The following is a 72,089-nucleotide window of genomic DNA, read 5'->3' on the forward strand; positions in this document are numbered from 1 at the left end:
ATTTTGTTACTGTGGGTAAGTGCTTGCTACATACAAATTGTTCCTTGCCTGTCTAAGGGGCACATTTACTAATCCACGAATCCGAATCCGAATGGGAAAAATTCGGATTGGAAATGAACATTTAGTGACTTTTTTGTATTTTTTTCGTTTTTTTCATCGCCGTTACGACTTTTTCGTAAATTGTAGCGACTTTTTCGTAGCCGTTACGATTTGCTCGTATATTGTCACGACTTTTTTGTATTGAGTGCTCGTAAATGGCGGGCAAACCTTTCAGACTTTGCATGATTTTGGAAGACTCCCATAGGACTCAATGGCACTCTGCAGCTCCAACCTGGCCCAAGGAAAGTCACGATACTGAAGCTTGAATGAATCCGAAACTTTCGTACTCTGCACTACGGCTACGAAAAAGTCGCGACAATTCGCGCAAGTCGTAACGCTACGAAAAAGTTGCAACAATTTACGAAAAAGTCGTAACGGCTACGAAAAAGTCGCGTCAATTTACGAAAAAATCACAAAATACCGATCATTACGAAAAAAAACGCATTCGGCTGCTTTTCGCACGTTTGTGGATTAGTAAATGTGCCCCTAAGAGTCATGGAATCATAGAAACCAAGAAACAACACAAACAAAATAGCTTATTCCAGAAAACTAATGCAGCAAAGCTTTATTTTATTTTTTCTTTTAATTAATTTATTTGCCCTGTATAGATGTGGATCTTAAGTAAATGTTCAATCATTTTTGCCCTCTTGGTTTTGTCTAATGTGGGGGATATGACAAACTGCTTGCTATACTAATGTAAAATCAAAGTTGTAGTAAAATATAAAAAATCAGTACATTACCTTGTCCTAAGCAGCCTATTCAAAATGGGAATACACACAATATTTTCACTTTCTGTTAACTGATTTACAGATGCCAGCATGGTAGCTGCCATACTGCTTAGAGTGACTCATACAGGAAGTGTAATCCCTCCAACATCCTGTTCAGCTGATAACTTCCTACATGCTCCAAAAGTGCAATGTGTCCTTTGTAATTAAGATGTGCATACTGTTAGATTTTCAAAACTACTAAAAACGTTATGTTAAAGGGAGCATACAGTGATCAGCAGGCTAAATGTCTAAGAGGGAAATAGAAAGGGTTAGTACTGGGTCATTTCCAGTCCTAATCAAACTAAAGGATTACTGGCAATAAGTATTTATCTCCAAACTGCTCTGGTTAACAGTGATTTTATATTTTTATTTCATTTCAATTTCAACATATCCTGTGTATTAGGTACCTGCAGTATGCGCTTATGAATGTGATACTCTATTTACTATTAGCAGTGGCTGTTATGAGTTGTCCTGTTGTATTCTGTTGGTTAATTCATTTGGTTTAAAAAAAATTAGGATGCTTTTTTAGAGAGAAAATATATTTTTAAAGAACTAGTAAACAAAATCATCAGTGGTTGACCAAGGTTTCTAATTGCCAGTATTCGAATATGAAAAGGAACCCCCCGGGCAAGTTACATTGGCAGCTGGCCTTTTGGAGAAGCATTGAGGGTGTTTACCTTTTTTTATCTTCCTTTTGGATCAAAACAAAAAGGTTTTGAAAAGACCAGTCGTTATGGACATATGTCCTTTTTCCCAGCTCATTGTGCTTCTGTGAGCGAAAACCCAATGCAAAAGCCCAAGGGCTAAGCCGCAGTAGAGGTGCATCAATGACTGTAGCTTGTTTTTCTCATAACCTCACTCATAGTGGAGGGTTATTTTTTCATTTTAGCAGTTTTACATACAATCATTCATAGCAAAGGAAAGTAAACACATAAGGGTTGCATTTCTAAAATGACATTGTTAGGATTGAAGTTAATCATTTTAGGTATATATTCACAAGTGGCACCCTTTGTGATTGCCATTAGGACCTCAGGGCAAAGGTACCCCTGGGCCTCAACATACATGTGACATTTTTGGTACTAAAAGGGTTAGAAAGTGTTACATACATACACAGTATCTAATACACTCAGTTTTGATCGATTAATTAGCATGTGCACTTGAAATTACAACCAAATTACACCAGAAACTATTTTCTGACAAAATTAGGTCTATGGCACAAATACTCTGAAACAAAGCGCGGCCATAATTAAAATAACGCTTATTATAGTCTCGAGCAAAATTTCTCACAATATTGCAAAACCTCTATTGCAAGGAACCTCGATATCAATCATCAAATCACAGCTCTGAGGCAGCACAACTGGATTGGCTAATACTGTTGTCCTTCTTCATACGGAGCCAATCGCGTGGCCCTTTGTGAGACAAAATGCCTCGCTCTAGCTCTTTGACCAATAACATTTCGACTGCCGCAGTTTGATTGGTCCTTTTGTTAGTTAGTGATTCGAAGGGCGTGGCCAGCGAGTTTCTATATAACAGAAGGACAAAGAGCGCAGCAAGCTCTCTCGCACGCCGCCATTTTAAAGTGACGACTTTTAATCCCTTGTTGTAACAGCAAAATGATGCCCCGCGATCGATTTAGGAACCGCGGTGGTGGAGGAGGTGGAATGAGTATCTATCGTCGCGGAAACGGTGGCCGCGGAGGAGGGATGCCAAATTACCGGGGATCGGGATACATGGATTCTAACCGGGGCCCCCATCAAAATCAGCAGCAGGGTCCTCCGCAGCAAAAACAGCAACAAGACAAGCAGCCCGCCCAACAGCAGCAAAAACAGACTCCTGCTCAAGAGCAGAAACCCGCACAACAGCCACAGGCTGCAACCAAGCCCCAGGATTCCCAGGCTCCTCAGCCCCCGGCCCAGTCCCCACAGTCCAAGCCCGCTCCGTCCCCACAGCAGAAACCGGGCACCACTCCCCAGCAGCAACAAAGCCAACCTCAGTCCAGCCCTGCTAAACCAGTGCCCCAGACACCGCCCCAGCAACTACAGAAGCCGCCCCAGCAGCCACAGCAGCAGAAACCCGCGCCTCCTAATAATGCTTCTTCACAGGCCAAACCTGGGCAACCCCCTGTCCACCATCACCAACAGCAGCAGCAGAGGTCTAGGCCTGGAATGAACCAAGTCGGACAAAAGAGGCCGCATCAGTCCCGCTTCCAGTCTCAGCCCCCGCCCCATGCCATGGAGTCGGATGCCGCTGAGGAGAAATCAAGCGCAGACGATGTCTCCGGATGGAGCGATGTGAGTGCAATGTAAAGGGTGTTAGTCACGGTACTGTAGGGCTGGGGCGTCTGGCTATTGCGCCGGTAGTTGTTTGAGCGCGCACAATTCTATACAGCCGCTTTTATCTAGCAGCAGGGGTTTATTACTTGCCTGATACATGGCTATATTTTCCTCACAGACCGCAGTTCCTTAGAGCCAAGGTCTAGTGTTAGCTTTGCCGTAGTCATTGCTGTAGAACTTCATACATCCTATATTGAACACCATTGTATAAAACATTCAACTGAATGGGGGCTGGGCTCATAGGCCTCGCATAGTCCGGGGTTTACTTCGTACACAAGTCTGTATTGGAATCCCCTTTGACTTTTAGTTCCTTGTGTTATTCATGGGTCGCTTTTCCAATAATTCTAAATTCAAATTACCATTTGATATTACTATTTTATGCACAGCATATGAATCTTTCTGTCGTATGTGGGAATGGGAAGCTCCTAAAATGGCTGCCTGCACTTCCTCAGCCTTTGTGTAGAGGCTCCATTTTAGAGTCGGCCCCTCCCCCTCCCTGTGCATACAGTAACAGAGGCACGCTGATTGCTCTGTTATTTGTGAACCGTGTTTATTTGATTTAGGACGTTTTTATGCTGTAGTAATTGTTACAGACTATACAGATTGTTATAAGATTTTTTTTTTGTATTTAATTGTTTGTTTTTATTTTTTTTAAATAGGGTGTAAGGGCTACACTTTCACTTCTGAAAAGGCCAGGAGAGAAGACCTACACTCAGCGCTGCAGGCTGTTTGTTGGCAATCTCCCAACTGATATAAACGACGATGAATTTAAGAAACTGTTTGAAAAATATGGGGAGCCAGGGGAGGTGTTCATTAACAAAAGTAAAGGCTTCGGCTTTATTAAACTGGTAAGTAAAGGTTCTTGATATTGCCACTGGGGTTGATCATTATTTGGTTTCACTGTTTCTTTCCTAGCAGCTTTAGATTTCTTGGGTTTGTGTTAACTTTCTAGGGTTCTGTTGGGGCACATACAGGTTTCCCATTCAATAGGGCAATTGGCTTATAAACAAATATTGATAAACACATTCTACATGATTAAGTTTAACAATGCATCAGACAAGTGTTTTTTTTGTGGTTTGATCATTTAAAGCACCAGCTTCTGCTTTCCTTTGCAAAGCCGCTATAAGTGAGATAAACACCACCTCAGACTTCTGTCAAATCGCCAAGGGATGGGCATATTTGGGATTCTTTTGGGGCCTGTACACGTGGGGGCTCAGTTTTGTTTGGGTTGTGACCCATTTTATTTAAATGGCCATGACAGACTTATGCACACTTATGGAAACTCCTGAGGTGAGGATATTTTAAAATGAACATAGGTGGTTTTTTAAAGGCAAGCTAAAGTCTTGAAGCTTAAGCTCTTCTGTATTTAATGCACAGATTTGTCATACTTCATATTAGGGGCCTAGATTACATTAAAATGATGGCCCAAAAAACTTTAGGGTTAGGTAGCCACATCTCTGCAATGTGTTTCGAGCTGAATTGAATGAAGTTATATTGCCAGTGCTGACTATAGAGATCTAACTTAATGTTTTTCTTTTTATAGGAAACTAGAGCATTAGCAGAAATAGCTAAAGCAGAGCTTGATGACTTACCAATGCGAGGAAGGCAACTACGTGTGCGGTTTGCAACACATTCAGCTGCACTCTCTGTTCGCAATCTATCTCCATTTGTTTCTAATGAGCTACTGGAAGAAGCCTTTAGTCAGTTTGGACCAGTGGAGCGAGCTGTAGTTATCGTGGATGATCGAGGGAGGTCAACGGGAAAAGGAATAGTTGAGTTTGCAGCAAAACCAGCAGCCAGAAAGGCACTTGAAAGATGCACTGATGGAGTTTTTCTTCTGACCACGTAAGTCTGCCATGTCTTCACTGGCATGTGGTGTAGTTTTAGTTTAGGGTGATATAGCATGATTTAAGTGGGCAAACCTGTTCTAGTGTATAACTTAGCACATGTTTGCTTTCCTCTTTTAGTTGGCTTAGGATATCTAGTAGCTATGGGCTGCTGCCAAGGTGCTGCCTAGTTTTGGTAAATGAGCCAAACTGTCTACTTGAATTGTCCAGATTTTTGTATTGTTTAACTGCTGACATAAGGTTTATAAATTCTCTTTTGACTCTTGATTTTCTAATAAGAGAACTGTATTAGACAGCATTGGCAAGTGTAGCTGTAAGAAAGAAATGTCTTAGAATACAGCTGTCTAAAGCATACTAAGATGGAAATCCATGGTTCTTGAACCTGGAGAATTCTCAGGATCAAAAACTAACTGAACAGGTCCCATGTGGCTCTAAGTCGCTGACTGACCAGTTAGAGGAAGGTTTGGCTATTGCATTGGACATGTTTTTTTCTGGCTTTTATAGGATACATTTTGGGTAACTTGTAAATCTTATTTTGCACTACCTAATTTTTTGCAAAGTATTTGGACTTAAAAGCCACTAGATAGGAATAAAGTCAGTGTTGCATATTCAGCTTTACCTAGTTTGGTAATTGGGACATGCCTGAAGTATAATTGTTTCATTAAATTTAGTGTTGATTATTAACATCTGATTTGCAGTACCCCAATGCCAGTTATTGTTGAGCCCCTTGAACAATTTGATGATGAAGATGGGCTGCCTGAGAAACTTGCACAGAAGAATCACCTTTACCAAAAGTGAGTGGTCTGTCTTATATGTGTTGGTCTGTATACAGCGTTTTATAATGAAGGCTGTCTGTGACACTGACATTTCAGTCACTTAATGATCCTGTCGCTTTGTTAAAGGGAGAGAGAGGTTCCACCAAGATTTGCCCAACATGGAACTTTTGAGTTTGAGTATTCTCAGAGGTGGAAATCTTTGGATGAGATGGAGAAACAGCAAAGGGCACAGGTAGAGAAAAACATGAAAGAGGCAAAAGAAAAGCTTGAAAGTGAGATGGAAGATGCATATCATGAGCATCAAGCTAATCTCTTGCGTCAAGGTAAATGGCTTCCGTGTTTAAGCTTTTCCCATATTTTCATAGTATGTGGCTGTTTAAAAATCTGTAAGTTGTCTAATGTGGCTAGATCTTGGAATTAACTTATTAACTTGTTTTGGCTTAGATTTAATGAGGCGTCAAGAAGAACTCAGGCGCATGGAAGAGCTTCACAATCAAGAAATGCAGAAGCGCAAAGAAATGCAACTTAGGTAACTATCCATTAGTATCTCTTTGTTAAGCAGTTTTTGGAAGTCATGGTTTTCAAAGACCAGTTTTCATTCACACCGCACTAGGCCAGATCCAGACTGGTATGGGTGAAAAAGCAAAATGGTTGTCCTTTTTAAGGGGGCTGCGTAAGTCTTAAAAATCCAAATGGTTTCCACACTTGTTTTGCTGTCATTGCCCCAGCCTGCAAGACTAATTTGTCAGAAGTCATCAATAAAATGAATAATTTACAATGTGTACCCTCCATTCTTCCAGAACAAGTCCCTAACTATGTATTTCTAAGTAGAGACCCCTGATACATTGTAACATTTAAAATTTTGGTCAAATCCAAATTATAGGCAAGAGGAGGAACGGCGCAGGAGAGAGGAAGAAATGTTGCTCCGCCAGAGAGAAATGGAAGAACAGATGAGGCGCCAGAGAGAAGAGGGTTATCGTATGAGTTACATGGACCCAGTATGTCATGTCTCCATTTCATAATACATTAATAAATAACACGTTTAAAATGTTCAACTTGAATGCCATATTTTAACTGCCCTCAGGTTGGGCTAATGCAAATTTTTTTATAACAGTGACTTATTTTTAAATATACTTTATTCTGCATGTACCCTTAAATTCTCTCATTCAATCATTTTAGCGGGAACGAGATATGCGCATGGGAGCAAGTCAGATGTCCATGGCAGGTAAAGTGCCTGTTTAAGTTCTGCCTAGAAAAACTTGCCCTTGTATATCACACTAAGCTGTTGCTGGGTTTATCTAGCATATCCATGCTTTAGCAAATGCAAATTGTGGTTTTGTTACACTTTACAAAATACATTTGGTTTCACAAAGGTAATCATGCATGTAGTGTCTCGTACAAAAGTCTTATACAGTACAATCAGTCATGGTTATCTGTACAAACATAGGTCAGCTAAGTATAGCAAGAAATCGCTTTAAATACCCAAGCTATTTAATACACAGAATATGAAATTGTATAGCCAATACATGAGCATATACTGACAATTCTATTGGAGAAAATGGTGAATCATACAAGGGGGGTAATTTACCATAAAGCCTTAAGTAAACCACACTAGCCATTTTCCCCAACTTAATGTATGTATTCTAGTTTTATTAGGTTAGTATGACTGGTTTACTACATGCCTTGGAATTGCAGTGTGCAGATTTTAGTCGGCTCTTATTTTGCAGTCTATTTTTCTTGTCTAATGATCGTCTTTTGGTTTTAGATCCCTATGGTGCTGCAAGCCAAAAGTATCCACCGCTTGGAGGAGCTGGTATGGGCTATGAAAACAGCCCTGGGGTAGCACAAGCTACCATCAGCTCATCAATTATGGGAGGAGACATGGTAATGTATCCATTCATGCACTGCTAGTGATAGTTATGTGGATCAGTGATGGCCCAGTTGTGTAAATCAGGCCTGTTCTAAGAGCCTTTTTTAGCAGCTTGACAACATAAGTTTGAGTTGGTGCTGGCCTTTAAAATTTAGCATTTTTTTTTAAGTATCTAAAGGGTATCTATTTTAAATCTAGCTGCATGGGCATTGTATACCTTACTCTGCAAGTGGTATTAACTTTCATCTAAAAATCCTTAGTGGTCTAACGAGTAAATTCATTACAATTAAGTATGGTTACAACTTTGTCTGGCCCGTGCCTGTCATAAATGTAAATGTAAGATTTGTTTCTGTAACATGATCTTTGAACAGATGACTTGTGATAGTTTTTTTGTGAAAACACTGATATTGTATTATCAGTAGTAAAAGGCTGGCTTTGCTGTCAGATTTTAATGTTCTAGTTGCCTGAATGATAAACTGATATCACTAAACTGATATCCCATATAGCTTACATCATCTACCCAGGAATTGGTCATCTTCTCAGATGTGGTTTTGATTTTCAGCTGTCTTGTTTTCAGCTAGTAGTTCCCCTATTGCTTAATGCTGCTTACTGTTATATTGCAGTTTTGTTGCATCAAGTAATCGTGAAAGGGCAGAAACAGAACTCTTTGCTATGTCTTATAACTACATACCTGTTTACCATCATATTTGGTATTTAACCTAGCATCTACCATTTCTGTAGGTTTACTCTAAATGTTTTAGTACAGACTGTTCTTACGTTGCCCATGCAAGGTATTGCAATATATGGTAGCTAAGATGTCTGCTACAAACCTATAAACTTCCTCGGAAACTGCCTTTTTCTCAGTAGGCTTGGGCAGACTGAGATAATGGAGGGTTACACTGTATCTGAGGTATGCAACTGCTGCATTGTAGGCCATGCTCTATTACAAAAGGTTTGTGACGGCACTTAATTTATTTAGTCTTTATATGTACTGTTGCAATTTTACAGAAATTAATAGCTTGTTCTGGCCAACTTTTCATTTCTGCTCCACTAATTCAGCGAATGTGTGGACAGACAAGTGTAAATTACTTTGCCTCCCTAGTTCAGCATCAAGCAAGAAGTGCTTTTATCCAAAGTAGAACTGTAATTGTAGGCCTTTTAATCTAATATTACTTTTGTCATGTCTAAACTTCTGGTCTTGAGGTGAGCTAAATTTTCTTGTGATGTGCTGACCCCAGTCACTGACAATCAAGCTAAATTATGGGGTAAGCTTTGGGCTTTAGTTGCAGTGGGCTATGCAGATCAGTACAGCTGCTGTCCCATAGAGGGGCATTGTAGCTAAAAAAACTTGGGTTTTTTTTAAGAAGTTTACTTGTACAATCACTTTACATTTTTACTCAAGTATAATGCAGTGGTATCCAACAGATTGTTGGCTTGTCCAGTGTACTAGCAATTCTAGCAGTAAATTGACTTGTTCTGTTGGGAGGAAATATGAAGCCATTATAAGCTTTTAAACTGTCAGCTGAAAATGCTTTAGAATGCAACAATATGCAGTCACCTCCAGTAATGTTCATGGTGGAAATGCTAAACTACCAGATCCGCTCACTGAATTGGTTAGGCCTGTGGTGATTTTTCTGTATTTGGCTTATTTTGGGAACAGTGTAATGTGCTATAGCGCATTTATGTCCTGGGTGTTTACCTTCAGGCACTTCTGCCAGCCATTAACAAAACTTGCTTTTTTCTTCCAGCCAGCTACATTACTTTGGAAAGTTGGCCAACTTTAACACTTTTTTTGTTAATCTGACCTGTGTGTTAAAAGATTCAGTGGATGGGTAACTTTCCACTTAGAAAATTAATTTTAGATATCTTAATTTCTGCAAGGATATGTATTTTTGTGTAATATCTGTTGGTGATCTTTAAATCGTTTTTCTTTTAAGGCCATAGCTTGTATGCATAGTATGACAAATTAGTTATGTAAATGCTTACTAATAGAAGTTGCCATATTACTCTTCAGATTAACAGTCTAAATGTCACAATCTGTTTACTTAAAAAATTGCAACAATTAACAGCTACTGTCCTAATAAGCAAAGACTACAGTTTACTCGTTAAAGCTAAATGAGTAACTGATTTGTAAAGAGTTCTTCATTCAAAGAATGAGAATGCAGTTTCATTTTAAATCTACCCCATGACCTTCACTTAAGTGTACTATCCATCTTTACTTGAATCTCATGGCTTCAGTAGCCCTTAATCAGTTTAAAAGGAATCTTTCACCTAAGCATTTGGTCTCTTAAAATATGACCATTCCCAAGCACCTTATTTCACAGACAGTAAGCCCTATATGTGTCCCTCAGCTGATTGACCAAGCTCACCTATTACCCTTTTTGAAAAATGGCCTGGTAGAAGCGTTTTGGTTCAGTTTAGAGCTGTAATATGCCTGGAGGTCGCTTTAATTGAGAACCTTTTTAGTATTTCCACTAGACTTTTTTTTAAAATTGGAATTTTAAGGGCTGGGGTCCCAAGACAGTTGGCAAATTTAAATACAAGACTGTCTTCCAAGTTGATGAAGGTACTTATTATTTGGGCAATACAGTGATTGACCCATCATGTTAATACAAATTAGTTTTGTTAATTTTTAAAATACTTCCATAAAAGTTGAATACTTGGTGCGGTGCACTTAAGTCTTTCTGCAAAACTACCTTGAACTGTATTCAGCCACGTGTATAGTTCAGAAAATCATGTGGTGGGTTTTTGAAAGCGCTTAAGTGATAGATTCCTTTTAACGCAACCTAACTTGCCATAGTTGTCTGTTACTTGCATATTAGATATCTAGGGCCATGTGAACTTTTTAGATTGTATGGCATGATTTTATAGGGCCATGTGTATTCTCCTAGATCTGCAGTGCACATGAATTTGTAGGGCCATGTACTTCCTCTTAAGAACTGTATAGAATTTGCATAGGGCCATAATGTGATAAAGTGAGTCTGGCACAGTTGCAGTACTGATAGGCTTGGACTTTTTTTCTTTCTCCACCTCAATTGGTGTAGGTAAACCATTACTGTGCTGTGCTGTTACTTTGACTTTCACTGACTTTACAATTGCTACTTTACACAGTTCAGTAGGTTTCCTTTACAGTTTGTGCTACCTTGTAGCACAGCAATAAGTCTGTTTTTAAAACAGATGTCCTTGTGAAGTGTGGGAGCGTTTCATCGCATGTGTGACACTTAACTAATTTGCAAATTACCCTTTTTTCCTTTCTATGTTCCTGGTACCTGTGGATCGACTCAATGGTGATTGTAACGACGAACCTTGACTTCGGGACCCTTCTATAAAATACATTTTATACACACACGGACAACATCTTCTGTAATGAACTGTATTTCTATTCCAAAAGCGCAATGAGCGCTTTGTCCAGGGGAATGCAGGGACTCCTAATGCCCAAGCTTCCAGAGGGATTGGAACTGTGCCACCTACTGCAGCTGCAGGGGCTGGAGGCTATGGGAGGGGGAGGGAAGAATATGAAGGGCCAAACAAAAAGCCCAGGTTCTAGGTTTCCTTCACTTTAAATCTAATTCCACTGTTTATTTTGTTAAATTTTTAACTCTTGCATTTTAGTAAGAAGCATTTTTTTATGGATGCTCAGATGCTTGACCCAGTATTTGTGAAGCACGTTAATAGTCTAATACTGTTCTGGTAAATGTTTCACAAAGCTTTCCCCTTCCCTTATTTTATGGCAGTGTTTTGATTTTTTTTTTTTTTTTTTTTTTCTCCCTTGTACCCTTTTTTTATTTAACTGTGCCTGTAAAGAACAGCAGCTGTAGTATACTCCAGAGACTTTTTAAAATCATTGAGCTGAACATAAAATGTAATTTTCAAGACAACCAGCAAGGCTTGCTTCAGTGGGTTAATTCTGTGAAAGGCTTCAAAATGATATATGTGAAGCCAACCCAAGTCTGCTATATTTGTTCTCTATAAAGACTGGAGTCTTGCAAAGCTGTGTTTTTCTGTATAAAAGAACTTATCTGCAAATGCCAGTAGGTTTGAAGGGCAGGGCTTGAAATATCCTTTATTCTCCCTGTGATCTGAGCATTTTGTGGCCTGGAAGAAGCTTCAAAAAACTGTCTTTGTAACAGGCTGTATTAACTTCTAAATAAAATGTCAATATGGAAAACTTTGTTTTTGGGATGGGTAACTTTTTTGTGGGGCTGCAATTTTGTGAGCAATTGGATTGAGAGGCTTAGTCTGGGTGGTGTTGCATTTACAAAATGCAATGATTCTTTATTCAAAGGGTTGCCAGCACTCTGATTAAAAACCATTAAACACTTAATAGTAGTAATGTGCTTTGGTACTCTTTATCTGCACAATCCTTTATTCTGATCTGATGGATCATTGTGTGCTTATGTTGCACACTTGTAATTTCAATAGATATAGGATTAGCCTTATCAGGTGGGCCAAAAGCACTCAACATATGATCACAAAGGACGTTTTTTGGTGTGCAGAGACTTTAAATTTTAAGAAGGGTTAGTATGTTTAGTATACAAGAATTGGTTTGGGTCTCCATTCTTTTGAAATATGAGCAAGACCTGGGCTGAAATAAAGATTCATGAACAGTGTGGTAATGGTGTTATGGCTAAGTAGATGCTTGGTATATGAAGTATCTTTATCATAGCATAGTTTTTTTTTTTATTGCCTAGTACATCATGGTGTAAGTAATGTTAACCTAATTGATTTTTGCATTAGAACAAGAAAGCATCTATTGAGAAGTGATCAATAATAAAATTGGACAAAATCCGGCTTGGGTTTGTCTATTCCCATGCAACTCATTCATTTAGTTTCATAACTAAACATAACTTAAATGCTATATTGGCAGCTAACTATCATGCTAGGTTCAATATCCCATGCAAATACAAAATATGAACCTAATATTTTGAAATAAATGGCCAGTGTTAAGTTACTACATATAGTTTGTATATCTATAAAATGAATATACAAATATATCAAATTCAAAGCACCATAAAGGGTGCTATATAAGTAAGATCTCTCCCATACTGCTGAGTTGGAAATAACTCAATGTCACCTTGGTGGAAAGAACCCCATTTTTATTGCAGATTAATATTTGGTTTTAAGATTGGTTGGTGTTGGCTGAAAGTAATACAAAAATGGAAATAAGGTTTACCAGGTTTCTAGATAACCTTAAAATAAACTTTTGTATTGGTTAAAAAAATCCCTTATCAGTTGAATCCTGTAGGGATGTTTTAATTTGTCACCTGCACTAAATAAATGTGCAGAATGGTGCTGTGACATTCAAACATTAACCTAAACTAGTGGTCCTTGTTTCAGTCCTTCATCTGTACAGTTTTTTGTTGGCAGCCAGAGACTTGGGAAATCTTCATGGTATATGATATTAATGAAGTTTTAGCCACTTCAATTGCCCTTTACAATCTTAGTGACCGTCTGTAGCAAGCATTTCTGCAGTGCATAACTTTGAGGAACATAGTGCTACCATTGGACTGTAGGATCCCGGATGTAGTAAACCTGCTTGCTTCAAGATTCTCATTGCTGACAGCCTCCAGGTAGGTAAACCTGTAATCCTCTAACTTGGTGACTTACTGTGTAATGTGATATTCTGATATAACACTTCTGTTGTTAAGATCACAATGCAGCACTTCATGTTTCTCTTCTGGCTAGCTTAATGTTGCCAGAATCAAATATTGTGGGAGCGTCGTCTGTTTACACTGCAAGAAATAGCCTACACCGTTATGAGAAATGCACAAAAAATGCTCTTGTAATTTTTAATTATGGGGGTCTTGTAATTGTTTAAAGTTGCACTTGTTGCCCTCGTGAATGCGCTTTCGTGAAACTGTGATGTTAGTTCAGTATCTTTTATACTTGGTAGAAGACATTGCTTGGGGATGGGTAACAATGTATCATGGGTAAGCATTCTATACTGATGAATTTTGTGTACATTTTTTTAAATGGGTCTTCCAACAGGAAGGCTTGCAATTAATGACTTCTATGGTGGAAGTCCAGTGCTTAAATACAAGCACTTAAAACACTTATGCTACACTACTTTTAACTGATAATTGTAGTTTAAAGGATGGCTGAACTACATATTTGAATATTTTGAGCGTGCCACTAACCTGGTGTGCTGTGGATGTTTAGAAGCCATAAAATCTGCTAATCTGTGCCACCTTTGGCAAATGGCATAAGAAAATTGCAGTATCTAACAAATCTGTAGACTGTGTAAAATGACTATTTTAAATTGACATAGTGGCATCTGGGTTGGAGTCTGGTGATGTCCTATACTGGTTTGGTACATAACCTATTTCATGCTGAAAATCCTGTGGTGGTGTTGCACCTGACCTCCCTGCCTTCCACAGAACTGGCAATGTTAATATTACCACTCATATTCCTGTATCATAGGACTTGAACTTATATCCAAGCTTGGTAGTCTTTAATACTAAAAATGTTATCTATATAGTGGCTAGTACCACTAGATACTAGTAATGTACAAATATTTACTGAACATGTAAGTTTTAAATGCCAGAATGTGTAGGCAATGTACACTTATATGTATGAGTGACTTTAACTGCTCATCTACCGATGTTGTTAAAAAAAAAACTTGTCAAGTGCTTGGCAAGTTAAAAGGCAGAGTACAAATTGGGCTTGAGCACCAGGCTGTACAAGACATCCAAGAACGTGCTGTGACTAATTGAAAACATGAATATAACTGACGTTGCAATGTCTAAAATGAATCTCCTGTGCAATAATTGAGTCGGTGCTTAGCACAAACCTCTTGTAGCACCCAGGATGCGAATCATGAATAGTGTCCTGAGTGCAAGAAGCTCTGAAATAACTATCATTTGGACATGGTTAAAATTGCTTTGTAAATCTAGGCAGGTGGTAATCAAAGTGCTGCATTGTGCTCTTTTAGCTTGTTTTTGTTCTTTAACAAAAGTAAACTTCAGAAGTGTGGTGTCAGAAAGTTTAAAGGTTTAGTCCCTTTTTAAAGTTCCATGTAGCCTTTTTATTAGATGTTTTATGCAATCTAAAACTGCTGATGTGCCAGAAACTGGTATTTCTTCTAGTAGGCTGCAATTCTATATAAGAGGGACTGCATCTTTAACAGCTTTGTTGGGCATACAACTGTAATTAGTACTATGTATTTACCAGGAAAGTTACTGGGCAGGCAGTTATCTCAGCATGTGGGAAGAACTGGTAGAATTCTTCCTTTAGATTTCTAAGGCTTTTGGCCTGTCATGTTAGCCTTCTGTGGCTCTAGCATCTCTTTGCTTCATGGTGCTGGAGCTGGTAGTATACTGATGGGGAATGCAGAGGTGCCTAATCTTTTATAGACTGTTTTGAAGCTAGAGGTGCAACTATTCACTCTGCATACAACAATGCCTCAAGGTCTTGATGGACTTAACACTAATGCTAATCTGAAGCTTGACAGTCAGTTACTGTTTCTTGGCGGAAGATTGTGTGCACTCTTGCATTTTAGTGAGTAATTGTAGCCACCCCTCCACTTCCCAGAACAAACCCCTCATTTTAGTTAATAGTTTGCAAACCATTAATGTGCAAGCCAGATTTCAGGTACCATAACAGGCCAGATATGCTTTCCCTTATGACAGATTTTTGTGACAATGGGGAGCCAATCAGTCTGAACTGTATCTGGAATACTTTACGGTATGGTCTCGTGGGCCTTTTATGGGCTTGAGCTGAGATTCCCTGTAAAATTTCTTGCACACTTAAAGCAGATACTTTCTTGCCCAGTTCCTGAACTATAGCAAAACCTGCATTTTAGCCTTGTTAAAGAATCTTTGGCTCAGGTCCACAATTTGTTTGCATTTTGCCTCTGTCCTTGGTTATATTTTGATAGAAAATAACATAACCCTCTCCTTTTTTTAGGTGATAAAAGTGGGCATTGGTTAGGATTCGCTACAAGTTCCTGTAACAGGTATATTGTGTTCAGCAAATGATAGCTTGTTGTGCAAGTAGTTCGGGTCATAAGGCTGATGTCCAACAGGGAGATTAGTCACCTGCTGTTAAGTCTCTCTCCCAACATGGCTTTCCACCAACAGTAAAGTAAATCACCAGTGGAAAGGCATACGTTTACTTGTTTATCCAAAGTCATGCAACGTTTCCTTCTGTAGAGAACTTTGCACGACTTTGAAAAATGACTTGTATGTCTTTCCACTGCCAATTTACTTTAATGGTAGGAGGGCATTTTGGTGACATTAGTCACCCACAGTTTATCTGTGCTACAACAGGTGACTAATCTTCCCCCTGGGCCCTTGTCATAAAGGTTAATTTAGATATGGCTTTGGTCTAAAAGGTTCTATTAAATATGCCAACATCAAGTTTTCAGTATACAGAACCTTGTCTACATTAATTTTTATTAAGTGTAGTTAGTGTCTCTAAGCACATAAAGCTGGTCATACACACTGCAATATTCAGACTGTGTGGGCTCAATTATCGCCCCAATAATTTTCGTGGTGATTGGGCAGGTTAGAAAACTCTGATAGGATTTCTGTAAAATCTGCACATGTATTGTGTGTTTGACAATATCCTTGGGGTTTTTTTCTAAGGCTTAGCCTACAATTTCAGTCTGAATGTTAGTTTTATATTGTTGCATTTAAATGTATGACCAATATCCGAATCTTTGGAAGACTAAAATCTGAACATATATGGCCACCTTAAGTCTTGACTGTGGGAAAAAGTAGCTATAATAGGTAAATAACTTCACAGCCTAGTACTAATATGCAAGGCAGTCTGCATCAAGGATGCATTTACATCTTCACAGTTGACATGTTTAGAGTGCATTATTCACATCTTAATCCCACTATCTTGCAGGTTTAAAATGCAAATATTACACTGAGTAAGCTTCTTTTGGACAGCTCAAACCATGCCCGTGCCATAAGGTAGGCATGCATATTCTTCGCAATTAACTTTTCTCTATTTTGATTGTTTTCAGTCTAAAACATGTATAAGACATGCACCTACCAAGTATTCTCCAGACTAATCTGATTTTAGTCTAATTAGTTGCAATGTTGTGATGTCAGTAATGTCTTATAATGTCAAATACTTAAGGGCATTGTTGCATGTAACAGTACCCACCTGGAATTAAATACCCTGGAACAGTGCTGTCCAACTTCTGTGGTACCGAGGGCCGGAATTTTTCGGGCCTCCGTGGTGGAGGGCCGATAAAGGAAGCTAGTTTTGACCACTCCCCCTTTTAAAACCACACCCATGTTATCGCGTTACCATAGCCATATTAATGGTGGTAGTACAGCAAAAACCTGCCATACTCTGCCTGCCCTACCCTGCCTGTGTGCGCCATACTCTGCCTGCCTGTGTGGGCCATACTCTGCCTGTCCTATGCTGCCTGTATGTGCCATACACACAGGCAGCATAGGACAGGCAGAGTATGGCACACACAGGCAGGGTAGGGAAGGCAGCGTATGGCACACAGGCAGCATACAGTGACACAATGCTGGCACTGCACCTACAGTCTGCACAATAACTATATTAAAAAACGTTTTTTATTGCTTTACCACCACAGTATATGTTCTTTTTATAGTGTGCAGGGTTTATTTGTGGGTTTCTACTGCTCTGAGGTGTGAACAATGTGGATGATTACAGCCTGAGGTGTGAACAATGCAGAGATTAGAAGGTGTGAACAACACAGTGGATTAAATTTGTCAACAATACAGGGGGTTTACAGCCTGAATCTGAGGTGTTAACCATGAAGGGGGCCAGTTAATCACAGTACTGATACCATTTAAAGCTTACACAAAGGTAAGCCATCAAAGCAGCCAGACAGGTGGGGGGCCACACAGGGTGGATGCGGCCCACGGGCCTCCAGTTGGACAGTACTGCCCTGGAATATTGAATTGTTTTGGGTATTTGTAAAGGTTCATCTCTCAAAAGGGCTTTGTTTACTGTACCATCTTTGTAAAACATAAACCCTAACTCTATTTATGCTCTAAGCATGCAATATAATTGATTGTATGGAAAAAGTTAGAATGCATTCCTTTAGAAATTTGCAGTATCTTCATGAAAGTAGTGGTGGGGGAAGCTATTGAGTTTTTTTATGGAAGCAAGGAAATTCTGTTTTTAATCCACAAATCAAATTAAAAAGGGTTGTTCATTCCTAATTACTTTTTTCCTTTTTGCAGGTGCAACATAGAAATTGGAAGTGGAATCTGGAATTTATTTATTTTTTCTTCAAAATAAAGTGATCTTAATGGTATGGCTCTTGTGGTGTTTTTAGGCCTGTGGGGAGCAAAATGCTGTGTCTAATGCCAGTGGCTTGTGTCTGTAATTTTTGTCTTTCAGCTGAAATGCTTTCTTTGAAATATGCAGTTGCCCCATTTAATGGAAACTATACCCCCAGAATGAATACTTTACCAAAAGATATATTCTATATAATGTAAACTCTGTAAATATTGGTCTTTTACATCCTTTCCCTTTATCCACCATTGAGTCATGAGCTGTGTGCTCCCTCAGATCACATGACCAGATAAAATGCAGCTCTAACTGTAACTGGAAGTGTGGAAGCAAAAGGTAGAACTCTGTCCATTAATTGGCTGACAGCATGTATGTGTGTCTTGGCTTGTTTGGGATCCTAGGAGGTGGCCCTTAATTCTTAAAATGGCAATTTTCTATTTAGGAGTACCCAATAGCACATACTACTAAAAGTAAATTTTTATGAAAATTTTTGATGAAGCAGGGTTTACATATGAGCTTGTTTATGCAATATATTTTTAGAGACCTACATTGTTTGGGGGGTATAGTTTTTCCTTTGAGATTCAGGATGCATAACAGCATTGGTGTCTTTAACAAATGTTGAAAATGCCATGTCTAATAACCTTAAGCAGAGTTTTTGTTGTGACATGGCTATATTACATTACTCAAGCTCACATTTTTCTTGCAAGTATTAATGTAAAACTAAAACAGGAAAATAATATAGGGGGTAGTATATATTTTTGTAACACTAACTTAGCAGTCAATCTAATAAATGTAAAATGACTTTATTTCAACAATTGCTATCTTGGTTAAACATTTGGACTGGGTTCACTAACCAGACTGTGGTGCCTTATTTTTCTGCTTTGAAGATCCTCTTAGTGCCTGAGCTGACTTGTGGTGTTTTTTTTTTTTTTTTAAAGTTGTCTTGCACAAACAATAATTCCCCCCCCCCCCCCCCAAATAGTTTTTCTTAAGAAACCTTAAAGTAATTTAGTGGTCTTTGCAGATCTTTATATAAATGTAATTGCTATTAGAAGCAGTGTTTGTTCTGAACTACTGAGTCTTGAAATGTAGCAAGGGAAGGGCAATGATCTGGCTCCTTGAGATCTGCATCTTGTCACAGGTAGAATATATCCACTGTTGTGGGCTAGTACAATTGCTTTATTAACTATGGCTTATCCTGTAAGCAACAGGGTCTGCCAAAACGCTCTTGTCAATTAGCATCCATACTTTAAGGACAAATATGAACATCTCTTCACAAAGGTAGAATTCAGTTCTTAAATCTAATTGAATACATATGAGCTCTCTGGTACAGAGTTATCCAGTAGCCTATAAAACAGGCTCCCGAATCCTACCATTTTGCTTATGTGTCAGAGGTTCTTCTTACAAAGGGTGATCAGACTGTCGACTGAGGTCTTTGGATGTTGGCAAATCCCCAGGCAGAGGTGTCACTTTATACAGACCCAATAAAGAAACTGTAGGTTTACAAAAAAGGTTTTGTAGGCAGTTCCCATTATCCAAACCTCTAAACACAAGGACAAAATTGTGGCTGAATATAGTGCGTAGCAAGCTTTGTGTGGTCTTTAATAGCTACATCTACATTGCTCCAAGATCAAGTTATAGCCCATGCCAGTTGTGATGCATGCTTACTGCCCTAGGCAATCTACATATTTGTCTGTTTTTACACCTTTAAGCTTTCTTTGCATTAATGTTGCTTGCCAGCATATCATTCTCTTAGGGTGCCAAGGAGAGATAACACCATTAAGTCTAAGTTGTGACCAAAATTGAGGTGCAGCACTTATCTAGTCTTTGGTGGGTTTTTTTTATAGATGCATTTGGGTATTTGATGCTTTAGAGCAAGCCATTATAATAAACTTGTACTACTCTCCGGTTCTGTTGGGTTTACTCTTCAATCTTCGTTTTGCCTGCAGGCTCTGAAATCCACTATGGAGACTGTCTCAAAGAACCACAATGTAAACAGGTGCTGCTTCCATTAGACGTCTAATGCCCTTTTAGGAAGGCTGCTCTCTAGATTTTGTGGAGGGTCCAAACAGAAGAAGAAAAATATCTTTGCCAGGGATCACTCCTAATCATAACTCAGACTGGAAAAAGTTAGTGGACCTGCTGCCATAGATTGGCTGTTTCCTGTAGGATTCGCTGGTATGGTTTGACTAAGAAAAGGAGAACCTGAACTCTTTAAATCTGCCTACGGTTTGGTGTATTTCCACTTCTGGGTCAAGATTGAGAGCTCTATAAACCATAAGAAAAATTGCCAATTTTATGGCCAAAAATTGAACTTGCTTGGAAAGCCTTATGTCTTGAATGTGCAAATACCAGATCTGTAACATTTCAAGGAGATTTGACTTCTATAGATCAAAAGCTTCCAGCAGTAAATTGCCATATTCTGCAATAATATTTTGAAAATTTGGTATAATTCAGGTTCCAAAGTGAAAAATCCTGTAACATTAGGTAAACACCAGGACACTATATTCTGCTCCTAAGTACCAAACAGTAATGCTTTTCTGAATTTAGTAGTTTCGGTAAAAAAAAAAAAAAAATTTCAACAAACTGCCTCCTCTTCAACTTTTAAGCACCATATCTCCCACATAGCATTAGGTACCAAGTGTCTGGCATTTAGAGACCCCAAAAGGAAGTTGGTGTATACAAATGGCAGCAGTAATCATTTCAACCACTAAAATTCAAAACGATTATGTTGACCCCAAAAACATATTTTTGGGAAGTACACTTTTTGGTGAATTCAAAATTGGTATCCATGGTGGTTTTGATTGACATATCTACAAATTTCCTCAAATCTTCCACTTTCATCACCTTATCTCCCATATAGCATTAGGTACCAGGAAAAATCATCCTATGAAAGGCCAGGGGTCTGCTGAGCAGTGTCATTCAGATACCCCAAAATGAAGTTAGTGCATACAAATTTCATGGCATTTATTTCCTACTACCAAAAAAATATACTGCCTGATTTATGTGTGGTAAAAGTTGCAAATAAGTAAATTGACCCCCAGAAAATACACGTTCTGCCAAATTTAAAAATGGCTTTGTGGGGCAAAACAGCAAACCTAAGCTAAATGTACAGTTTTAATGTAATTTCTGAAAATTGTCTAAAAGCTTGCAATTTACCCTATTCTATACACCACATTTTCTAAGGTATCAACATAAAACATTCTAAATATGAACTAAAGGAGCCTACTGAACAGTCTAAAGCCCAATATGCATAGATTTGCTAAACTATGTGGTGTATGGAGGCACCCAAATGAAAAGTGAATATGAATTTTTCATGTTTGACACTGGCTGCTGCAATATAAGCACCCAGTATGTGTATTATATGCCATAAGACAGTTTAGACACCCTAGAAATGCATATATTTTCCAAAACTACACATTCTGACAAATGGGTAAATAAATCTTTCTACTGCAAACTACAAAGCTATGCTAAACATAAGTTTTTTTTTTACCCCATATCTCGTAATGTATCAACATAAAATATTCTTAATATACCGTCAGTGGACTACTGAACAGTTTGATGCCCAATATTCAGTTTGAATATTTTGGCTTGGCCAAATTAGTTTTAAGGGCAAAATCTAGCTAACAACACCTATGCAGAACTGAAGATGCAATAAAATCAACAAAAATCTGAGCACCAAATAACAAAGATTTATAAGCCGCTCCTCCGCTTTCAAACCCGGATGTGCGTCAGAAGGTAGAATGTATGATCTGTGGCACTTGGGTACTTTTACCCACATAATGTGGGTACCTGTGGTAGAAAAGTTAAACTTCACTTTTATTTGGACCAAAGGGTCAAGGAATAGCAAGGATCTTAAAGGTTAACGCTTTTCAGACCCTTCCAGTTCTTTATTATATGAGATACCATTACCACATAGAACCAATACGTGAAAGTCACCAAAACATTCCATATCACGTCTTATTTACCCCTTGGGTAAAATTGGGTTGCCAGCATATTCCCTATTCAAACAGAAAATAACCTCCCATATTGCCTGGGCCTTGCCAGTAGATCAGCATCACTTCACTGCATCACTGCTCTGAGGAAAAAAGCTTCTCAACTGAAGTGTTCATATTATGTGTAGTAATGAAGAGGGCATGTTTTCTCACGCTCTTTCACGCCTCTGCATAGAAACCTCTAAAGCAGAAGGAAAGAGGAAATTTTACTTACCGTAATTTCTTTTTCCTTCAAGTCCATACAGCAGCACATATGGGGTTATGTCCCCCCTCCTGTCAGGTAGGACGAGTTAATCAATTAACACATTATAATACCCCCGCCCCCCTCACATGATACGTGTTATAAAAAAGTACTTCAGTAGCACACAAAAAAATAGTTTATTAGGGTGGGAACAAACTTGTGCTGCTGTATGGACTTTAAGGGAAAAGAAATTTCCTTCACGTCCTATACTGCAGCACATATGGGAAATAGGGTGGGTAATCATCATTTCTTCTGATACACAGTCTGAAGAATAGCTCTTCCAAAGGCTGCCTTCTGCAAAGCATCAATGTCCAGCCTGTAATGTCTGGAGAAAGTATGAAGGCTTGACCACGTAGCAGCTTTGCAAATCTGGTTTGGTGGAACAAGAAGGGGCTCTGCCCATGAGGTTGATGTTGCCTGCGTAGAATGAGCTTTGACGAAAATTGGAGGAGATAGTTTGGCTGCTATATAGCATGTTTGAATAGTGTCCTTTAACGATCTAGACAAGGTCAACTTTGAAGCTGTCAGACCTTTATTTTTCCCCAAAAAAACTAAAAACAGATTCTCCGACTTCCTAAAGCTTTCTGTCTGTAGCAAGTATCTCTTCAGAGAACGGCAGACATCCAGGGAATGGTATCTCAGCTCCTCCTCTGTAGACGGATTCAGGCAAAAGGAAGGAAGCCTAATTTCTTGATTTATGTTCACCTTGGAGGCAACTTTAGGAGAAAAATCCAGAAGGGTTCTAAGGACCACTTGATCGGGGAAAAATTGTAAGTAAGGCTCCTTAAAGGCTAAAGCCTGAATCTTGCTTACTCTTCTGGCAGAAGTTATAGCTGTAAGAAATGCTGTTTTAAAGGAGAGGTGTTTTAGATCAATCTCTTCCAAGGGCTCAAAGGGTGGTTCACATAATTGTTCAAGCACAATATTCAAGTCCCATTGGGGAACCGGATCCAGAACAGGAGGTCTTATCCTCTGGGCTGCTTTAAGGAATCTTTGTATTAACGGGTCAGCCGATAACTGAGACCCCAGGTAGGCAGAAATATCGGAAATCTGGACTTTGAGGGTATAAGGACTTAGTCCTTTGTCCAACCCCTGCTGCAAAAATTCCAAAACTTCATTAACAGATGGTTTGTCAGCATTTACATTCTGTACAGAACACCACTTCTGAAAGGTCTTGACGACTCTTGAATAAGTCCTATTAGTTGAGGGCTTCCTGGATTGAAGGAGTGAATTGAGAACCTTCTCAGATAGCCCTGAGGTGGTTAATAAGGACCAATCAACCTCCAAGCAGTTAGCCTTAGGCGACTCAGCTCAGGGCAGAAAAACTGGTTCTGAAAAAGTAGATCTTCGGTCTGGGGAAGAACCCAATAGTCCCCGTGGCACATGTTCATGAGATGCGAGAACCATATTCTCTTTGGCCAGAAGGGCAATAGCAATAACTGAAGTCTGGTCCCTCCTGATCTTCCTAATAACCCTGCTGATCATAGGAACAGGAGGGAAAATTTAGGCCAGATAAAACTGCCAACTGATTGTCATTGCATCTAGGACCCATGGGTGATCCTGATGATACAGGGAGCAGAATTTTGGGAGCTTGGCATTTCCCCTGGTCGCCATCAGGTCGACCTCTGGGACTCCCCAGCGTCTGACTAATTCCTTGAATATTTTCCAATTCAAGGACCACTCCTTCGGATCCACTATCAACCTGCTCAGACGATCTGCAAGAATAGTGTCCTTTCCCCTGATGAAGACAGCAGCAATATTTAACAGATTCCTCTCTGCCCAGCAAAGAATCCTCTGAGATTCTTTTAGGTGTATCTGGGATTTGTTCCCCCCTGATGATTCAGGTAAGAGACAACTGTTGAATTGTCGGATCATATTGTTACTGCTTGACCCTGGATTAAACTGGAAAAGGTCACGAGGGCCTTGAACACCACCCTCACTCTCTGTAATTAAAAGAGAGATGAAAGAGACATTTCTATGGCATCCCAAAGGCCCTGAGCCATCTGTTGCCCTAGGTGAGCACCCCATCTTTTGGCCGAGGCATCTGTTGTTATTAAGATTCCTATGGGATCCTGAATTGACCTCCCTCTGGCATATCTGACCGGCTGAAGCCACCAATCTAGAGAGTCCTTTACCTCCTGGGAGATTATCCATGTGGAATCCAGGGATTCTTCTGTCCTGTCCCAGACTGTCAAGATTTCCTGTTGAAGGGGACACATGTGCAACCTGGCCCAAGGTAGGGCTTCTATAGAAGCTGTCATTAGACCTAAGACTTTCATCATCTGTCTCAAGGAGACAGGAACTGGATGTGTGAGTTGAGTAACGCATGATGCATGATGTTGGCAATCCTCTGGGAGGTTAAGGTAATGGTCATCTCTTCTGTATTGATATTCATTCCCAGAAACTGCTTTTGCCTTGAAGGAATTAAAGAAGATTTTTCTTTGTTGACAATCCAGCCCAGATACCGAAGAATTATCAACGATCTCTGCAGATGCTTTAGGAGGAGGGAGGCTGAGACTGCGTGGAACAGCCAATTGTCTAGGTAAGGTATCACATGGATACATGGAACTGCAGTAACAGATGCGACTACCTTTGTGAAAACCCTTGGAGCAGATGTAATCCCAAAGGGTAGGACACAAAACTGAAAATGATGAAGCTGATTCTCTAGGAAGACTGCAATTCTTAGAAATTTTCTGTGAGCTGGAAAAATGGGAATGTGGAGATAGGCGTCCTTTAGATCCAAGGTTGCAAGGTAGTCTCCTTGTTCTATCATCCGCAAGGTTGACGTTATTGTTTCCATCCTGAAATGTTTCTTCCGAATGAAGCGGTTTACAAACCTGAGGTCTATGATGGGTCGAAAAGAACCATCCAGTTTTGGGGCAAGGAAGACTGTAGAATAAGTGCCGCTGCCTTCTTCCAGAATTGGAACTCTTTCTAATACTCTCTTTTCGCAGAAGGTATATGTTGCCTCTTCCAAGCACCTTGCTTTTGTGGAGAAGAGCTTTTCTTGGTGGGAAGAAACCATGGAGGGGGAAAAGCAAAAAATTTGATTCTGTACCCCTCCTCTACTAGCTGTAGAACCCACAGGTCTGATACAGTCTCTACCCAATGGTTTAGGAAAAAGGCTTGTCTTCCACCCACTGGAAGACTTCTGGCATCAGAATTCACACTTACGGGCTGATGACAGGTATTTACCCCTGCCTCTCTGAGCCCTGGATGGTCCCTGTGATCTGGAAGACTGGGGCTTATCTTTATCCTTTTCGCCTGACCCATCTTCCACTGGAATGGTAGTGCGCTTAGAGAGATGAGCCACCACTACATCTACTAATGGAGGGGATTCCCAAGTTTTAAATCTCTTATTAATAACAGGGGCTTTATCTGGGTTTTTCCACTCAAATTCCATTAAATCCTTTATCACAGGGTGAAAGGGAAAAGTTTTAACTTTTTTAGCCACCTCCTGAGATTTCTCAGTATCAGTACACTTCCCCTCTTGTGCCTCAATAGCCCCTCTCACAGCTTTAATCAGTTTACAGATATTATCTGGATGAAAAAGGGAGGTATCCACTATATCCTCAGAAGAAGAAGAAGCCACTTCATCAATAACAAAAAACTCACCTTCCTCAATGGAGGAGGGGGTATCCTCTGCAACCGGTCTAGGAACTTCCTTCAAAATGGATTGCTTGAATTCCATAAAGGTTTGCTGCAACAACTCTTTAAACCATACCATAGAGGGTTCAGGCTGAGGGGTAGTAGCAGTATCCTTAGACAGACAATCCTCACAACTTCCCCTGGAATAGCCATCCGGAAGGGGGGGTTTGACATTCCCTGCAGGCAAGATGCCTAGTCTTAGAAGTCTTTTTCCCTTTAGACTTCTCCATCTGCCTGGACATCTGTAGAAAATTTTATATGAGAAACCATAGAGGGGAAAGTAACAAGATTAATCATAAGCATAGAGAAAGGATACTACAAGTACCTTAAAATGCTTTGCAGCATCTACAGCCCTAGAGAGCAGAAACGCTGAGTCTGCAAGTTAGGGCAGAGTTTAAGGGAACGAACCATACCTTTCAAAATTTCCAGGTCGTGACGTCATCAGCGCGCGCCATTGACTTGAGCGCATCCATTGCCCTGCTGTAGCTGCGACCTGCGGGGAAGGAGGGGGCCTCGTGGGGAAGAAAAAAACACGTATATGTCAGGGGGCGGGGGTATTATAATGTGTTAATTGATTAACTCGTTCTACGTGACAGGAGGGGGGACTTATCCCCATATGTGCTGCAGTATAGTAGGTGAAGGAAAGGCATTTTGCCAAACGATAGTGCCAGCTAGAACACTATATTTATTCTGCAGAAAGCTTTACCATACCTGAGTAAACAGCCCTAGAAGCTCCCTCTGTTTGTTTAAGATAGCAGCTGCGGTTTTAGCTTGGTCTCGGTAGCTTCCCTACTGCATCTCTAGCAGTTGGTAGCTCAGATCACACATTCTGGTGGGAGGGGGAGTAAAAAAAGGGAGTGAGAGAGCTGAGCAGATTTTTGCTCCATACCTGAGGGAGCCCTAAAGGAGAGGAAGTCTGATACTGAAGAACATGTTTACACAAAAGAAGACAAGAAATCCTGTGTTTCTTTTGAGAACTCAAAGCAGCTTTTCTGTGAGTGCTTATGTCTGTATTTACATAGACCTTTCTTATAAAGCTTACTTAGTTTTTACCTTTACTTCTCTTTTAAAAAGTACAAGCAAATACTCATCTATAAGACGCTATAGAGGAGAATGAAAGTTATCACTGGCAGCTACCAAAATGTTAGGCACCCCCTTCCCCTGCCAGTCATTATAATAGCACTGACTTGGGTATTTATGTAGAAGCTTGTTAGCTGCAATCTTTTGTCTTCTTTTTTTTGGGGGTGGGGTGGGGGCAGTAAGTCACATGTACTGTAGAGTAGAAAAGCTAGCTTTTTCACATCTAAATTCATCTTTCACTCTGCTGCACATGTGCTGACTGAACAAACAGAATATGGAAGAACATAATGAAGATGGACAGATATACCCCAGGCAAGTAATAAACAGGTAACAGGTATCAGTGATTATAATCAGTTGGGGGTGTCTAACATTATTTGTATTTATTATTGTGATGACATTTTGTTCTTTTAATTTCTTGTTATGCTGTACAGCGCTGCTTGCATAAACAGCACAATATAAATAAAACATAGATACATACATTAGATGAAAGGAGATTAGGTTTTAATACAAAATGGTGTTTACAGTACATACACATAGTAATCGCACAAAAGATCGTTCCCACCCTCCACTGACGTTCAGGGCTGAATCGTCTAATATGGAGGTAGAAACAATAGAAATTCTACCTCCGCCTGCCGATTCAGCCCTAAACATAGATTTTGCTCAGAAACCTTCAATGGCGCCAAATCAAAATCTTTAAACCTGGTCAATCAACATGATGAACAAAATCCACAGCCTTTGTGATATCAGTCGCCTCTTTGAGCCACCATACACGCACCAAATATTGTACGATGGTAACGGTGCATGTATGGCCGGCATTAGAGTTGTGAAGTTGTGGATTTCTCTGAACCGTTTCTACAGGCAGATACATTAGATAGCTTCAAGAAGGGGTTGGATGGTTTTTCAGCATGTGAGGGAATCAGCGATATTGAAAATAGCAGTGCATGTTGACCCAGAGCAGCCCAGAACTGGCATTCTGTGGGTTCTGGCAAATGCAAGAAGGGCTGCTGTAAGATGTTATAGACAGTTACTATTTAGTGAACTGCCGGGGGCTGTTTGGGCCTCTGTGTATTTGAAATGCCAGGGTGTATTTTGACTCTCAGTCCAGAACTGATCCAGAGACTGGTCCAGTTGCCATCTGAGGCATATTGAAAAAGCTTCAGATGATACCTTTGGATCAACTAGGTTTCATTTAAACAAAAATGTTGAATTTGATGGTTGTGTCCTTAGTCAACCTAAACGACTATGCATGTAACTATATAAATACTTTTAAATAATAATTGGTATCTTGAAATATTTTAATAATTTATTTGCCTACTACACTATTGGAGCCATAACCCTAATGAGGTCAGAAAAAGGAACAGGTTAGGAATACCATACCTTATACAACAGGCTTACTGAACCATCCCACAGATACAAAAGCTTAGTGACAGGAATGATCTATGGCTCCATTCCCTCCCTGCCTTTTGTTGTTTAGCCCTATCACGGTTACATCAGGCTGCAGCTGTACTTTTTTTTTTTAACCTTTTGCATCATAATACAAAATGAAACAAACAAACAACATTTATGTATACTTTACAGCTTCCATAGATTTGGTAAGGTGTTATTGTTTAGTCAGTGTCAGTCAACGGAGGTGTGAAGTGTAAAAAAAAAAAGGAAAAGGGGGGAGGAAATGTTAGGGAAAGAATGGGAGAGTCAGTGCAATCTCACAAGTATAGCAAACAGATATGTTAAAGGGGTGGTTCAACTTTATGTTAACTTTAAGCATGTTATAGAATGCCTTTCTCTTCTGCCTCTCTTCTATAACAGTTTGATGAGCAGTAGTATCTCTGACTTAGCAGTGACAGAGCTATATGCGAAAGTCCTAATTGTATGTGCAGAAAGTTCCATATATCTGTCCAAAATGTTTCGATTTAGGTGCACCACCATAAAATATGAAAGAAGGTGCTTTCTCAGAGCACACTTTTTAAAACTGGAGTCCATAGCGTTTGGGTAAATTTTGGGTAGAGCCTGTCCCTGGCAGAGATGGAGGTTTATTTATTTGGCTGAGAACGTCACTCCACATATCCTGGTCGAGATTTCCTATGTCTTGGTTCCATTGAGCTTTAGCTCTTTCAAATGAATCTGGGGCTAAGTCCATTATGCCACTGAAGGGATTGCAAATTGGGTAGTTAGGTGTTACAGTCCATATTTTTAGTAGTTTTTCCAGCAAGGGTTTGTTAAGTTTTGGCTGGAAATTTTTATAAAAAGGCATGTTTAATTAAAAATACCTCAACAAGTATTGGTTTGGTAGGTTTTAGTCAAATACTTTGAGTTTATGTTGGAGCTCTGTAATGCCTTTATTAGTCCAAATATTAGTGTCTGGTATTTGGGGAAAGTGCTGTAACAGCTTGTTGTTCCACAGTGGCATTGTGGATGACCATTGGTTAGCAGTCATGTAAGCTCATTGTCATTAAAGCCACAATCTGCCAGCATTTGTATGTGGGTAAAGTCATTATTGGAAGGCAATGGTCCGGTTGTGGTCCAGCAAGGGGCAGTGTCCGGAGGGATTCCTCTGATCCTACTATCTTAATTTTCAGGGTGAGGTCTTTTTTTTTGTCAGGGTTAGGGTGCCAGCATTGTTGTAAGTTAGCAAATTGTGCAGCCAATCAGTAATTTCTGAAGTTGGGAAGAGCTAGTCCTATAAAAACAGCATGTCAATGTCAAGGAACCATTTCAACAGGACATATGTTGGAGCTTGGGCAGCTGTATTTATACTAAGTTTAAACAACATCCCAAAGCATCAGCTGAAATTTAGTATCCATCTGTAAAATAGTCAAATGCTAAGATTGATTGACCTAACATATATAGAGGAGAAATCTTACTTTGCCTGTAGAGGATGCAACTGCTGTAGATAATAATGTGTTTTGGAGCAAGAAGTTTTATATCTGGCCTAGGCTAATACTCTTCCTGACAGAAATAAAATAAGTTGGCTCAACAATATATACAATATAAATGTTTATCTTTCTCACATTAGGGGATGCTTGAGAAAGGAGAATACAATTATATTTTTGAGAAGAAATGTAGTAATGCAAACACCATAAACTCTATTACAGCAGTTAAACTGATATATTGATAGGACAAAAGAGAATAAACCACAGTGATGGTATTTATTTGTCCCCTTGGGACCTGATTGTATGTACACAAAACTATTTTTGGTAGATCTTTAAGCAGTTATGTATTGTGATTGTATGAGCAAGCAGGTGCTTTAACCTGGACTTGTTAATATTTCAGAGCCTGAATAATTCATGAATGTATTCCTTATATACAGCAGGGAGCTGGCTGTGAAAGCTGCTTGCAATGGCTGCATTGAACAAGCGACCTATATCAAAACAAGCACCACAGCACTCAAGCAAGAATGGATTCAGGAGAGAGGCAGTCAGCCTCACGGTGTCCTCCAGTACCTACATAGCTACTCTTCCTAACGTAAAACCTGCACAACAGGACACGATGGAAGAAACAAAGAGACCACAAACTGATGCTCTTGCTAGCAAACTTCACAGGTATGTTTTGTATTAAACATTCTTTCTACGTGGCAGTGTATGCTTGTAATAACAGCAATTCTTAACTTGCACCCCTTTTTTCCAGTGTTTTTGGGCTATAGTTCCCAATCCCCTCTACCAGCAAATGGGTGGTCAGAATCCTGAAAGCTGCAGTAAACAACTAAGCGCTAAGTGAGACATCCCTAATTTAAACTATCTTACATTCAACTGGTCATTTTTAAATCAGTTAAGTCAAGTTAAATATAATACACACTTTATTTTTTTCTCTCTCTCGCTCTCTCACTCGCTCTCTCTCTATATATATATTTATATATAGAAACAACAACAAGAGATCCTCTGCACTCACCCATTATCAATATATAGAACATTAAGACATTCGGTGCATTTAAGCTACTAAGAAATGCCCTTCCCTTTAAGCAAAACAGGGATTGTTTGTCCATATATTGCAATATACTTCAAGCTGGCCAACTGCGTCAAAGTCATCCCTTTTGACCAGTTCCTACACTGACTTATGCGATTCATTAAGAATTCTACTGCTTCAATATACATTTAGCCAAGGGACTAAGTTTTACCTGCAACTTTCTTGCTTTCAAGGTTAAAACCCCCATATGGTTGCCCTTTTATTGGCTCCACTGGGATATATATATATATATATATATATTTTTTTTTTTATTTTTTTTTTAAATAATTAAATACAACAATGTTACTGTATGACATTGATATAAAGGCCTTGAAAATAATATCCCATACTAATGGACAACTGTGAGTATTTTATTGGTGTAACTAGAGGTTACAGGGCCTTTAACATTAGGAAAGGGCCTGTTTCACATTGTGATCAGTCAGGATCACAATGTGACCCCCAGTAGTCCTGGGCCATTTAGCAGCCAGTGGGGTTTTACCTCTATTGCTGCACCTTTGGATTTTTAAAAAATGGTATCTTCATGGCGGAGAAAAACAGAAATGGGGCCCACTATTCAACCATTTTGTAGGAATCAGCTCCAGCAGAGCCTTCCAGGCTTCTCTATATATATAGTATTAATTAAGGGGGCTGCCATAGCTGGCCTCTGTAGTTATTCTGCATGTTGACAAGTGACAGGTAACAATGTAATGCCAAATGGGTTAAAGAGATGCATGTTCACAAATGCCATTTGACAGGTTGATCTTGTTCAAAGCAAAGGACCAAAAAAGTAAAAGATCTGGGCATAACTTTGGGATACTTTATGTTGCCAAGTACAGCAGTTCTATACTGCTAAAGAATATTATCTACCCAATTCAATACAGCCCTGTACAATCATGTATTAGTAAATTTGGGGAAGGAGGGTTACTTTAAGGTTTTTGAACACCAGGATGCACATATCAGACCCATTTCTACAATCAGGTGTTCCTTCTGTGCTTTATTTGTCCTTTGGAGAGCCAGTGCTGTATTCCAACTCGAAAATTGCAGTCCAATGAATCTTAAATTCAGCAGCTATGTATCTTAGATGTTACAAAGGCAAAGCAATATTAAATGTTTTAACTTGATTTACAATCAACTTTAACTTGAATCTAAAGGTTCATACACATGAGGGGGCATTAACTAATGTTTGTATTTTTTTAATTTTACAATTCCTGTTTTTTGTCTAAAAAAACCCCAAAACATTCATTTTTCAGGATTTATAGTGTAAAAACAATCATTAAAAACGTTGCCATCTAAAATCTTGGGGGTTTTTTTGTTTGAAAGTCCACGAAGATTTGTGGAAAATGTCTTTGGGCTTTTTCATAATATATTTTAATAAATAACTAGACATTTGTGGTTTTAGTGGAAATGAGTTTAGTGGTTCTAAAACCACAAAAATCAGAATGGTGATACATCTACCCCATGGTGTCTGAGATGTGCTCATGTGATACAGTTATATGTACTCACTTCACACAGAGAAGTCGACTGATCATATTTTTCAATGGGATTGAACCCTCAGATTGTAATTCAGATTAACTCTGAACACATAAAGATTTAAGACCATAGAATACAGCACAGGAGGGGAGGAGGCAAAAAAAAGAAAGAAAGAAAATCTCTATATGTGTCAGTAATATCAGTTTGGATTAGGTTTTCAGAAATCAATAAACTTCTATTATCTGGTTTTGTTGAAGAGCAGAAGGGAATAATTGCCATTTTGCAGTTATGCTTCTACAAGCACCTTCTGGCTGTTATTGCTTTAGAAAGTGATGTTCAATTACAGACAACAGCTAAGCAGCAACAGACTGTGCATTCCACTAAAACAGTGTATTAACATAGAAATAGTCAGGCTGATACAAATATGACAGATCATTTCAGAAAGCACTGGAGGTGCTCAGTGCCCACAGGTGCAGTGCAGCTTGAAAAAAACTACATCAAGACAACCCCCATCCATGTTTAAGCATTAAAGGAGAAGGAAAGGCTAAGTCACTTTGGGGTGCCAAAATGTTAGGCACCCCCAAGTGACTTTAATCGCTTACCTTTTACCCCGGGCTGGTGCCCCTGTTAGGAGAAAACTGCACCAGCCTGGGGTACCTGCGAGCGTCTCCTTTTCCTTCTTCCGTCTTTGTGCTTGCGCATGCGCAGTAGAGTGAAAAGCTGAACTTTTAAAAAAAAAAAATGGTCTTTTTCACTCTACTGCGCACGCGCCGGCCCGGGGGTTCCGAAGACAGAAGAAACAAGGAAGAGAAAAACACTTGCTGCAGTTACCCCGGGCTGGTGCTGTTTTCTCCTAACAGGGGCACCAGCCCGAGGTAAAAGCTAAGCGATTAAAGTCATTGGGGGGTGCCTAACATTTTGGCACCCCCAAGTGATTTAGCCTTTAGCCTGTAACCAGGGGTTCCTGAAAAAGGAATTTGTGAATATTGTGAAGGGGGGCTATTGGGGAATTCAGTCACAATTAGTATAATGTAATTTTTTATAGACACTACTATAACCAGGACATGTATATCGTTTTCATCTGTTATTGAGTTACAGAGAGTAAAGCTAGTTTGTAACCAAGGCACTCTCTACAGGATGGTGGCACACATGCCTGATTGAGGCCCAGAAAAAAAAAATCTACAGAGAGAGACAGAAAACAATACAATCCCATTAGCACAAACAAACTCTGAGATTTCCTGGCATGCCTGCTTTTTATGGCATGAATGTGATACCCAGGAGAATCCTAAATTACTGATAATAATATTCAGTTATGGAGAATATGCCATAGCATACCCTTGTAGAGCTAGAAAAGCTCTACAACATTTAAAAATGTACTATAACCCATTTAGTAGATGCTTATGATGCAGGATGTACCCTGGAATGGAAGTGGATTTTCAGATTGTTGGGTTGTTTTTATAAAGCCAGTCAGCTGAGACAACCGCTATGTCAACACACTCATAGCCATATCCATTTCTAGGCCCTGGGTCATCCATTTTAGGCCAGAAAGTGTTCTATAGCATATACAGTAGTGCATGTTGTTCTGTGTGTGTACTCTCCCTATTCAAGGAAAAATCACCAACCAGCACCTGAATATAACTGCAAGTAAAAAACGATATTTACTATATTTCTGAGTGGCATAAATGACGGGGCTGTACAAATATATTGGATCTCCATTTTTAATTTGTTGTTGCCTAACATTTTGGCACCCCCAAGTGACTTAGCCTTTCCTTGTCCTTTAAAAAAATCTATTTGAATTTTTTAAAAATGGATTTCAATGCAGGATTCTGCTGGAGAAGCTCTATTAACTGCGTTTTGAAAAAAACATGTTTTCCCGTGACAGTATTTCTTTAAGTACAATTATACCTTCAACTTGCTTCAAATGCTTCACTCCAGCACTACAATCAGTTAACTGAAGCTTTTACAAGCTGGAGATTTTGACATAGTCATTGTCTGTATGTATATTTTTTAGACTGCAAACTCTATTCCACTGGGTGTTATTTACCACTTGCATCAATAATTGTATGTAATTTGTGTGTTCATTAAATATACATCTCTATCTACCACACTGTGAAATATGTTGGAGCTTTATAGATATGTGTTAATAATACAAATAATAATGTTTAATGAGACATTTTAGTTGTCTCATAAGGGAGCAATCAGGTATAATGCGCTTGTATGTTGGTATACTAACTAGTATATGATATCTGAATCAAAAGACATGCAAAATACTTTTTTTTTGGTTTTCAGAAAAAGAGATGATTAGTTTAAATTAATATAATGTGTGTTTTGGCTACAATATGGAAAAATCGTAAACTGTTAAATACTCTTTCCACCCTCTTGGGGTGGCAGCCCTGGTGGGCCCTGCACCCCCAGTCAGACCATGTATGGCTTTTTATCAGATTAGTACCCATTGATTGTTGCCATCAATTCCAATAAGGAATTTGAATTAGTTGCACTGCATAAAGAATTTGCATAAAATCCACTACTTTTTGTGGGATTCGGTCATTCTATTTTAAAGCTTTATGCAGGCATGTTTAAAATGTAATGTTAATTTCTGAATATGCAAAGAAGGTTTGGATTTGGTTTGGTGCTACATCTGATCTTTTGTGATATTCAGATTTGGTACATCCCTATTTAAAGGTATAGGACCTGTTATCCAGAATGCTCGGGACCTGGGGCTTTCCGGATAAGAGATCTTTCCGTAATAGGGATCTCCATAGCTTAAGTCTACTAAAAAATAATTTAAACATCATTTAAACCCAATAGGATTGTTTTGCCTCCAATAAGGATTAATTATATCTTAGTTGGGATCAAGTAAAAGGTACTGTTTTATTATTACAGAGACAAAGGAAATCATTTTTAAAAATTTGAATTATTTGCTTATAATGGAGTCTATGGGAGATGGCCTTTCGCAAGTTTCTGGATAACGGGTTTTCCGCATAAGGGATCCTATACCTGTACTAGGAAAACCCACTTTATTAAAAGGGAACAGCATATGTATGCACTGCTTTTATCTGCTTGTTCTATTGTGTCTTCAGCTTAGCTTTGTATTCTCTTCTGTCTCTTCACTTCTATGTCTATATTTCCTGTTGGCAGCTTATTTAACCTTCCAGCACTTACTACTTTGGAGTACTATATCGCATTGTAATTTAGCAGCTGTGGTTTACAACAGACACTAATTCCATGGAGTCTAACCTTATGAAGATTCTGCAGATATTAATCCAAACTAAGGCAGAAATAAGACAAAATGAAAACATAAATCAAGCAAAGGTGAAAATGAATTTGTTCCTGGTCACAACAAAACAAATATTTCTTCCTGGTATAAACCCAAATTTAGAGAACCACCCCTTACCCAAACAAACAAGGATTTTCCCATTGTCCATTATCTTACATTAAACAACACCTTCCTACCTTCCTCTGCTAATACAGGTATGGGATCCCTTATCCGGAAACCCGTTATCCAGAATGTTCCGAATTACAGAAAGATTTAAGTTATGAAGATCCAAATTACAGAAAGATCTCTTATCTGGAAAACCCCAGGTCCCAAGCATTCTGGATAATAGGTCCCATACCTGTACCCTAAATTTATTTTTCTAGTCGGAAAGAATTACATTTAACCATTTACTGGGAATAGAGTTTTTTCTTTAGAGTTCCATTTACTGACCTTGAATGTGTTTAAAGAGGGAACCATCATGAAAATATCAGCTGTCAAGCTCTGCATCTTGTCTGACTGCTCCATATTGACAGCAGAGGTTGCCTCTATACTGGGTCCTACTGTACAAGTGTGTTGCATAAAGTAGCCCACAGTGTTGGTGTTCTTCTGGCCTAGGTTAGTCCCATATTTGCTGAAATAAATCTTGCATAATACATTATAGCCTATGTGCTCTCTTTTCAAACTTTGTACTTTATTGTTGGAGGGTGGGTTGGATATGATAGAAATGGAACCTGGCAAGTGTTTTTAGACAGCAAAGTACAGTAACTTTCTGTATAGGAGGGAAAATCAGAGGGAATGCCACACAGTGCAGATTGGTATTATTAAACTATGCCCTGTTTATATGGTGACTGAGCACATGTGGTGTCTGAGACCATCCACGATCAAAACATATTAAATCATATTAAATTTAGCTGACAGATAATATAGACATGGACTCACAAACTGGCAACTATTTTTAAATTTCAATTTCCCCCCTTTTTAATTTCAATACATTTATATTTGTATTCTAAGTTCAAGCATCCAGACTTAGTGCATAATGGTGGAGAAGCAGGGAATCAAATCATGAAGCAGTGCAATTTTTCCATTCAGAATACCATATTGCAAACAATATTCTTTTGAATAAAATTCCAAGATGTTTTTGTTCCACAATCATCTTAAAATATACCCTTTCCATACACAAAGACTAACAGGCAAGTCATAACTAAATACCAAAAATAAAAATATAATAAACCCTGTAAATACACGCTATAAATGAGTTAGAAGTTTGTATAATCAAATCTTAGCCCCTTAATTAAGAACAGTAATCTTTGGCGTCCATGACACCACGATAGTCCATCTACTTTCTCAAATGAATCTACAAGAACAGAGATCTATATAACAGACATAGATATTCAGCTCTATATTTAAAAATGTTATTGTACAAAAAGTAAACAAAACCAAATACAAATATGTTTTAAAGGCAGCAAATATTAAAGTAAAAACAGCAAGTAAATTAGAGCCAAGCTATAATTAAATGTATATACAGTGGTGTGAAAAACTATTTGCCCCCTTCCTGATTTCTTATTCTTTTGCATGTTTGTCACACAAAATGTTTCTGATCATCAAACACATTTAACTATTAGTCAAAGATAACAGAAGTGAACACAAAATGCAGTTTTTAAATGAGGGTTTTTATTATTTAGGGAGAAAAAAAATCCAAACCTACATGGCCCTGTGTGAAAAAGTAATTGCCCCCTGAACCTAATAACTGGTTGGGCCACCCTTAGCAGCAATAACTGCAATCAAGCGTTTGCGATAACTTGCAACGAGTCTTTTACAGCGCTCTGGAGGAATTTTGGCCCACTCATCTTTGCAGAATTGTTGTAATTCAGCTTTATTTGAGGGTTTTCTAGCATGAGCTGCCTTTTTAAGGTCATGCCACAACATCTCAATAGGATTCAGGTCAGGACTTTGACTAGGCCACTCCAAAGTCTTCATTTTGTTTTTCTTCAGCCATTCAGAGGTGGATTTGCTGGTGTGTTTTGGGTCATTGTCCTGCTGCAGCAACCAAGATCGCTTCAGCTTGAGTTGACGAACAGATGGCCGGACATTCTCCTTCAGGATTTTTTGGTAGACAGTAGAATTCATGGTTCCATCTATCACAGCAAGCCTTCCAGGTCCTGAAGCAGCAAAACAACCCCAGACCATCACACTACCACCACCATATTTTACTGTTGGTATGATGTTCTTTTTCTGAAATGCTGTGTTACTTTTACGCCAGATGTAACAGGACACGCACCTTCCAAAAAGTTCAACTTTTGCCTCGTCGGTCCACAAGGTATTTTCTCAAAAGTCTTGGCAATCATTGAGATGTTTTTTAGCAAAATTGAGACGAGCCATAATGTTCTTTTTGCTTAAAAGTGGTTTGCGCCTTGGAAATCTGCCATGCAGGCCGTTTTTGCCCAGTCTCTTTCTTATGGTGGAGTCGTGAACACTGACCTTAATTGAGTCAAGTGAGGCCTGCTGTTCTTTAGATGTTGTCCTGGGGTCTTTTGTGGCCTCTCGGATGAGTTGTCTCTGCGCTCTTGGGGTAATTTTGGTCGGCCGGCCACTCCTGGGAAGGTTCACCACTGTTCCATGTTTTTGCCATTTGTGAATAATGGCTCTCACTGTGGTTCGCTGGAGTCCCAAAGCTTTAGAAATGGCTTTATAACCTTTACCAGACTGATAGATCTCAATTACTTTTGTTCTCATTTGTTCCTCAATTTCTTTGGATCTTGGCATGATGTCTAGCTTTTGAGGTGCTTTTGGCCTACTTCTCTGTGTCAGGTAGCTCCTATTTTAAGTGATTTCTTGATTGAAACAGGTGTGGCAGTAATCAGGCCTGGGGGTGACTACAGAAATTGATATTGAAATTGAAAATTGAAATTGATAAACCACAGTTAAGTTATTTTTTAACAAGGGGGGCAATCACTTTTTCACACAGGGCCATGTAGATTTGGAGTTTTTTTTATCCCTTAATAACGTAAACCTTCATTTAAAAACTGCATTTTGTGTTCAATTATGTTATCTTTGACTAATAGTTAACGGTTTTTGATGAGCAGAAACATTTAAGTGTGACAAACATGCAAAAGAATAAGAAATCAGGAAGGGGGCAAATAGTTTTTCACACCACTGTATATTGTCCTGTAGTACAGCAGTCTTGGTATAATGTTGGTATAAAACATTGTGCTCTTGTCTGTGGTTTGGCATGATATACAGCTGTATTTGACATGTGACATGTTTGTGGGAGGATAATTAAAGGGCAAATAATATTTTTTTTTTATACCCTAATATAGGTGTGTTGGATCGGCCCATAATGGGACACGGACTCAACATAAAAAAAGTATGCTTATGGAACCTGGCGGACATGTGACATACTTTCACTTCTGCAAACCTATCAGGCCTGGATTACGAAGAGACTACATAGGAAGAAGAGCACAATGGCCTCATCAAGACTTGTCCAAGGAGGAGATGGCTTCCCCTTTCCATGAAGAACATCATCACCTTGTGGTTCATGGTGTCTCGTGTGGACAGACAAGTCAGAAACTGCCCCAACAGGCAGCTGAGAGAATGCAGCTTCATGTGTACTTACCGTGCGGCCAGCAGACAGGCAGAGATACATCAGAGTTTCAGTCTGAGGAAGAAGAAACCAGTTTTCAGTTTAGCTCTCTTAGGCTACAAGAAAGTGAGAGCTGCGGCTCAGGCTAATCAGACTGACTGGTTTTACACAAACCTCTCAGACAAAAAATTCCTAGTATTTTGTCCATCTTCTGTGGAGCGATAAGGGTGACAAAACAATCACATTATAGAGCTCAATAATATAAGAACTATTGCACTACTTTCCATACATTATTGTTATTTGAGCCTGGTAAAGTAAATATGTTAATAAATATGTTGCTTATTAATTCCAAGATGTTTTATAGCATTATTATTTTTTGCTTCACACTGTCACAGCACACCTTTTTAGTAAGTGCATTTGATTAATCCCATTACAAGCCTTTGAAAATTGTCCCTAAAAATAAAGCCTGTGGCATAATTCCATCTAATTGTTATGTTGAAGAAATAAAAAATTGTAACCCAAGGGAGTTTCTAGTACAGTGGTTAGGAGAGAGCTGTGAATTGAAAAACAAAACAAAAAACTAAATGTTGGCAGACAGAACTGGCATCACATATATGTGTCCAAAAGTAACACCAACAGCCAACCTGACATTTTTCTAGCAACAACTGTCAGAGCTCCCTCCATTTGTCCGTCTTGGGTGAAGACACATGGTTCTACTTTTCACGGCTACTAAACACCAGAAAATACCCTGCTATAGACAATAATGAGAATTGCCTCTGCTAAAACAAATGTAGAGACAATTATCAGTAAATAATAATTTTCTATTTTTGTAACTGTGATAAGTAGCTGCTACTAGTAGCTTAGTGTGTCTTCACCCCTAGGGATCAGCAACTCCATTATGCTGCAACTTTGTCAACTATCTATACTGATGTGTAGGCAGCCATCTCAGTACATTGTGCCTGAGTCTGAGCTTTCATAAAGAGCAAGCGCTACACATTAGAACTGCTGTCAGGTAACCTATTGTTTCTCCTACTCCCCTTTAACTGGAGTAGTAACAAACCATAGATATCTTACTATTGAGTGCTATTCTGAAATGTCCTGGGAGCTGCTATCTTGCTACCTTCCTATTGTCTCGCTACCACTCCAACTTACAGAGCAGCAGTAAAGTGTGACTGAAGTTTTTCAGAGCATAGGTCACATGGCTGTGGCACCCTGGGAAGTAAAGAATATGGCTAGCCCCATGTGAAATTTCAGTATTATATATAAAAAATCGGTTTCTGCTGGAGAAGCTATAACTATAACTGATGCATTTTGAAAAAAAAACTTGTTTTTCCATGACAGTATTCCTTTAACTTTTTTAAGCCCAAGAATTTTAAGATATTTTTCTGTGCCATTTTGGCATTCCAGTGTGTGCCTGCTGTCACAGGTTATTTCCTTTTTCTGTACTCAATCTTTAGTTGCATTTTTTGCATTCTTACAGTGTTCTCTTACATGATATCTTAGCTTCCTGGTATTTAATCCCACATCTCTCTTATTACCAGTGCTTGTTAAGAGCCACATTACTGCCTGTGGTTGGCAGTTTAATTCATCATTTTGTGATTAGCACAGAACCTGTAGAGCTGGGTTCTTTTTTTTAACTACATAGGGGGGAATTCACAAAAGTGGTGATATCGAGACAAAATAAAAGTGGAGATAGAGTTGTCGGATTTTCCACCTAATTCACAAATCTCTATCTCCACTTTTGTGAATTTGTCTTTTAAACAGACAGTTTTCAGATTTTGTCATTTTCCCCGACATTTTCTTTATGAATTTGCCTTTTGCTCTTAGTAAATCTGTTGGTGCCATCAAACCCAGTCCCACATCTACATGAGCCTCGGGGTAAGGATTGTACCAGCAGGATTTTGCATTTCATATGCCATTTATCATTTCACTTTGGGGGCATTTCCTGAGGGGTAATTTTAGTTTGCCCAGGGAAACTATACATCATTTTTTTCAGGACAATTGGGCTTTCTAATGTTTTCTATATTTCTGTGTAAAAATTTGCCTGGGAGGCTTTACTTTTCCTTTTAATAAAAATGTTTACAATATATTCACACAAAATGTTATTATTGCCTCATTCATTAAGCTAAAACTAGCATAATCATGCAAATGTCAGGTAAAAACTTTTTATACATAAGATATAAATTAAGCTTTTTTTTTATCAGTGTTTTACTTGTTTATAAAATGTTAATGAGGCTTTTTGCACCTATTGTTCTAGGGTTAGACAGAGACTTGCCCCCTAACAATGAGTCAGCTAATCCCCATTATTATGTTAATGATCCCCCAATGGGGCCCCTACCGTAGGTGTGAAATGGAGACTGGGTTAAACCAAACAAAACAGAAGAGATTAGAATTGGTCTGACAGAGTTACACTGAGCTTTACTCCATTTTGAAAATGTCGGGAAAAAAATGTCGTTAAAACGTCATATAAATGACAAATTCACAAAAGTGTCTGTAAACTGTCTTTCTTTCACCAAAAACGGAAAAGTGGCGGTTGAGTCGGAATTTAGGCGGATTTCTGCTTGTGAATCTGGAGAAAGTGTTTTCCACCAGTTTTTCCACCACTTTGGGGGGAATTCACAAAAGTGGTGATATTGAGACAAAATAAAAGTGGAGATAGATTAGTTGGATTTTCCACCTAATTCACAAACCTCTATCTCCACTTTTAGTGAATTTGTCTTTTAAACAGACAGTTTTCAGATTTTGTCATTTTCCCGACATTTTTTTAATGAATTTGCCTTTAGCTCTTTGTAAATCTGTCAGTGCCATCAAACCCAGTCCCACAGCTACAGGTGCCTTGGGAGAAGGATTTTACCAGCAGGATTTTGCATTTCATTTGCCATTTGTCATTTCACTTTGGGGCATTTCCTGAGGGGTAATTTTAGTTTGCCCCGGGGAAACTATATGTCATTTTTTCAGGACAATCTGGGCTTTCAAATGCTTTCTATATTTCTGTGTAATTCCACTTCTGTAACAAGATCTAAGGGTCTAAATACCTTCTTCTCTAGCCCCTACTCATTACTGGTCAGCAGCAATCCGGCCCCCACACCAACATGCCAGGTGAATAGAGCTCCAACAGGACTAGGGCCCACTGGGTTTTTATCCAGTGACCTGTTTGGGTCAGTCCAACCCTGTACCCCAATATCCCAGTTTGGGTGCCACTGTGTATGTGCTGTTTGCTGATCACCAATATGGCTGCTGGGAACAGGTGGGGACCAATGCTGTCAGGCAGCTCTGTAGTTCTGGACATGCTTTGGGGGCACAGATAAGTTGGGGCAAATGTCAGTGAAGTGATTAAAGAGGGGCACTGCTGCTGCTAAAACTAAAAATTTGCCTGGGAGGCTTTACTTTTCCTTTAATAAAAATGTTTACAATATATTCACACAAAATGTATTATTGCCTCATTCATTAAGCTAAAACTAGCGTAATCATGCAAATGTGAGGTAAAAACTTTTTATTTATAAGATATAAATTAAACTTTTTTTAATCAGTATTTTACTTGTTTATAAAATGTTAATGAGGCTTTTCTTTTTGCACCTATTGTTCTAGGCTGAGACAGAGATTTGTCCCCTAACAATAGGCTGCTAATCCCCATTAATATGTTAACGATCCCCCAATGGGGCTCCTACCTTAGGTGTGAAATGGAGACTGGGTGAAACAAAACAAAAGAGTTTAGAATTGATCTGACACAGTTACACTGAGCTTTACTCCATTTTGAAAATGCCGGGGAAAAATGTCGGGAAAAAATGTTGTTAAAACGTCGTATAAATGTCGTTTAAATGACAAATTCACAAAAGTGTCTGTAAAATGTCTTTCACCAAAAACGGAAAAGTGGCGGTTGAGTCGGAATTTAGGCGGATTTCTGTTTGTGAATCTGGAAAAAGTGTTTTCCACCAGTTTTTCCACCACTTTTTCTCCAAAAAAGGACTCTCTCCACTTTTGTGAATTCCCCCCCTATGTGTCAGTTACTGCCTTCTTCATTACTTTCATTTATTAACCCCACCCTCTCTCCTATTCCCATATATCCCTCATGTAACGCCAATCATAACAGGCTTTTCACCCATATGCCATTCCCCGTGTGTCACTCACTGCCCAGTGCCATCCTTGTGTTCATGGGGGGACCCATATAAATAACTTGTATGGGGCCCCAAAGATCCGGATGGCAGCCCTGATAAAAGTCTCTTATGTGCTGGCACTTCCCACTGATTGGCAGCTCTGTTCTGTTTGCCCATCCAGCTTCTAAACTATCTACCAATATGTCTGTCAATATACACATTTATAAAGCAGAAAACATACATGATATAATAGTGGCCAGCCAGCCTTCTATGGAAAGTCTCTCATATAACCCACATAGGGCTTTATTGGCTCTAGCTTGGATAGCCATACAAGCACCTGCTTTCAGATCAAACACTTTTCAAATAGATGTTGTGCCTATTTTTATGTTATGAATAGGGCAGCACACTTTCCAGATTCATTCTCTCTACTTATTTACAGTCCCCCTTACTTATTTAACAGTCCCCCTACTCATACAAGTCTTGCTGCAAGCAGCCGGCTTTAGCCTTGCATGTTTCCTTTACACAGATAGGACGCACCAACTGTCATATCTAAGACAACAGACCAAAAAGATCCTCCTACAAATGGGAGGACTCAGATAGCCTAGTGGTTAGGGAATCGGCCTTCAGTGTGGTGACCCACTGAGACTCGGGTTCGATTCCACCCTAGGTGCACCTTGTGACCTTGGACAAGTCACTTAACCTATATACCAATGTCCCGGCCAGGCAAGCTGTGCGGGCAGCTTGAGAGCCGTTACTTTTTCAGTGGCTACATTTACCTTTTCCTTACCAATCCTCTAATGATTTATAATACCAGCTATGAAATTGCCTGCCTTGATTGTCCCTGCCACAGTTAGTGGAACTGAGCTGTCTATGGCAGCTGAAAGCAACTATCACAGGAAAAATCAGTTTCTTTCTACTGGCAATAAGAAGTCAATTGATACACATTCCTGATGCTTGTGATATTAAATATGAAAGCCCACTAGATATCAGACCAATGCCAATGGCGGTAAAAGACTGAAAGCAATTGCAGATCAGCAATAGCTGGATATTCTGAAGACAGGGGCGCCGCTGCCATAAGCCTGCAAGGTACTATGGGCAGCAAAAAGCTGCTCCTGGTAGCTTTAAGAACTGAAATTCAGATTTTAAATCGCATTTTCAACTCAGTACTAGCAATGTGGCCCCCTCTTCACACCTCTGCGAGGGAGGCGGCATTTGAAACGCTGCCTCAGGGCAGCATAGACCCCAGAAATGCCCCTGTCTGAAGATGAATAGTTTTTTTTTATGATTAATCTTTCTAGGAAATGATAGGGAGTGATAAAGGATTTGGGGTGCTGGAAATATAAACTCATATAAAGTGTTCTTAGAGAGACAGCGTTATGGAACTGAAGAGTTAAAAAAAAATTCAGCTGTAAAGGACCAATGCCACCAAGAAATGAATGTTTTTTTTTCTGCTCCAAACTGCATTTTTACTTCAGTATTTTAAAGTTATCAATGTATGTGTGTGACAAAATTAAAAAAAAAAATTGTTCATGGCTCTTACAGACCATGTGTTTCCCTGTGCTGGATCTTTCATGTGTTTCATGTGCCACCTCCTCTCCCTATATGTCACTCTCATCCAACCACTATGGGGGGAATTCACAAAAGTGGTGATATTGAGACAAAATAAAAGTGGAGATAGATTTGTTGGATTTTCCACCTAATTCACAAACCTCTATCTCCACTTTTAGTGAATTTGTCTTTTAAACAGACAGTTTTCAGATTTTGTCATTTTCCCGACATTTTTTTTTATGAATTTGCCTTTAGCTCTAAGTAAATCTGTCAGTGCCATCAAACCCAGTCCCACAGCTACAGGAGCCTTGGGGGAAGGATTTTACCAGCAGGATTTTGCATTTCATTTGCCATTTGTCATTTCACTTTGGGGCATTTCCTGAGGGGTAATTTTAGTTTGCCCCGGGGAAACTATATGTCATTTTTTCAGGACAATCTGGGCTTTCAAATGCTTTCTATATTTCTGTGTAATTCCACTTCTGTAACAAGATCTAAGGATCTAAATACCTTCTTCTCTAGCCCCTACTCATTACTGGGGAGCAGCAATCCGGCCCACACACCAACATGCCAGGTGAATAGAGCTCCAACAGGACTAGAGCCCACTGGGTTTTTATCCAGTGCCCTGTTTGGGTCAGTCCAACCCTGTACCCCAATATCCCAGTCTGGGTGCCAGTATGTAGGTGCTGTTTGCTGATCACCAAGATGGCTGCTGGGAACAGGTGGGGGCCAATGCTGTCAGGCAGCTCTGTAGTTCTGGACATGCTTTGGGGGCACAGATAAGTTGGGGCAAATGTCAGTGAAGTGATTAAAGAGGGGGCACTGCTGCTGCTAAAACTAAAAATTTGCCTGGGAGGCTTTACTTTTCCTTTAATAAAAATGTTTACAATATATTCACACAACATTTATTATTGCCTCATTCATTAAGCTAAAACTAGCGTAATCATGCAAATGTGAGGTAAAAACTTTTTATTTATAAGATATAAATTAAACTTTTTTTAATCAGTATTTTACTTGTTTATAAAATGTTAATGAGGCTTTTCTTTTTGCACCTATTGTTCTAGGCTGAGACAGAGATTTGTCCCCTAACAATAGGCTGCTAATCCCCATTAATATGTTAACGATCCCCCAATGGGGCTCCTACCTTAGGTGTGAATTGGAGACTGGGTGAAACAAAACAAAACAAAAGAGTTTAGAATTGATCTGACACAGTTACACTGAGCTTTACTCCATTTTGAAAATGCCGGGGAAAAATGTCGGGAAAAAATGTCGTTAAAACGTTGTATAAATGTCGTTTAAATGACAAATTCACAAAAGTGTCTGTAAAATGTCTTTATTTCACCAAAAACGGAAAAGTGGCGGTTGAGTCGGAATTTAGGCGGATTTCTGTTTGTGAATCTGGAGAAAGTGTTTTCCACCAGTTTTTCCACCACTTTTACTCCAAAATTAGGGCTCTCTCCACTTTTGTGAATTCCCCCCTATGTGTCAGTTACTGCCTTCTTCATTACTTTCATGTATTAACCCCACCCTCTCTCCTTTTCCCATATATCCCTCATGTAACGCCAATCATAACAGGCTTTTCACCCATATGCCATTCCCCATGTGTCACTCACTGCCCAGTGCCATCCTTGTGTTCATGGGGGGACCCATATAAATAACTTGTATGGGGCCCCAAAGATCCGGATGGCAGCCCTGATAAAAGATTCTTATGTTCTGGCACTTCCCACTGATTGGCAGCTCTGTTCCTGTTTGCCCATCCTGCTTCTAAACTATCTACCAATATGTCTGTCAATATACACATTTATAAAGCAGAAAACATACATGATATAATAGTGGCCAGCCAGCCTTCTATGGAAAGTCTCTCATATAACCCACATAGGGCTTTATTGGCTCTAGCTTGGATAGCCATACAAGCACCTGCTTTCAGATCAAACACTTTTCAAATAGATGTTGTGCCTATTTTTATGTTATGAATAGTGCAGCACACTTTCCAGATTCATTCTCTCTACTTATTTACAGTCCCCCTTACTTATTTAACAGTCCCCCTACTCATACAGGTCTTGCTGCAAGCAGCCGGCTTTAGCCTTGCATGTTTCCTTTACACAGATAGGACGCACCAACTGTCATATCTAAGACAACAGACCAAAAAGATCCTCCTACAAGTGGGAGGACTCAGATAGCCTAGTGGTTAGGGAATCGGCCTTCAGTGTGGTGACCCACTGAGACTCGGGTTCGATTCCACCCTAGGTGCACCTTGTGACCTTGGACAAGTCACTTAACCTATATACCCATGTCCCGGCCAGGCAAGCTGTGCGGGCAGCTTGAGAGCCGTTACTTTTTCAGTGGCTACATTTACCTTTTCCTTACCAATCCTCTAATGATTTATAATACCAGCTATGAAATTGCCTGCCTTGATTGTCCCTGCCACAGTTAGTGGAACTGAGCTGTCTATGGCAGCTGAAAGCAACTATCACAGGAAAAATCAGTTTCTTTCTACTGGCAATAAGAAGTCAATTGATACACATTCCTGATGCTTGTGATATTAACTATGAAAGCCCACTAGATATCAGACCAATGCCAATGGCGGTAAAAGACTGAAAGCAATTGCAGATCAGCAATAGCTGGATATTCTGAAGACAGGGGCGCCGCTGCCATAAGCCTGCAAGGTACTATGGGCAGCAAAAAGCTGCTCCTGGTAGCTTTAAGAACTGAAATTCAGATTTTAGTTTCAATCATTTTTATTGGGATTTTTTAAACATTATAGCCAAATAAAGGCATTAAAATATTTTTAAACATTAATATTTACATTATGCAGAAAAATAATCTGCAGTACAAATAATAACAGCCGTTGAAAACTTATACATTCAGTATTGGTCAACATATGATAAAATATAATTTAATATTGTTGGTTAAGAAATTTGTTATGTACACGTATATTTATACCCGTATACTAATCACGCGTTGAAAACGTGCAAAACGCGTATAAACTGACACTACTGAGATCCTAGGGGTCGCATCCATCTAAGGATTGATTGAACATAGTCAAGCTGTATCATTAAGAAATTTTGCTTCACCAAAAATATAGAGCAATATTTTACTATAATAAATTGATATATCCCAATAAGGAAGTATACATATAGTAAAAACTATAACTACAACTACACCTAATACTACAACTAATGAAGTTGTATTCAATTGCTAAGAGTTAAGAACAGTACGCTCTCCTCATAAATTATTGTGTTATGCAGAATACACAACTGGAAAAGTCTCCATCTCTGTGAGAGGGTTTATAGGATGTATTGGATTTATTAGATTTATGGGATTTATAACCTCTAATTAAGATCATTCAATTTAGTATCTGGGTATATCGAATGCCATAAACTTGATCTCACCAGAAAGGACTGTAAATTTCCTGATCTGATTGCCCAGGTTTTTTCTGCATTGAGATTAAACTCTACAGTTTTAAGAATATCTTCAATTTTGGGATTTATTTTAGATTTCCAATTTTCTGCTATCTTACACCTGGTAACCACAAAAATGTGATTAAAAATCAGTCTCTCCTTGGAAGGCAAGTCCATGGTCTTTAAGTGGAGAAGGGCCATACTGGGAGGAATACACATCAAATTCACAGGTAATTTCCTAAGAAAAACCTCTATTTCCTTCCACAATCCTTGGATTTTAGGACATTCCCAAAAGATATGTTCCAAAGAACCTGCTTGTTTACAGTCTCTCCAACAAAGTGGAGTAACTTTGGTATCGAATTTGGCGATTTTTACTGGAGTGAGGTACCATCTCCATATCATTTTTAAGAGATTCTCATGATGAGACACACAGTGTGTGGACTTTCTCAGCGATTTGACTGCTAGCTCCCATTCTTCTTGGTCTAAATCTAACTGTAAATATTCCTGCCATCTTGTCAACTGACACCTAGGAGGTTCTACTCTATCCGATAATAATGTCTTATAGAACACGGATAGTCCTTTTTGAAATATCTTTTCTGGTAGTAAAAGTTTATTAACTTGGGAGGGTAGGAGTAGTGGGGTTGAAGTATGGGTTTGTAAAAATTTCCGGATTTTGAAATATTTGTATTCTTCAGATTTAGGGATATTATATTGTTGGCTTAATTGTTCAAAAGATTTTAGTTCTGTATTTTGAAACAATTTATCTACTGTATCTAAGCCTAGGTCTATCCAATTACCTAAAGAGAGTTCTTTAATTACACTAGCTAACGTAGATAAGGGGACAGGTTGAGTGATAGCTAATGGATTGTTAGAGCTTGATTTAATTAGATCTTTCCATAATTTTAGGGTATTTGTTATCATCATATTGGGTATTGATCTGTAAGTTTTCCATATTAATTTGGTTTCTAATAGGTTTTTATATGAGGAGAAAATTGTTTGATTCTGTTCCAACTCTATCCAGTGTTTAGTTCCATCCTCCGTCCAGATTACCCTAGACTGATCTAAAACTGTAGCTCTATAATAAAGCTCAATGTCAGGTACGCCAAAACCTAGGTTTGATGCATGTAGTGTAAGTATTCTATTGGAAAATCTTGGTGATTTATTCATTAAGACAAACTTATTGAGAAGTTTTTGTAGGGAAGTAAAGAATTTTTTGGGAACTTTTACTGGGAGATTTCTGAAGAGATACAATAGCTGGGGCAATACCATCATTTTGAAGGCAGCAGTCCTACCTAACCAAGAAAACTCGAGCTTGGAAAGAGCCTCTAGCTTGGTTTTGAGCCTGGAAATCCATGGCTCGTAATTTTCCTTGTATATCTGAGAAATTAGAGGAGTGACAGAAATTCCTAAGTATTTGATTGACTTTTCAGACCAAGAGTAAGGGGAAGACTTTTTGAGCGACTGGATTGTATCTAAGTCCAAATTACAGGGTAGAATCACTGTTTTATTTTTATTGAGTTTATAATAGGAGATTTTTGAAAAGTTATTTAATTCTGTTTCTAAATTTGGTAGTGATATTAAGGGATATTGCAAATATAGTAAAATATCATCGGCATACATGCCTAGTTTTGTTTCTGCATCGCCAATTTGGATACCATGGATCAATTGATTGTTTCTAATCTTTTCTGCAAGAGGTTCAAAATTTTTAATCTGTATTTAAAAGAGATATGGGCCTGTAACTACTAGGGTCAGTTGGGTCTTTGTTTTCTTTGGGGATAGTAGTTATGATTGCAGATAGTGATTCTCTAGGAAAAGTACCAAGGGTTGCTACTTCATTAAACATATCTGTCAATGGTTTAGAAAGAATATTCATAAATTTAATGTAGTAGTCATTTATAAAACCATCAACACCAGGGGCCTTGTCTCTCTTAAGTGTTTTTATTGCAATTTCTATTTCATGACGACTAAAGGGGATATTAATTTGTTTCTGTTCAAAGTGATCTAATGAGGGGAGATTTACACTTTCCAAGTACTGGTCAATTTCCTCACAAGTGGGTTTGTGAGTATCAGAGTGCTGCCTTAAATTATATAGGTCTTCATAGTATTTTGCCAAGGCATTAACAATTTCAGTAGGATGTTGTGTAGTTACACCTGTGTGTGGATCTTTCATCTTAAAAATTCTCTGGACTATCCTGCGGCCCTTTATCTTCTGAGCCATAACTTTCCCAGCTTTATTCCTGTCATTGTACCAGTTTTCTTTCAAAATTATGTGCCATTTATCATACTGCTGGAACAATATCTCTCTTAGTTCCTGTCTAAGCCCTTCTACTTGAGGAATTAATTCTGTTTTCTTTTTGTCATAAATTTCCTTTTCCAATACTTTAATCTCTTTTAAAAGTGAATTAGTTTTTTCTTTCCTTTTTCTTTTGAGAATAGAGCTCTGTTTAATGAATACTCCTCTCATATAGGCCTTATGGGCATTCCATAAAGTGGATCTAGAAGTTTCCTTCTTATCATTTAAAGTAAAATAATTATTTAAATTTTCCTTAATCAGGGGGGCTAACTGTTCTGAATGTAGTATTGTTTTGTTCATCTTCCAAAGGTAGGTAGTAGAGGGAAAATCTTGGATTTGGAGTCTAATTTTGATGGGTGCATGGTCTGACCAAGTTCTTGTACCAATTTCTACACTTGTTAAAAGGGGTAATGTAAATTTATCTACAAGGCAATGATCAATTCTCGTATAGGATTTATGCACAGGAGAATAATAAGTAAAGTCCTTTTCCCCAGGGTGTAGACATCTCCATGCATCGTATAATTCGTATGTTAATAGGGTGGGTCGTATAACAGCCGGAGGACTCTTCCTTACTGAGGAGCAGTCAATGATGGGATCCACAACTGCATTCAAGTCTCCTATAATAATTTGATGTCCTTTTGAAAAATTTTCACTCTTTTTTATTTTTTTGTTCAGGAAACTGATTTGATTTCTATTAGGAGCATAAAGATTAACAATTGTATAGATTTGTGAGTTGATTTTTATAGAAATTATTACCGATCTCCCATCATTACTACTATATGAGTCTAATACTTCTATCCCAGAAGAGTCTCTGACTGCCACACATACACCGGCCTTTTTTTTTCTTATTAGTGTAGAGTGATAAATAGAAGAAAACTGGTACAATTTAAATTTAGCAGATCCTTCCTTATTTAAATGAGTCTCTTGGAGACAAACCAAATCAATACTATCTTCTTTAACTAACTTTTGTAGCATATATCTTTTCCTGTGAGAGTTGAGGCCTCTCACATTTAGAGACACAATATTAAGATTTTGAGACATGTAACAAAAACATTCTGATAAACCATATATTTGATATCACCTTTAGAACTCTGCAAAGGATTTCCTGGAGATTTTCAGCCACAATTATACCTAATGAAGAAAGTCTATAATGTCCACAACTCTCAGCACTGTTTAGGGAGAAAAAAATTAGTAAACAAGAAAATAAGAACAATATAAAAAGTGATATCATAACTTTTGACATCTCTAATCAGGTAAACTGAAACAGAGCAAAAATAAAACGGTTAGTGACCAAATGAAAGGTCAGGGCCCTTAGGCCTCAGTTCACGGCTGTGAACTGCGAACAAGAACAATTCTCCTCAGCAAAATATTCCGGGGGAGAAAAGTTCAGTAGGGGGAGAAAGTTTGTGGTGTAGAAACACTTGAAGATTTAGTTCCTTCAAGAACCTCCTGATGCAGTAGAAGCTTTATTTTTCTCTTTGCCTTTGTCTTTATCTTCTGCTTCTTTTGCAGTGGACCACTCCATATTTGCACTTGAGCCTTTATCCTTGGGATTTATCACCTGCATGTTCCACTGGGATAACAAGTCCAAGCCTTCCTTAGGTGTTTTGATCACTGAGACAGTGCCAGATCTGCGGATGATGAGCTTAGTGGGAAAGCCCCAATTATATGGGATTTTTTGATTTCTTAATGTGGCTGTCACAGATGCAAACTCACGCCTTGCTTGAAGAGTAACCTTTGACAAATCTGAAAACAGGGACAGGTCTTGATAGGGAGAGGGAAGTTTCTGTCCTCTCCTTGTTGCTGCAAGGAAAGCCTCCTTTACGTGATAAAAGTGCAGTCTTATTATCACATCCCTTGGAACTTTATCAGATAGGAAACTCGGTTTGGCCAGTCTGTGAGCCCTATCAATGATCAGTTCGATGTCAGGAGTATCAGGCAGTGTGGCTTTGAGGATCTTTGTAACATGTGCTTTCAGCCCATCCAGTGTAACAGATTCTACAATGCCTCTTATCTTCACGTTGTTTCTACAATTTCTATCCTCAGAATCAGTCATTTTTTCTTTCAGCCATCTGACCTCCTCTATTAGCTCTTCATGGGCATCTACAAGCTCATTATGTCCTAGTGTCATAACAGAGATCTTGTTCTCAATCTTATTCATTCTTTCATTAGTATCTATGGCAAATTGGGCCACATGGTTAGACAGTAACTTAAAGTCAACATGCATCATATCTCTGAATGCCATCATAAAATCCTTCATAACTGCTTGGGTCAGGGGCTCATTAGTTGCTGGGAGCTGCGCTATGGGGTCTGGGCTGCTCATTGGGGCTTGTATATTAGTGGTATGGCCTACCTGAGCCTCCTGTTCCTCCACATGCTGTCTGGGTTTCAGCGGGCTTCTGGACCTCAGAGGGTCTGGCATTGTGTCTCCAAATTCCCTGTGCTTCAACCCTGTGTGTCTGAGGTGCTGGAAACCATATTTTGGTGAAATAAACAATCCTTGTTTTTGTTGTAATGCAGGAGTTTGTGAGTGCTGATCCCTGTCACCATAGCAACCGTCATCTTGTGTTTAAGGGCTGTAGAGATCTAGGAGTTTTCTAGGCTTGAAAGTTGTTTTTTTACCTCTAAAAACCTGATTTCTTTGCTCTATGATGTTCCTGAAGTGTTCCCCTGCTAAAATGCCGCTGTTTGGGGGTTCCTGAATCGCTTTAGGCTGCTTAAATTAGTGTTTCAGCACAGAGCTGTGGATTAGGCTTCCATACAGCTCTGTAGCCACGCCCCCTCCGTCGAAATTCAGATTTTAAATCGCATTTTCAACTCAGTACTAGCAATGTGGCCCCCTCTTCACACCTCTGCAAGGGAGGCGGCATTTGAAACGCTGCCTCAGGGCAGCATAGACCCCAGAAATGCCCCTGTCTGAAGATGAATAGTTTTTTTTATGATTAATCTTTCTAGGAAATGATAGGGAGTGATAAAGGATTTGGGGTGCTGGAAATATAAACTCATATAAAGTGTTCTTAGAGAGACAGCGTTATGGAACTGAACAGAGTTAAAAAAAAAAAAATTCAGCTGTAAAGGACCAATGCCACCAAGAAATGAATGTTTTTTTTTCTGCTCCAAACTGCATTTTTACTTCAGTATTTTAAAGTTATCAATGTATGTGTGTGACAAAATTAAAAAAAAAAATTGTTCATGGCTCTTACAGACCATGTGTTTCCCTGTGCTGGATCTTTCATGTGTTTCATGTGCCACCTCCTCTCCCTATATGTCACTCTCATCCAACCACTATGGGGGGAATTCACAAAAGTGGTGATATTGAGACAAAATAAAAGTGGAGATAGATTTGTTGGATTTTCCACCTAATTCACAAACCTCTATCTCCACTTTTAGTGAATTTGTCTTTTAAACAGACGGTTTTCAGATTTTGTCATTTTCCCGACATTTTTTTAATGAATTTGCCTTTAGCTCTAAGTAAATCTGTCAGTGCCATCAAACCCAGTCCCACAGCTACAGGAGCCTTGGGGGAAGGATTTTACCAGCAGGATTTTGCATTTCATTTGCCATTTGTCATTTCACTTTGGGGCATTTCCTGAGGGGTAATTTTAGTTTGCCCCGGGGAAACTATATGTCATTTTTTCAGGACAATCTGGGCTTTCAAATGCTTTCTATATTTCTGTGTAATTCCACTTCTGTAACAAGATCTAAGGGTCTAAATACCTTCTTCTCTAGCCCCTACTCATTACTGGTCAGCAGCAATCCGGCCCCCACACCAACATGCCTAGTGAATAGAGCTCCAACAGGACTAGGGCCCACTGGGTTTTTATACAGTGCCCTGTTTGGGTCAGTCCAACCCTGTACCCCAATATCCCAGTTTGGGTGCCAGTATGTAGGTGCTGTTTGCTGATCACCAAGATGGCTGCTGGGAACAGGTGGGGACCAATGCTGTCAGGCAGCTCTGTAGTTCTGGACATGCTTTGGGGGCACAGATAAGTTGGGGCAAATGTCAGTGAAGTGATTAAAGAGGGGGCACTGCTGCTGCTAAAACTAAAAATTTGCCTGGGAGGCTTTACTTTTCCTTTAATAAAAATGTTTACAATATATTCACACAACATTTATTATTGCCTCATTCATTAAGCTAAAACTAGCGTAATCATGCAAATGTGAGGTAAAAACTTTTTATTTATAAGATATAAATTAAACTTTTTTTAATCAGTATTTTACTTGTTTATAAAATGTTAATGAGGCTTTTCTTTTTGCACCTATTGTTCTAGGCTGAGACAGAGATTTGTCCCCTAACAATAGGCTGCTAATCCCCATTAATATGTTAACGATCCCCCAATGGGGCTCCTACCTTAGGTGTGAAATGGAGACTGGGTGAAACAAAACAAAAGAGTTTAGAATTGATCTGACACAGTTACACTGAGCTTTACTCCATTTTGAAAATGCCGGGGAAAAATGTCGGGAAAAAATGTCGTTAAAACGTTGTATAAATGTCGTTTAAATGACAAATTCACAAAAGTGTCTGTAAAATGTCTTTCTTTCACCAAAAACGGAAAAGTGGCGGTTGAGTTGGAATTTAGGCGGATTTCTGTTTGTGAATCTGGAGAAAGTGTTTTCCACCAGTTTTTCCACCACTTTTACTCCAAAATTAGGGCTCTCTCCACTTTTGTGAATTCCCCCCTATGTGTCAGTTACTGCCTTCTTCATTACTTTCATTTATTAACCCCACCCTCTCTCCTATTCCCATATATCCCTCATGTAACGCCAATCATAACAGGCTTTTCACCCATATGCCATTCCCCATGTGTCACTCACTGCCCAGTGCCATCCTTGTGTTCATGGGGGGACCCATATAAATAACTTGTATGGGGCCCCAAAGTTCCGGATGGCAGCCCTGATAAAAGACTCTTATGTTCTGGCACTTCCCACTGATTGGCAGCTCTGTTCCTGTTTGCCCATCCTGCTTCTAAACTATCTACCAATATGTCTGTCAATATACACATTTATAAAGCAGAAAACATACTTGATATAATAGTGGCCAGCCAGCCTTCTATGGAAACTGTCTCATATAACCCACATAGGGCTTTATTGGCTCTAGCTTGGATAGCCATACAAGCACCTGCTTTCAGATCAAACACTTTTCAAATAGATGTTGTGCCTATTTTTATGTTATGGATAGTGCAGCACACTTTCCAGATTCATTCTCTCTACTTATTTACAGTCCCCCTTACTTTTTTAACAGTCCCCCTACTCATACAGGTCTTGCTGCAAGCAGCCGGCTTTAGCCTTGCATGTTTCCTTTACACAGATAGGACGCACCAACTGTCATATCTAAGACAACAGACCAAAAAGATCCTCCTACAAGTGGGAGGACTCAGATAGCCTAGTGGTTAGGGAATCGGCCTTCAGTGTGGTGACCCACTGAGACTCGGGTTCGATTCCACCCTAGGTGCACCTTGTGACCTTGGACAAGTCACTTAACCTATATACCCATGTCCCGGCCAGGCAAGCTGTGCGGGCAGCTTGAGAGCCGTTACTTTTTCAGTGGCTACATTTACCTTTTCCTTACCAATCCTCTAATGATTTATAATACCAGCTATGAAATTGCCTGCCTTGATTGTCCCTGCCACAGTTAGTGGAACTGAGCTGTCTATGGCAGCTGAAAGCAACTATCACAGGAAAAATCAGTTTCTTTCTACTGGCAGTAAGAAGTCAATTGATACACATTCCTGATGCTTGTGATATTAACTATGAAAGCCCACTAGATATCAGACCAATGCCAATGGCGGTAAAAGACTGAAAGCAATTGCAGATCAGCAATAGCTGGATATTCTGAAGACAGGGGCGCCGCTGCCATAAGCCTGCAAGGTACTATGGGCAGCAAAAAGCTGCTCCTGGTAGCTTTAAGAACTGAAATTCAGATTTTAAATCGCATTTTCAACTCAGTACTAGCAATGTGGCCCCCTCTTCACACCTCTGCAAGGGAGGCGGCATTTGAAACGCTGCCTCAGGGCAGCATAGACCCCAGAAATGCCCCTGTCTGAAGATGAATAGTTTTTTTTATGATTAATCTTTCTAGGAAATGATAGGGAGTGATAAAGGATTTGGGGTGCTGGAAATATAAACTCATATAAAGTGTTCTTAGAGAGACAGCGTTATGGAACTGAACAGAGTTAAAAAAAAATTCAGCTGTAAAGGACCAATGCCACCAAGAAATGAATGTTTTTTTTTCTGCTCCAAACTGCATTTTTACTTCAGTATTTTAAAGTTATCAATGTATGTGTGTGACAAAATTAAAAAAAAAAATTGTTCATGGCTCTTACAGACCATGTGTTTCCCTGTGCTGGATCTTTCATGTGTTTCATGTGCCACCTCCTCTCCCTATATGTCACTCTCATCCAACCACTATGGGGGGAATTTCACAAAAGTGGTGATATTGAGACAAAATAAAAGTGGAGATAGATTTGTTGGATTTTCCACCTAATTCACAAACCTCTATCTCCACTTTTAGTGAATTTGTCTTTTAAACAGACAGTTTTCAGATTTTGTCATTTTCCCGACATTTTTTTTTATGAATTTGCCTTTAGCTCTAAGTAAATCTGTCAGTGCCATCAAACCCAGTCCCACAGCTACAGGAGCCTTGGGGGAAGGATTTTACCAGCAGGATTTTGCATTTCATTTGCCATTTGTCATTTCACTTTGGGGCATTTCCTGAGGGGTAATTTTAGTTTGCCCCGGGGAAACTATATGTCATTTTTTCAGGACAATCTGGGCTTTCAAATGCTTTCTATATTTCTGTGTAATTCCACTTCTGTAACAAGATCTAAGGGTCTAAATACCTTCTTCTCTAGCCCCTACTCATTACAGGTCAGCAGCAATCCGGCCCCCACACCAACATGCCTAGTGAATAGAGCTCCAACAGGACTAGGGCCCACTGGGTTTTTATCCAGTGCCCTGTTTGGGTCAGTCCAACCCTGTACCCCAATATCCCAGTCTGGGTGCCAGTATGTAGGTGCTGTTTGCTGATCACCAAGATGGCTGCTGGGAACAGGTGGGGACCAATGCTGTCAGGCAGCTCTGTAGTTCTGGACATGCTTTGGGGGCACAGATAAGTTGGGGCAAATGTCAGTGAAGTGATTAAAGAGGGGGCACTGCTGCTGCTAAAACTAAAAATTTGCCTGGGAGGCTTTACTTTTCCTTTAATAAAAATGTTTACAATATATTCACACAACATTTATTATTGCCTCATTCATTAAGCTAAAACTAGCGTAATCATGCAAATGTGAGGTAAAAACTTTTTATTTATAAGATATAAATTAAACTTTTTTTAATCAGTATTTTACTTGTTTATAAAATGTTAATGAGGCTTTTCTTTTTGCACCTATTGTTCTAGGCTGAGACAGAGATTTGTCCCCTAACAATAGGCTGCTAATCCCCATTAATATGTTAACGATCCCCCAATGGGGCTCCTACCTTAGGTGTGAAATGGAGACTGGGTGAAACAAAACAAAACAAAAGAGTTTAGAATTGATCTGACACAGTTACACTGAGCTTTACTCCATTTTGAAAATGCCGGGGAAAAATGTCGGGAAAAAATGTCGTTAAAACGTTGTATAAATGTCGTTTAAATGACAAATTCACAAAAGTGTCTGTAAAATGTCTTTCTTTCACCAAAAACGGAAAAGTGGCGGTTGAGTCGGAATTTAGGCGGATTTCTGTTTGTGAATCTGGAGAAAGTGTTTTCCACCAGTTTTTCCACCACTTTTACTCCAAAATTAGGGCTCTCTCCACTTTTGTGAATTCCCCCCTTTTACTCCAAAAAAGGGCTACCTCCAATTTTGTGAATTCCCTCCATAGTCTCTCTCCAAGCAAGGCATACCTGGGAAAATTTGGCCACCTACACACTGGGTCAAGGCTGATCTAATTGTTTGCAATAAAGCTTATGAATGGATCCTATGGAGTAGATGGCATACTCAATAGATATCTGCAGGCCTGGATTCAAAATAAGCCCATGCATTTCAAGTACACAGGGACCCAAACAGGCCCCCACCAGCCCAGTAAATAATGACTGTATTTGTCTTGTGACATACTAAACAGTATTAGTAAAGGTACAAAACCTTGTTTCTTATGCAGGATTGGACTGAGCTGTCGGGCCCAAACCCCATCCCAGCAGGGAGTTCCCCTGACGTACTTAAGGTAAGTTTAATTAATGTGCGCTCTTGCTGGTGGCGGAGGCCCCTGCAGATTGTGGGGGCTCTGACAGGGGCCCCTGAAGGGGTTACAGGTGGCAGCCCAGTGGGCCCTGGTGTGCATGGTGGGAGATTAGGTGACTGATCAGCCTTGGATATCGGTCATTTCGCTGACTGGGCTGGACGGAAAATGTTTCTTTTTTGGGCACCAGCAAGCATTTAGTGCTGAATCATCAGATAGGGGTAGCATTTTTTGTTTCTTGCCTGCATATCTGACAATTAAGGTCTGAACTTTAGTGGAGTAAAGATCATAATTGTAACAGCCACTATAATTCCCAAAGTCTATGGCTTTGTTGTGCAGCCCATACAACCTGAGCCACTGCCTCTGGGCAAATAGCTCAAACGAATAATTATTCATTTTATTATTAATATGAAAGAGAATAGAAATAAACTAAAGGTGAAATGGCAACAATGTTTATTGATATGGCAGAATTGTATGCGGAAATGGCAGTTCTTCAGTGTGGAAAAAAACACCACTGTGACCGTGACTGAAGTGCGCCCCGGGGCTGAGGAGGCGGAGCTGCTGTGTAACAAGGGCTGGGAGGGGGGAGCCCAAGGCTCAGCCTTCTGTCTGGGTCTCCGCCTCCGGGGCTGACTCGCTCAGTTCGAATCCAGTAGGAAGTCTTGTTTTGCAGAGAGTCTTAAGCTGGGCGGGAGAGCGGGGAGACAGGCTGACAGTCATGGCTCTTGTATTCGCTGCCATCAGGGTCCTGCTCGGGCTCTTCTTTGGCCTCAGCGGGGTGGTGAAACTGACTGACCAGATTTCGGCCGACGTCTACAAGCAGATGGTAAGTGCGCTGCTGAGCGGCATCTGGCTCCCTGTTTATCTGCACAGGCTGCATCTGCCATCGGCGCGCATTAACCTCTTCACTGCCGCGCTCAACCCAGTGCATTTCTGCCTTTATGAAACCAAGTAGCCCTCTGCCCAGTCACTTATGGCTTAGTAAGCAGTTGGTTTTCGGTTCGTCCCGTTTCTTCTGGCTCCTTTTGTCGCCCCCACATCGTTATATTTTACTCTTAAATGTTATTTAATATCCAACCACTAACTACGTTGTATCCTGGAAAATGCTAAACGTACACTGATTCCTGAAAATATAGTACTTATAAACTTCATGTTTGCTGGAATATAGTTTATATAAATAAGCTGCTGGCAGGCCATAGGGGCAGCCTTTGAAGTTTGAAATGGGGCAATAGGGCAAATGTAGCCAATAACAAATAAGCTTTGTAGAATATGACCGTGTTAGTATTAAATCTGGGAGATAAACTGGTCAAATTAGATCTGATCTATAGAATGAAAAACTTTCTTGTACAAGTATGGGACTTGTTATCCAGAATGCTTGGGACCTGGGGTTTTCCAGATAAGGGGTTTTCCCGTAATTTAGATCTCCATAACTTAAGTCTGCTAAAAATCATTTAAATAGGATTGTTTTGTCTCCAATAAGGAGTAATTATATCTTAGTTGGGATCAAGTACAAGGTACTGTTTTATTACAGAGAAAAGGGAAATCCGCTTTAAAAATTAGAATTATTTGCTTATAATGGAGTCTATGGGAGATAGCCTTTTCGTAATTTGGAACATTCTTGATAATGGGTTTCTGGATAAGGGATCCCATACCTGTATAAAATAGGATATTTGTTGTCAAGAAACTTTTTTTTGGCGGAGAGACTATCAGACAGTGGAGTATCTACCAAAGGTGCTATTGCAAGTGGGCCTGCACCACCATGGGGCGCCTTGTAGACAGCAGTACGAGGCTGAAAGGAGAAGGTAGGCATGAGTCTGGAGGGTTAATGGGAGCCCATGTGGGGGTAGATCAGGACCAGGCATGATCAAACAAATTTAGGGCGTTGCCTAAAACTTCAGTTTTCCATTCTGGAAAGCTGGAAGATTGCAGTTTTGGTGCCCTGGGCCTTGATATTCCCTCATTAGCTTCAGCTTCAGCCACACCTTCTGTAGATAGTGTAAATTGTATTTGACTGTAGGAAGCATGCAGTTTTGTATCCAAAATCACATCCAAAAGCCAAATGCAATAGAATTCAGTGCATATGATTATCTAGTGTTTTTGGTGGTTGTTATGGCACATCAGGCATTTTGAATCCCACTGCCATCAGCCTCTCTTTTAGCACTCTCCGCAGAGAGCTATGGAAAATGCACATGTATTGGTGACAGGAAAAACAACTTACTTTGGCAGAGCTTGCAGCTGGCTTGTAGTCCAAGTTTCAAAGCAAATGTAGAAACAGCCATCATATTTTAGTATATGTCAATAAACATGATTCCTGCAGATACAATATTGGCTTTCCCAGCTACCTGTACCAAAATGGCTTATTTTTCCTTTTTTTCTATTTGGTTCCATCACTTCCAATGTGTTTTTTTCTGAATCCCTAATAAAATCTGTGTGCATGACCCATGTAGGACACTGTACAAAATAAAGATGCAGTGGTGGGGGCAAGGACTCTGACAGAAAGGCAGTGCTTTCATGTTGCATACGCCAGTACTTGTCAGAGATATGAAGGAGATGAAAAATGCTGTACAGAAATTGGCATTAAAATAAGTGTAACTCTGTGTATGTAAGTGTGAGCACTGACATGATCATTTCAGGCAACACCTCTGACTCTTGAGAAGCCTTGTAGATACAAGAAGATTTAGGCGCTAAAATCTAACCCCTCCCAGCTGTAGCACTGAATGGGGAGTGGCACTAAAGCACAGTATTTGGCACTAACCCATTCTACTGTTACAACACTTCTTGTTATTCTGTAGGGGAAAAACTTGTTTTTGTATATATTTGGCAAAGGACAGATTTCATTTCTAGGTATCTACATAATTTATAGCTGTTGGGAAATAATGGGTGTTATCACAGTGCACTTATCTCATTAGCAGTCTCAAATGGGAATTGGATCATTGTGGGGAGATGGTCTAAAGTTCAACAACTAATGTACATTCGAAATCAGTTAATAACAGGGTCAGTTTGCTCCAGTTCTAGTAACCCATAGCAACCTAGCAGTTATGTTCTTTTATATAGCAGACTGCAAAGTGATATCTGCTGAAAGTGACTGATGTGCTTCAATGGTATGACTTGTTTGGTACACGGGTAAATGCTTGACATTGCTTGGCAGGTGCATGGTTTTATATTTGCAGTTGTATTAAAGGACAAGGAAAAGGGTCAAAGATTGGGGGATGCTATTTATTCAGCACCCCTGCATCCTTTATGCAGTGAGCAGCATGATTGTTTATGCAGCGCTTACACACATGCTTCTGCATTGATCAACTACACAGAGACACAAACAGCCCTCACCAGCCCAATAAATAGTGACTGTCTGCCATAATACTGCAGCCCCTCTGGCAATTGCCAAAATCCACAGATTACCAATCCAGCCTGACATGCCCCAACCAGAATCTCCCTCACAGTGTAGAAGCCAGAGTGATCAGTTGGGGACTGGAGCTCTGGCAGAGAATTATGCCACAAATGAAATGCAGGCCTTGCCCTTGCAGCATTAGACTGTTTCTTTAGAAAACCCAAGTGGGCTTATATAATTGCCGTCATGTAACTAGAGAAATATATACTGTTGGATTTGCCATTGTGTTGGAAGCAGAAAGGTGACAGTCCTAAGGTCACAGCTGCTATTGGAACTTGGGACTGAACTTTATCAGTTTAGTGTTTAGAAATCTTTAGAAATAGAGCCAATTTACTTGCAAAACACATTAATAAACACTAAAGTGCCTAGCTGGGACTGCACAAGTTTTAGGGGAATCAACTTCAGTCACGTGTGCCTTTATGCATCCATACATATATTTTGGACGGCCAGAAATGATTTACCTTTCTACATGCTGGTGTTGTTAAATGTCTCTGTTTACCAGCCTACCAGCATAAACTACACTACCAGGGACATGCCTAGTAGCTACAATAGTAGGTGTATTGCTTTGAGAATAGCTTAGCCATTCACTGTCCTGTGCCTCCCCTATACTGAACATTTTGGTGCTTTCATTGATCTCCAGGGCTTATTTTACTCCACCCAACAGATTTTTCCTTTCCTTGCTTCACTTTATTATGGCTTAGATAGAATTTGCAGAGGCTGTGCATGCAGCATCCCCTTGTGGTTAGTATTACACTGTACATGTAAATAATACACACTGTATTATCGATTGCCCTTAATGGCACAAAACAACTGTAACCATGGGTTTATTTTTTAAACAGAATTATACCCCCTTTTTCACAAGAGCTCTGAACTTTTCACAAGATCTGAACTTCCAGAAATAAATGTAAATGTAATTTTATACTAGACAAACTTGATTCCACAGATTGAAATGAATCCAGTCTCTGTGCTCCCTGGGACCATGTCTTCTACCATGTTAAGGTGGTCATACACTGAAAGTAATGATGCACCAAATCCATAATTCAATTCAGAATTCAGTCAGGATTCTGCCTTTTTTGCGCAGTATTCAGCCGAATCAAAGTGCCTTGCTGAACCAAATCATTTTTTTCAGCACAATGCACATGCACAGTTCTCCTTAACCCCTTTGTAGCTTAATTTACATATGCAAATTAGGGTTCAGATTCAGTTGGGGATTCAGCCGAATCTTTCACAAAGTATTCAAGATTCAGCTGAATGTTAAAATTGTGGATTTGGTACATCCTTAACTGAAAGATCAGTTACGGTGCTGCCCACATTAGGAAACACTGCATTGTTAGAAATACCATGATATACTCTATAATGTTAATGCTTGCTTTTACTGAAATCAGGAGCCCCAGGCAATCATTTATCCTACACCAAACTTTACCATTGGCATACTCGTTCAGGCAAGTAGTGTTCCCCATTGCGTTCACCAAACCCAGACAAGCCCATCAGACCTTCAGAAGGTAAAGTACTGTTTACCACTCCAGAAAATGAATTGTTCAGAGCCCAGTGGAGGTCATCATTACACCAGTCAAGCTGACACTGGCATTGTCCATGTTGATTTTTAGCCTTAGGTGCATCTGTTCATCCATAAAAACCCATGCTCTTTAAGAACAGTTCTTGTGATGGTGTCGCGTTCAGCAACGTTTTGGAACTTGGCTGTAAGTTTGTTTAAACGCTTCTTACTAGAGCAGGAAACTCCTGGTTGTCAGACATTTGGTTTCATATTGTCTGCCTACACAAAGCTGATTAAAGCTCTATTATTTCACTTCTGTGACTTTTTCTTTTCTTCTGTAGAAAACCCAGTTTGTGCAGTTTGCTGACGTTTTCCCCCTAAAAGACTTTGGATTCAAGCCAGACCCAGAGCAGTATCTGTTGGCCGTGGGCTGGGTGGAGTTGGTTGCTGGAGTCCTGTTGGCCTTTGGACCTCAGATCCTGCAGGAGATCAGCAACTTTGTGTTGTGCATCATCATGATTGGTGAGATGTGTTCATATAACCCCTTTCCCTTTACTTATTGCCATTTGTTTATTACCCTGTGTTTTTCCAAATTGTATCTGCCCTGGGCTACACTGAAGACAGTCATTTATAAACACTGCACAAATTTGCAGTAACTTATGGCAATTAATCAGATGGTTGCTGCCCAGGTGCAAATATGCCCAGTATTTATAAATGAGCCCCACTGTGGCATAGTAGCTTTAATCAATGGACTGTTTCCTGTCTTGCTAGGTTACAATTGTTTAGCCTCTGCAGTAGGGATGCTGAAGAGGAACAGACAAGAGTAGTTTAGGACTTTTACCTTTTGGGCACTGTAGTATCTTGTTCAGGTGACATTAGGCTTAACTGACTTTGGTTGTATTCCGTGCAAATGCATTTGCAGTACAGTAATGGAAAAATCTAAACTCCTTCAGATATTGCTGAACTACAGTTTTCAGTATCTTTATGACAGTTGAAGGCTGCATATTGCCTTTTTTCCACTAAAAAGCTGTGTACCATGGTGTTATTTTCTTTACACCTCTAGCCCTTCATTACCAGATCTTCATTAACAAACTGTTCCATTCAGTAGCACAATTAGGAGCATATGCAGCTGTTATTAGACAGAAAGAAATAGATGTGCTTCTAGTCATTGTAAACTCTATAATTTCATAGCTTGTCCATATTGATCTCTCCATGCCTGAATGTAACCCATCTTTGTGTTATTGCCTCCCACAGGTGCCATCTATACCCTTCTGGTACTGAAGGAACCTCTTGCTATGTGTGCCCCTGCAACTGTCTGCCTTGGTCTCCTCCTGTTACTGGCTGTGAGAGGACATGGCCGTAAAACAAAATCCAAGTCTGAGTGAGACATCAGATGCCTCTGACCGGCGAGGGACCATTTCCCATACACACAAAGTTTACCGTTTTGTGTTAATGTGTGGGAAGTTTTTAAGTGGATTTGTTGCTAGGTGACAAAAGCTTGCCTGCATCTAAAAGGATATCCACTATTGTCTTATCTCTGCAATGTGTGAATCCCTGCAGACTTTCTACTGATTGTACATATGCACCATGGTTGCAGTCTCACCATCTGTTTCAGGTCTCTCTAACAGATATTAGAGTAGCAGTCTCCAGCTCTCTCCAGTCATTTTTATAATCGGGAGAACAGACCAATGCATCTTGTGTTTTCTTTCCCTGTGTTACTTGCCTGGAGCTCCAGAAATCACTGTGGTTTTCTAACAATAAAAGAGTTCCAGAAGTGACCTTTTATCTTCATGTTTTTCTTTATTTGTTTTTAAGCCCACGGCTGGTATTACCACTTTTACAGCATTATCACCACTGCTCTACATATAATTCTAGATAATAATGTCAGCCCAACTCAAAGCCACCTTAGTGTTATAAATGTACAGAGATGCAAATAAAAGGCTTAAAGATAAATATATTTTAAAGGGTATGTAAACCCTCTGTACAAATTTTATAAGAGTCAAGATTCAACCAGAATCAAAGCATTTTGATTAAAATGGAGTCTATGGGAAATGGCCTTTCCATAATTCAGAGCTCTCTGGATAATGGGTTTCTGAATAACAGATCCAATACTTGTAAATATCTCTAAGTTGCACAAAACCTGGATATGGATGACAAATTGAAAATAGTTTTACACTGGAAAGGCTGTTTAAAATATGCATTCAGTTGTGCTGATTTGTGCACAATGGGCTCTCTGTTTGATCATAATGGGTATTTTTTTATTGGGCACACAGTTACAACAGGATGCAAATTGATAAAGGGTCACTAAAGTGTAACAATATTACAATAACTATTGTTGGGACAATATTTTCTGATAAGCAGATTTGTTGCCTAATTTGCCAGCATTTTCTATCATTTATAATGAATCTTTTATAAATCCTCCGCAGCGTAATTAAAAGGACAAGGAAATGCCCTAAATTACCATCAGACATGGCTGCTGACTATTTTCATTAGTCTGCCTAAAAGAATACTGTTTTTCAGTGTGGAAACTGTGAAATGAACGATATTACATTGCAAAATGAGAATTTATTTTGTGAATGCACAAGTGACCCAGCTTTGGTGCTCTGACAATACTACTTGTTCTCCCCATATTGTGGGGTCTTGGGGATAGCACTGTATTTGTTACAATTAAATATGGACTTGTTGGTATAACTTTATTTTCTCATACCCTGTGCTGGGGGATAGTTATAGTATTATGTAGTGCTATCACAAATGGGATTTTGTAGTCCTAATGTTTCTTAAAGTGGTGGGTTACCTTCACAGTGATTTTCAGTTTGTTATAGAATGCACCGTAAGGCAGATAGCCTTGCCTATCCAACCAATGCCTTATTGTCAAAAGCTATGCAACCAAATCTATTCCACCTATCCATAAAAGACTGCAGTTACAATATCTCCTAGTAACCATGGAGCAGAAACTTTACTTACTGTTTTATTTGTCCTAGCAACCAGACAGGGTCCAAGTACAAAGATAAGTAATACAAGTAACAATAATCATAAAATTGTGACCTCACAAAGTAATAGTTTTTGGCTTCCAGGGTCAGTAACCCCCAATTAAAAATAAAAAAAAAAAGGCAAAAAAGGAAGGCAATTAAAAAAATCTATAAAAAGACAAGACTACACATATCTACCTTGTACCAACATAACTATCCACAACTATGGAAAATGGCGAGAGAGATTTTACAATCATGGTCTAATATGGATCCATCTTGGTTTGGTAGAATCCATGCTTTTAAGATGACTCTTACCTAAGATATTATACTTCTATTCCCGATCAAGATCTCAAAACATGCAGAGAAAAATAATTCAATTTAGATGGTGGATAAACATCTTAGAATTACCTGCCTACTATGTACCCTACTATGTATAGAGCCAAATATCAAGTTGTGTCCCACACTTACACAACTGGTCTTCCCCCTCAAAACGCCCTGAATATACACATTATATCTTGGTTCATTCCATAGCGATTTGGGGCAAATATAAATACTCGGCCAAAATCTTATCACCAACCCTCCCAGCAGCACCAATTTTCAGCAACCCAGTCTTCCCCCAAGACTCTCTCCCACCTCCTTTTACTGGTGGAAGTCAAGTGGCTTTAAGTTCATATATAATTTTTACTCTCGATCAGGTTTCAGAACGTGGCCGATAATTCAAGAAGCCTATAATCCACCTTCTCTAGAAGCCCTTCAACAGATAAATCACTTTATCTGCACAATCAATAAGAATAAATCCACGTTAACTCCCACCTATTTTGAAACAGTCTGAATTAAGTACCGATACTCAAAGGGTTTAATCTCAAACCTGCATAGATTACTTCTGAATGTATTTTCAAAGGACCCTCTACCATATACTCAAGTGTGGAATAAGGACCTTAACATCACTGTTACTGATGAATATTGGTCCCAGATATGGAGAGCTACAGCCAGCTCATTTCTAGAAACCACATACAAAATCCTCATGCATTGGTACAGGTAAAGGACCTGTTATCCAGAATGCTCGGGACCAAGGGTTTTCCGGATAAGGGGTCTTTCTGTAATTTGGATCTTCATACCTTAAGTCTACTAAAAAATCAATACAACATTAATTAAACCCAATAGGATTGTTTTGCATCCAATAAGGATTAATTATATCTTGGTTGGGATCAAATACAAGGTACTGTTTTATTTTTATAGAGAAACGAAAATCAATTTTAAAAATCTGAATTATTTCTGGATAATGGGTTTCCGGATAAAGGATCCCATACCTGTATATGATTCCCGCTTTAGACATTGTGGCCAAACCGGTTCAGTGATGCATAGCTGGTGGAACTGTCCGAACATCTAAAGATTTTGGTCTAGAATTTACAACATTATATATTCAATAACACAAATAAACTTAAAGAAAGACCCACAGAATGCTTTGTTGAATTTCAAAATGTCAAATGTTAATAATCATAAAGATGGCTGATAACCTTTATTTTCTTGGCAACCAAAATAACTATTGCCAAATTTTGGAAATCAACCCAAATTCCCATTTACCATTTTGAAAATAAAACGAACTGGTTTATGGTTAATGAAAGGCTAGTTACTGATAAACATGAGAAATTAATGAAAGTATGGGAACTTTGGTATATCTATTCCTTTCCGAATGCAGAGACCTTATCCACTTTTGCATTTTAGACTAATTATTGAAATAACAGTCAAGCTGAATAAATGTCAATGTGAACTTTATTAGGGTCATATGTAACTATATATAAACTGCTCTGCTAGCCCTTTAGAAATTTTTACTCATAATGTGGGACCTCAAAGGCAACATCAAACTATAAACTTAAGATAACTGAACTTAATCATGAGTAAACTGTCAAGTTAATTCTGTAGTTCTTTGTTCTGTTGTTTTTTTTTTTCATTCTTTGGCCCCACTGTCTACCAGAAGTGGGACCATTTCTTTCTTTCTCCTTCCCTTGTTTTTCTTCCTTCTTAAGGATATATGCTGTTCATTACAAAACTGCTTTATTTTGACATCTATTCTGTATAAGTTTAAATGCAAATAAAAAATATTGAAAGGAAAAAAGATAAGACCAATTGAAAAGTTGCTATGAATAGGTCAATCCAGCAGAGTAATGCAATGCACAAATTACAGCGGATTATGATAATGAAGCCATGAGACAGTTGTCTAATGTTATACACTATAAGCAGCTCAAGACTGATCCTACAATACAATTAAAAAATTCCATTAATATAATGCTTAATGCTGCAGTTATGGAAGGTGTGATTTCGGAGGAGTTGTATAAGATACTATATTGTAAATGTCCAAAGGTACCATACATTTATTTTTTACCAAAAATTCACAAAAGTCTTGTTAATCCACCAGGCAGACCCATAGTTTCTAACGTAGGGTCTGCACTGCAGCCTTTAGCTATGTATATTGATTTATTTTTGCAAGAAGTGTTGCCGACATTGAAACCTTGTCTTAAGGATACAACAGAATTTTTGAATAGACTCAGTGAAATAGTGCCCCCAAGTGGTGAATTTTTACTATGTTCTTTGGATGTCAAGGATTTATATACATCAATATTACATAGTGAGGGTATAAATTGTACATGCATGTATTTAGCCCGCACCAAATTACCTAATTATCAGATCAATTTCATTTGCAGCCTTTTGGAATTTGTTTTAACTAATAACTATTTTAGTTATGGGTCTGAATTTTACTTACAGCTGCAAGGCTGCGCCATGGGTGCGAACATGGCACCAGCATATGCCAACATTTACATGGATTGGTTTGAGACCACTTACATATTTTCAAATAATGAGTATAAGCACTATATCCAATCATACATGCGGTATGTAGATGATACCTTTTTCTTGTGGACAGGAACAACAGAACAGTTGCAAAGCTTTATGGAGTACCTTAATGATGTACATTCCACAATTAAATTTACAGTGGAAGTACATAAAACTTGTCTTCACTTTTTAGATGTTGATATTACCTATACAGAGTCAGGGTTTATCACATCAGTCTATAGTAAACCCACGGATAGAAATAATTTATTGAATGCTACCAGTTTACATCCACCTGGAACCTTTAAGGGTTTACCCAAAAGTCAATTTACCCGTATACGGCGCATTACATCTAATAATGATTTATATGACTTAGAGTCAAGTAAGATGGTTAAAAAATTTTTGGAAAAAGGTTACAAGGAGAGTGAACTCCTAAGGGCCAGAGATGAGGTAAAACTTATCCCCAGGGAAAGTTTATTAAAAAAGAACAGCAGAACAGCAGAAAAAGGATATCGTATCCCATTTGTTTCAACATATGATGTCAATTCAGGGCTGGTCAAAAGGGTAATGCTTAAATACTGGGGGATATTAAAATCTGACCTCAGATATGGGAAACTTTTTAGTAAACCCCCATTATTTTCCTATAGAAAGGCTAAAGCTATTGGTGACTTAATAAAATCAGAGACAAAGAAAACCAAAAGTAGACGAGAGGGGAGATTAAAAGGCACACACCCATGCTTAAATTGTGGCCACTGTAATGGCATCATTCCAGGGGATTTCGTGTCCCATCCCTTGAAGGGCTCTAAGCTACCGATTCGGGGGTATTCTACATGTAACAGTTCGGATGTAATATATTGTATTAAATGCCCTTGTGGGCTTGCCTATGTGGGCCAAACAGGCAGACCTATTAAAACACGTTTGAATGAACATAAATCTACTATTCGTAATTATTCACCACCAAAACAGGAGGAGATCACTAAAAACAGTTCAGGAGCGGATAATACTGATCAAAAAAATAATAAAAAAAGAAAGGAAACTACATTGGCAAAACATTTTTTTGACATGGGCCACAGGGTATCACAAGTAAGATGGCAGATATTGGAAAAGATTGAAGTTAATCCTGGACAGGATAGGAAAAGGGTTCTTTTGCAACGTGAATCATATTGGATTTGGGCTCTTCAAACTAGGGTCCCCCGGGGCCTGAATGAAGAGTTTAATTTGACTTGTTTCTTGTAAAATTTTGTGTTATTTATGATTAACGTTATTTTATTTATTTGCAGAGATGAATTTTGAATATACCAGGGACAGATTCTACACCTTCTGTTATGTAGGGTAAAGTAGTTACTTTCTTCCCTATTAAGCTCTTTGGTTACATGTAAATGTTACTTGTCACAGTTTTCAAAGTTGCCTTGTTGCAACATTGTTGGGTTTCAGTATCCATTCACTCAGGTGGTAACTTTCACACATAGCACAAGTGACAATGGGTTTTGGACTAGGGATTAATTAACCCTTGAGTTTCTATGCATTGTATCAGGAACAAATGAATTAATTAAATGTGTGAAATCATTACTGCTATAGTTCAAATACTGCATTGTTTTTTTACAGATGATATTTTTCAAATTAGCACAAGGGGTAAAGGATTTTGGACTATGGACTAATTAACCCCTGAGCTTTTATGTATTTTATTGGGAACAAATGAGTTAATTAAATGTGTGATGTCATTGCTGCTACACTTTAAATATTGCACTGCTGCACTGGTCGTTATGTCTGACGAAGGGGCGTGCCCCCGAAACGTTACATGGTTTGCTACTATTAAAATCAGCAGGGTTTATCCCGCTAAAACAAATCCTGTTGTGCCGGTATTTTGTGCAATTTTGGATCAAATTACAGCAGTCACAGCAATATGTTCATCCACATATTGTGGCCCAACATGATTGGAAAATGGGGTTTAGTGCCAGAAATATGTGCATTGCTCCAATATTATATGAGCCCCTTACAAAGTCTTATTTAGCAGATCCTAAATGAGAAATTTGCAAAAAAATGTTTTTTTTTTTTTTTTTTTTTTATAGTTTTACCCAAATAGGCAGAAACCTTCATATTTTCCTGTTGCTTCAGTTGTGTTTATCCTTCCTACACTGTATATTTATATGATATGTAAAATGCTGCATAGTTTATGACATTCAAAAGTCATGTTATGCATAAATGCATGAAAATAATGAAAGAAGGAGAAAGTAGGCTGCCTTTAGAATGTATTGGACAACAGAAATGTAATCATTTCCTTCCTAAATCTCATTTTGTGTTTCTCATCTGTGCCCAAGCTCTTTTTATCCACTTACTTTAGATATTCTCAGAGGCTTTCTTCCAGTGCCCTAGTGGCAGATGTGCACAGGCACAATCCTTTTAAACCCATCTTCAGCAGCATGCAGGAGACCAAGAAATAGCAAGAGAGAAGGTGGAAGAAAAATGAGGTTGATGTTATCCCTAACCATATAAAAATGTTAGAAATATATATCTATATATATACAAATAAGGTCATTGACAGCTCAATGTAATTGAGGCAGCATCCAAGACAAGTAATATTCAGATTTCATAATATTGTCATTGCCAAGTTTGTGATCCTCTGGTAAAGAGGAAAATTGCAAGCATAAGTAGTACAAAAAAATGTTTGATGTCATTAACATATTTGTACTGTAGTTTTTGGAAATGTTTACTTTTTAAAACCTTATCTTTGCTAATTTG

At 39.0% G+C, this 72,089-nt stretch overlaps 2 protein-coding genes across 4 annotated transcripts; both read left to right on the forward strand.

Annotated features, from left to right (window-relative positions):
- Positions 1-2,426: 2,426 nt before the first annotated feature.
- Positions 2,427-39,482, forward strand: sfpq (splicing factor proline and glutamine rich). Of its 3 annotated transcripts, XR_001169868.2 has the most exons (16): positions 2,427-3,157; positions 3,859-4,047; positions 4,743-5,044; positions 5,745-5,840; positions 5,949-6,145; positions 6,267-6,351; positions 6,706-6,820; positions 7,002-7,047; positions 7,588-7,706; positions 15,598-15,646; positions 16,543-16,610; positions 17,868-17,938; positions 19,869-19,918; positions 27,155-27,210; positions 30,191-30,422; positions 38,866-39,482. XR_001169868.2 is itself a non-coding variant. In NM_001127955.1 (10 exon segments), coding segments are annotated over 10 exon segments (1,980 nt in total). In that variant the 5' UTR covers positions 2,444-2,482; the 3' UTR covers positions 11,240-11,860.
- Positions 39,483-59,244: 19,762 nt separating this feature from the next.
- Positions 59,245-65,333, forward strand: tmem35b (transmembrane protein 35B). Its single transcript, XM_002938830.4, has 3 exons — positions 59,245-59,498; positions 63,897-64,077; positions 64,810-65,333. The coding sequence occupies exons 1-3, from the start codon at positions 59,391-59,393 to the stop codon at positions 64,938-64,940; spliced, it is 420 nt and encodes a 139-aa protein (XP_002938876.1). The 5' UTR covers positions 59,245-59,390; the 3' UTR covers positions 64,941-65,333.
- The last annotated feature ends 6,756 nt before the right edge of the window (positions 65,334-72,089 follow it).

Source organism: Xenopus tropicalis, chromosome 2 (genome assembly GCF_000004195.4).
Source record: "Xenopus tropicalis strain Nigerian chromosome 2, UCB_Xtro_10.0, whole genome shotgun sequence".
Taxonomy (NCBI): domain Eukaryota; kingdom Metazoa; phylum Chordata; class Amphibia; order Anura; family Pipidae; genus Xenopus; species Xenopus tropicalis.

Bases quoted from the DNA above. Each gene is read 5' to 3' on its own strand.
- tmem35b (XM_002938830.4), top strand. From the start codon at position 59,391: ATGGCTCTTGTATTCGCTGCCATCAGGGTCCTGCTCGGGCTCTTCTTT. The intron at 59,499-63,896 runs GTAAGTGCGCTG...TTTCTTCTGTAG, and splicing joins CCGACGTCTACAAGCAGATG to AAAACCCAGTTTGTGCAGTT. The intron at 64,078-64,809 runs GTGAGATGTGTT...TGCCTCCCACAG, and splicing joins GTTGTGCATCATCATGATTG to GTGCCATCTATACCCTTCTG.